This window comes from Temnothorax americanus, unplaced genomic scaffold, assembly GCF_048541705.1.
Source record: "Temnothorax americanus isolate GAGA-0224 unplaced genomic scaffold, ASM4854170v1 Scaffold26, whole genome shotgun sequence".
Classification (NCBI taxonomy): domain Eukaryota; kingdom Metazoa; phylum Arthropoda; class Insecta; order Hymenoptera; family Formicidae; genus Temnothorax; species Temnothorax americanus.
In genome coordinates this window covers 2723156-2791309 of record NW_027509401.1, presented here as the reverse complement: position 1 = coordinate 2791309, position 68154 = coordinate 2723156, and the positions used below count along the sequence as shown (strand labels likewise).

Below are 68154 nucleotides of genomic sequence, written 5' to 3'. Positions count from 1 at the left end.
TCGACCACCGAGAAGCTCTTCGCGGGCAATCGTCCTGCGATTTTTGCCACCCGGTTTTGCGTGTTTTTGTTCTTTTCGAGTTCCGCGCGCGGAAATCCGAGAGGCGCGAGCATTCAACCGAATGCAGTTTCTTGCGTTTCGTGGTTGACTCTCTGACTGGCTGAATTTGTATCGTAAAAGAAAATGCAATTGGAGAATAGCCAAAGATGCACGCACGATCTATCTAGCTTTATATTGTACGTACATGAATCCTTTCGATTATTTTAAAGCAATAATAGAATGCACATATTTATGCGAATTGACAAAATATTACTTTTACGGATTATTGCAAATGTCACGGAACAAACTTTTATATTAGACTGCGATACAGTACACTACACGATACAGACTACGAATACATATTTATAATGTTAACTATTATATTAATTTACCCTAATTATGCAATTCAAAAGTGCGAAATAGTAACAATTTTAAAGATTTAGAAGATGTTATATTAAAATATATGAACATATTTCATCAAACATGTACTAAAATATTAAAAAATAATTCTTTGAAAATACAAAAAGCGGAAAAAAATAAATAATTAGTATTTGGGGAGTAAACATCTCTATTAAATTTTACGTATTAATCCCTTTTAAACATATAAAGACCAGCAAACATTGTCGGAGTAATAGAGTTCTGCTCGAAATACACGTAACTAACCTATCCTGACACGGAAAGACACGGATTTCCAGCGTACTTAATCGTGGGAAACGACAATTTCCTCGATCTCATTGTTCCTACTCACAATAAGAGGGAACGCGGCGGATAATGCCGCAATACGATTCGTAACGCGATGCGCGTGTCGCAATTGCTCTGCCGTGAAAGTCTCCCGAACTGAAAAGGCCAAATTTGATTGGCTTCGATCCGTCTTACACCAAACAATCGATATAATGTCCGAGCAATTGCGTCTTTCACGTATTCGAGCGTGGAATCTTTGCACTCAAAGTATTGTGATATTTTAAGACTCTAATTCGATATAATTCATTAATCATATTTGATCATATTTGTAATTTGTTGTTTCTAGTATATTTGTAAAATATATAATTCTTTCGAAATTTTTTTTTAATTCACAGGATTTTGCATTCTTGGCTTTTTTAATCCAAAAAGCACGCTTTATATAAATTAGAGTACTGTAGATTTAGATTTGCTATATATACTAAAAAATATTTTTGTAGCGTAATTAAAAAAACATCACAAATACTTATTTTACGGCAATCCAAAACTTGTTACTGACGCTAATTATTAAATTATCTAATAGGAGCACAATTCGACACACGAATACGTGGCGATATGTAAAGTGATATTCGTCGATGAAATTCTGCACTGTACGAGCCGTAACAATTACGCTAATGCAGCCATTGTAATTGAAACGATCAATTCCCAGCAGTCCTTTCCAAATGCGAGCTAAGCGCGCCAGTCACGAACGAGATAATAGCAAACCGCAAATTTTCTTAATGATAGACTTCTTATTCGACATAAGGTAGCCAGCAATTAACTGTGCATGATAAATAGACGCGAATAAACACCGCGCACAAAATCATTCAATAAAGAAACATGCATGTGAGGTGAGGTAATTTAGAATTGCTCTCGGCAACTGCAAAGTCAATTAGAATCTTTGAAATAAATTTTTTAAAACACAAGTTGTTCATAATTTTCTTTTGTAATTATTGTATTCATTTACAATTATTACAATAATTGCGATTGATTTTACCTACATTATTTTTCATGATAAATTTCTTACACAGTATCGTTGAAAATAAATAAATTCAAAAATAATAAGAACCATGTACGAGTCAATGAGTGTATATTAATCAATTTACGTAGATCGATTTAATATTTAATTTAATAATTAAATTGCGCAATTAACATACATCTTGATAAATCTCTTGAAAGAAACTTATTTTTAAAATATACTTTTAAAACACAGAAAGTTCTAATTTAATTTTAATTCTTGACAATGCCTTGATTTGTTATAGAACAGTGTGCCAGAAAAATATAGACGATATATTTCAAAATTAAAAATCGGATGTCTTTCTTCTTGAATTATTAAGTATCTCAGATATGTTAAGTCGTCTATGTATTTCTATTGACTTCCGGTGGAATATCAGAAACGCGAGATGGTGGATGATGGACTAACCGACTAACTGGGAGTAATTAATAAGCTCCCGAATAGGCATCCATAATCCAAATGGCGGTTCTCTAACTTCGTATGAGTTAAAGACGAACCCGGTTAAATTAATTAGCGCGCACATCGTGAATCCCGAAGTGGAGATAATTAATTTTTAAGCCTAACCACGCTAATTGATCGGAATTGTGACCTGCACACACGCGAGCCTCTTTCGATCGTTCTCTAATATGCATGCGCCAGAATTGAATTGCGAAGTTGTCGATAAAGATAACATATATAGCGTTTGAGATATTACTTAGAGAATTAAATAAATTATATATATATATTCATCATTTATAAAATAGTAGAAGTTTATACAGCTGCAGATTGTTTTATAATTAAGTCAAAATAATATTCACTAAAATTGAAACGTTAATTAAACGTTAATTATTATATAAAAAGACAAACAAGAAGCGCGAATCACGTCCTCGACTCCACTATAAAATTCATAACTCCCATTTGATGATTTAGCAAAGTTCAATCATTTTCGAATTGGAAGACATGTGTCTTCCAATCAAATAATTTTATTTTTCATCTGCCCATATAACGACTCGTAACTCTTCCTGGAAAAGAAGTAAAACCAACATATGGGTTTGACAGGCCCGGGGCCGTTTGTTCCACGGTTAAACAGCTTGACGTAGAAAACGACGATTCACGCAGCTCGTCGACAGAGTCGAAACTGCCTATCGCTCCATCGAAAGATACGAACGCCCAGGATGATACTCCAACGTCCTGTCGCCGTTAAAACGCGCGTGGAAGGATAACGATAAGGGTGCTGCCATCTGCCAGGTCTCAGTCACCCCCAGAGGAAGTGAGAGCAGGCGTAAACTGTGCAGCTCGCACGAGGAGGATCCAGGATCGCAGAATCGACGACGAGAGTCGGCCGAGATGGCAAGAAGTCGTTACGGCGGCGATGGCGGAGAAAGCAGAGAAACCAGGAGGTGAGAGGCGGAAAAGGAGGCGGCGGTGGCAACGGTGAAGAGCGAGAGGAAGGGGAGGATGAGGCGTGTAATACGGTGCCTCTCCTTGCCGTCGACTTGTCCGCCAGATCGATTCGTTGGCGGAAACGTCGGTCTCGAGAATTTCACGGGGATTACCACACTCGAACGATTCTGCAATTCTCTCTCGCCCTCTCGCCGCGCAATAATAACGTCTTCGAGTCGAGAATTCCGCGTTGCGCTCGAGCGCGAAGAAAAGTGGGTTGAACGGATGACGCGATCTTACTAACGAGTATGGCAGACAAACGCACTTTTCGTCTATAATTTTATCATTTCTGACAAATTATCGGCGTCTACCGAAATTCTATTTAATCGCTCGACATTTCTTCGCGAGAAAATAACGTTCGTTAATAACGTTATAATTGTACTTCTATGTAAGTATGCGTAAAACATAAAGGAAGAAATAATGAAGATATATTTATAGTTGTAGTAATAGCTCTTTCATTCCCTTTCCTATTCCTTCAGACATGTTTTCCGTCGTCATTTCCTCCGTAAGTTGTATAAACGTGCACTTGCAAGTCAGAAATGTGATCATCTCCGGTGGATTTCTTCAAATGTCAATGTCGGGGGGGGGGGGCAATCATGCTGAGATAGTAACATCCATCGCCGTCGCATTCGCTCACTCATGCTAAGGGATTGAATCCTTAAGAACCGGAGGCAGATGGTTTCTACATTACACATTACCCGTGTTACGTATCGCATCTACAGTTTATTCTGCAACGTAATGCGCAGCGTCATGAAAACATTCAGGTAGCATAACGAGTGTAATAAGCCGCGCCAACTCGATATCGCCATCATCTTTTCCACGTCAGTACTTAGGCGCTAAAGACGCGATTGTCGATGATCGATTCTCGCTAGAGAGAGAGACGATCTGTGAGGAACCGGGAGACCGAGGGAGAGAGGGGGACGCAAAAAGCGCGCGATACGGACTTCTATTCTGACTCGCGTGTATCAGTAGACCCATCTAAATCGTCGGGGAACGCGGTCCGGTTAAGCCGCGCTGGATTGGCGACGGTGAGGGGGGGTTGCGAGCGCAGGAAAGGAAGGAAGAGGAAGAGGAGGATGAGCCGGCGGAAAGAGCCGAGTAGAAGGCGGTAGAGGGTGAGGTGAGGTCCTCGGGTCGCGCGACGGGGATCGGCGGGAAGGGTTGCCCCGGAGATTGGTGGAAGCACCTAGCACGAGGAGCTCGCGACAGGAGCAGCGTTGCCATCGGGTTGTCTGGCTGATTTCCCGCTTCGAATCGAGCGGAGTCGTCCTTTTAGTGATTCCCAGAGGAGCCTGGAGACACACCGGTGACGGGAAGGGGGGAAGAGAGACAAAGAGAGAGAAAGAGAGAGAGAGAGAGAGAGAGAGAGAGAGAGAGAGAGAGAGAGAGAGAGAGAGAGAGAGAGAGAGAGAGAGAGAGAGAGAGAGGGTATCGCGCGGGTTGAGCGGGTTTGCCGGAAAAGCGGTGGGGTGCGCACACGAGGGTGCGCGATGCGGGGGCGGGAGTGCCGATGGCGGTCGGTCGGGGAAACGTTCGGGGTTGACGGGGGTTGGTGGGAAGAAGCGCCGGAGCGTGTAATTGAGTCCCGTGCGCGATCGCTACTTTATCGACCCCCTTATGCCGTTCCCTTCCCGCGTATGCTGTCCCCGTACCCCGATCCGCCACCCCCGCGACCGATGGAAGTCGGTATTTCACCCCTGTGTGTGAACCCCGTCGCGTCCTCGCCCACTCCGCATCGTTCTCGCCACCCCGTTTGTCCCTCTCTCCGGGCTCTCCTCCTGTCGTTCTCGCTCGCTCGCGCGTTTGAGTTTGAGTTTGAGGGCGTATAGCGTCGCTCTGTATGTCTGTATATGTATCTTAGCGTCGACTGCTCGAAAGACGACGACGACGACGACAACAGCGACGGCGACGACGACGACGAGGTCGAGACGGGCGCCGTCGAGTGTCGGGGACGCGCCAGTCAAGTGTGTGTCAGCGTGCCCGAAATTGATGGAAACGAGCTGCCGGCCCTCCGCACATATTCCTGCGAGATATCAGTATCACGACGGATATATGCGACAGATCAACTTGAATATTCTTAACATCGCACCGCGATCAAATAAATATCCGCTCTCAAAATAATCGTTAATGTTTGCGAACAATATACAATCGTAGTAAATGTGTTTGAGAATATTTTCGAGATAACTTTCCTGTTACACCACGACTATATCGCGAGAATCAGATGCACTTGATGAGACACATTCAACCGTCTTAATCGAAAGAAATATAAGAAACTCTTATAGACACTATTCTGTTACTTTATTGCATATCGAGTCACAATCTTCTTCTGTATTAGAGATTGCGTTGCCGCTTGGATACAGTGGATCTTGTTGTTGCGGGAAATTACCCTTTCAATAGCGCGGTGGCTTTATACGATTCCGGCCACAATTCGCACCAAAGACGAAACTGCCACCGCAGGCGCCATCAAGCATAATACGCGTGGCAGCCAATTGCGTACTCGGCGTAAAATCCATATACATATATCGCTATTATGGACGGGCATATATCAATCCGCGTATGTACATACATACATCAGTGCATTCGGCAAGAGACTCGAAGTACGTAGTTACTATCGAATCGCTCGTTTGTCAAATTTTCAGATCTCTTTGGTACGCCACTTCTCTCCCCGCAATACCCTACTCGATTTGTCGAGCTTATCTCGATCCTTGATAAATTGCTGATGCGAGTAGTGGTATCAATCAAAAATCTTCGAGCCGCGTTTGCAAGTATATTGAACAGTAATCTGACGTATGTAAGTCACGCAATAAAAATATTTTCTAATTACCAATGAAATCATTAATTATAAATATTTTTTTCATAATCCCCACGTTTCCGTCGAGAACTAAGGTAAGAGGAGGATATATTTTTTACGTTATTAATTGCTTAAATTGTTCCATTCTTTATCTTCGTAAATTGAACATAAAAAATTTATGGCACAAATTATTTATACAATTTTCTACGTTTCTAACTCGCGATTATGGGTGCTGCAATGCGCGCGATGAACATTGAAATGATTTGCATAATACCGGCACCATTAAGAACCAATATGCCAAGACTTATTCGCGGAAATGTTCTCCAATTCCAATGCAAATACGCAACGCGAGCGATGATGCAAACCGATAATGGATCAATGATACATCGGGCGCGCTCTCGCGAATAATTAGCATACTTTTACGTAATGAACGCTTACTCCGCGTTCTGAGGCATTTCTCATTTCCTGTCCCGCAATTACAGTGAAACTATGATGGCGCATTTCGGCGCTTTCTCCTGGGAAACGATCGATCCTCCGAACGGTCATTAACTGATTGGAAAACGTACGTGTTCGTTACATGGCGACGCGAGCAACGAAAGGGTTGCGGCAATTTGCAACAAAATTAAATTGATTCAGTACATAAGGGAGATGATATGGAGGCTTGACACGGAACGTCACGGCTCTACTGCTCCTGTCCTTTTCCCGGCGGAGTCGTCGGTCGAGGAGCCATGATTTATTCCGTGTCGTGTGCTTAACATTACCATGCTTAACCCTTCCCAACTTATTCTCAAATATTTTGAATATTATGACTTGATAATTTGTCTAATCTCCCTCTGAGAGTATAATGTAAACTAACACTTTTATAATTGTTTAAAAGTTTTATAAAAATGTTTGTTAAACAAGAGTTTGAAACAAAATAACGGAATGCAACATCACAAGTGTCATAAAATGTATTATTTCACTAAACTTTAAACATGACTTTTTTGAACATTTCGGTCTACATTCAGAAAGAGTGTGAGACAGAGATGAGAGATGAAGGAAGGGAGAGAAAGCGAATAAGCAGCAGTCCAGCCACGAAACGTCACGGCTCATTTCTCTCCCGCGTGACAATGGAAGCTCGGAAAAGGGTATTAAAGGTTGGTCGCAGGACGTTAAAACAAAGAGCGCAAAAAACACGAATCGATTACACTGAGAGAGTAGGAGAGAGGGAGAGAAAGAGAGAAAGAGAGAGAGAGAGAGAGAAAGAGAGATTAAACCCTTCAGTCCCGCGAGATCCTTTAAGACGAGAAAGCGGCCGATGCGCATAATAGAGAAATGATTTGATTAAAATGTAAAGGAGGCACGGACCTTCTGTTTGCGCATTTCACGGTTCGCCTATAAAAAGCACGACGCCACCCGTTAGACAGATGGCAGTCGCCGCATTCAATGGCCTGAGAAATTGGATCGCGTTTTAACTCCCTTACGTTTTCAGGTTCGAGGCTCGAGGTGCAGATACCGACGTTGCCTTGCAGCGCGCGGCAACGTGCAGACGAGGGAAATCCCAATTCGGAAGAAACGACGTTTCCCTCCCTTCGTATTCGCCCTCTCGCCATCTTACACGTTTCTCCAAATCGCAACTCGTCGTCCTTATCGAACGCTGTATATCCTACCGAGAGACACGCCCCGTAAAGAACACAGCTTTGGAAGATGTCGAGAGAACAGAACTCGAATCAATTTGATATTAAAGCTTACATTATTATACACTGAATTTTAAGCGGATCCTAATAATTTATTGTATTAATTACGCGGTGATTATAATATACGATATTAATTACACAAGTCAAATGTTTCATCTGAATGTATGAGAATTTCGATTGTTCTGCTCTTGAAATCGTGATGTAATAATATGCGTAACTACATGTAAATCGATGTTCGAATAAAATTGCAGATTATCGTTGTCAATTCGAGAATGATACGCACGTAGAATGAGTCAAATTTAATTGTACCATTAAACGCCATTAAATGCAATCGTTCGGAAACCATATATACACGCGTAGCTATATAAATAAAATCGAGAACGCAATTTACAAATGAACGTCATCTGGATAATACGGCGGCGGATGGTAAAAAACTGGAAGAACACTCGTGTGGCAAATTGTGGCGGGCACGCATGCTTTAAGCTAATCAAAGACCACGCGACTAGGAGCAATTTTCGTTATGACGAGCAATTAAAGGGTGGAGTGGGTGGTAATTTCCTATAAATTGTGTCCTACGGCGGCGCTCACGTATAACAGACGTGAAACAGAGTAATGCGACCACATAACCGTGACCGACGATCGACTGCGTCAGATCGACGCGGAAGATCCTCGTGGGAACGGCGACTAAAGCATCAGCATGACAGTCACGGAGATAGTTATAGTGACGGCGATGGCTGTAGCGATAATATTAACGAGCCTGAATGTGGAATAGACAATGATATCGACGATGCTAAATGGATTGACACATAGACAAGATCGCTAGCAAGACTGACAGCGACAATGTTACCGGTGATAATGGAGTAGTCGTGCCGCGATCGGTGATAATAGTAAATGATAATGATACTAACGTTAATAGATGACGATAGGATAATGACAGAAATAGAGACACTTATGATATTACATTTCTTTGTTCTCGTTAGCTAAAATGGTCCTTGCAGCGATTTGAGTTTATCTTCTATGATGGAGAAATTAAAGATCATCATTGATTTCATCATTGCATTCTCTAATTGTACTCTACCTTTTCTTTCTCGGTGATAATGAGAACAACAATCTCGATGATAAAGGATCTCGTAATATCAAACAGATACGATCGAGTTTATTAATTTAGGATTTTTGAATGTGTGCGCGATAGTGGCAAATAGTAACGATATTGTCGGTGGTAGTAGTAACAGCGATATCGCTGGCAGTGATGCGGTCGTGCAAGCCACACCGTGTCGTTACGCCGCGTCGCATTTAGTGGCCGGGATCACGGGTAGCGCGCGGATGCTGGGAAGTAGCGGCTCCTCGTATTGTAATCTAATCGAATGGAATGGATCGCCCGTTGCTCTCTCACGCGCGGTCCTTCCTCGGCGTCAGGAAGGAAGGAAGGAAGAAAATTCGAGAGGACGAGAGAAGAGCGAAGGAGCAAGGACAGGAACGGAAGCGGGCGATGAGGGAAGAAGGGAGAACCCCGAGCCGTTCGTGTGGGTGGACGATCCGGGTTCTCGGGAGCAGAAGGTGATACGGTGGCATGGTCCAGCCGCAGCGGTTACCAGCAGCCTCTCGGTGGTAGGAGGCAGGACCGTGGCCCGGTGGGAGAAGAGGCGAAGCCGAAGAGGGGGCACGAAGAACGCGGTGGGGATACCGATGAACCATCGGTGAAATGGACGGACGAGGAGGGTGGATGGGGGGACAAGCCTGGTGGCAGCAATCACCGTGAGTGGGCGACACGCGCTTCTCGTGGGTTATCAGCCTGATGAGGCACTCCGACCTTCCCTCGCCACCCTCTTTCTCTCTCTTCTCTTCGCTCCCTCTCCATGTGCTCCCCGTACCCCTCTTTTTCTTTCTCTCGCCCTCTTTCGAAATCTTCTCGTCTCACGCCGTTGCAAGCCGAGGAACGGGAGTTTATCGACGGAACTTTATACCTGCACGCGCGCGTCTCTCTGCGCTCGCCCCGAGCTGATGGGCTCCTGGAAAAATCTAGGGCGAACGCTTCTGGCTTCGCGAACTACTCTCTTCTATCTCGCGATACTGACCCGCACTTCCTACTTGCTTTTGACACTGTCGACACGGGTTAGAACATCTATAAGTCTACCAAAGTATTTTTTTTAAAAAAAATAACTGTCGTTCAAATAGCCATCCTAGCTGTTCAAAAACTATATCAAGACAAATTAAATTCAAAGACTAAAGACAAGTTTCTATTAAAGACATTAAAAAATATATTCCAAATGTCGAACATGTCATTCTGGAACTGACAGCTTCAACTCTTCTTTCGACAAAATCAACGATCAATCGTTATCAGCTAAAATAAATAGTAAACTCTAAAATTAAATTGTATAATTGAAAATATCAGACGCCAATTCAAAACCGAGGGACTCTTGAACGTTAAAAAGGTTTACTAAGTATAATAACTAATCGTGAGTATCAATAGATAAAGAATCTAAAATATTTCAGGAAATTGCGAAGCTAGTATCGTATTTAATCGCGAAATGCTTTGCTCTCTCTCTTTTAGTTCGAAGTTGGTATCTTGTTTCGCATCGTATGATCGTCGTAGTGAACGGCAATCGATTGGAGGTTCGACTTTGCCGGGCTGGACCGCAACCCCTGTCGCGAGGTGAAACACGCTATCCACGCTAAACGCCCGCTTCGGAGTTTCGCCATATGACGCTAGCGATCGAGTGAGCTCGCTCGCGGAGGGGCTGGTAATGACGACAAGGGTCGCGACGACGTTGCCCCTGCGACATGTGGCACTGTCGTATAGCTCGAGCCAAAACAATTTGTATTAAAATGAGCGTTGCCTCGCGGCCACCGGCGATTTCGTTAGAAATTGCGCGGAGGAGTTGGAGGAAGCACTCGCGATATACACACAATCGCGTACACACGCGCGTTTCCCCCGAACACATACGGAACGTTTCAATAAAGACTTATGTAAATTTCAGTACAGCTACCAATCCGAACTGAAACTGTAGTATACGTTCGATATCAGTTAAATTAAGAATATTCACATAATCAGAATTTTAAATTGCAATGTAGAGTGCTTGAAATTATAAGAGTAAAGACGTAATGCAGTCTGTTACTATGAAACGCCATAAAATAAATAATCAACTTCTGTTTAAGCTATTTCGTCGTTCTTTTATATAATACTTGTTGATATTTTACATTAAATAACTCTCCTTTAATAACCTGTCGTCTATCATTACTTTGAGAAAGTAGATTGACAACAGAGAAATCAATTCATTTCAACCTTTCTCTTATCCTTTATTAAAAAGTACTTCAAATCTCTACGTTATAGACATCTATATATGTATAAATATATTTATAAATAATTAAATTAATACGGTTTTCTCCCGTGAATGAGATGCGTCGACTTAGCGCGTGCGTGTTCCAATCTGTACATGGCTTTACGCGGAAACCGCGCGAAGTCGTGAAGCTTTCTTCACGCATGCCTGAGCCGATCGATGCAGCCGCCGCGTTCGACTGCTGTCACCTTACCTAGGCTGCATTCCAATATTCACTCTCAGTACTGAAAAAAAACCATATTTTACGTCACGTATATTATAGATTTTCAGTACTGAAAGTTGCTGACAGTGAATATCGGAATCCAGCCCTAGTATGTTTCTGACAGCTAAGACAGCTTCAGTAAAAATTCTCGTGGACCAGGCGACATCTTAAAAAATCTGACGTCTTAAAAAATTTCTTCAATATTTCCATAATGAGACACGGAATATCTTTTGATTCAATAAAACAATTAGATTCAATCGTTAATTAAATCAATATTCGGAACAACGATTCAATAGAAAGCTAAAAAAGAAATCCCAAAATTATTTATGCAAAGTCAAAGCGTGGTCTTTTCCCAATTAGATTATAGAAATAATTATAATTCACACTTATTGTTAAGTTTTTTCCTTTCAATAAAAGTGCGTATTTTAAGAAGATAACGTTCAAAGGCAGTTTGACCAACATTGGTTGACACTACAGATTTAGGTAAAGTCTAGTTCCTCGAGTATATAAACTTACGAGTGACGCGGCAGACACGAACGATAACGTCTGCTTTCGCGCGACGGCAGGAAAAGTCGCCGTCTGATCTCTTTAAAGGCCTGTCGGCTGTTTAAAGAAGACTGTAAAGGGTCGATACGAGGAGCAGCCGAGCCGCGATTACGACGCACACACGAGCGTGCGATCGCCGCCGAAAACTGTCTCGACGCGGTCGAGTGGCTGGCTGGCTGGCTGGCTTGCTTGCTTCTGCTACCAGAAGCTTCGGCTACCACGTTCTAACTGATAACGCCGCAGACAAGTGGCACGTGTCGCCGGCGCTTCCTTCAAAATGATAGACAATGATGCGCACTTAACGGAATCGACGTTCAAGATACGGACCACGGACCAGACTACGGTTTCTGATAATTCATTTTTAGAATGCACGCGCCGCCACTTTTCCACCCCGCCATGTGATAGCGTATCTTTTATATGTAAAAATGCACGAAAAAAAACGATAAACAGCATTAAATCTAATCTAATAATCCTGTTAATTCAATAATAGTATTAGTGAAACAAATACTCATTTTATTAAAACAAGAGCATGACGTGTTGAATTAACAAGATTATTTCGAAATATCTAATGCTGCTAATACAACATCATTTTTTCTGTGCATAATAGTAATTCGATATTATGGATATCGATAAATGATATCTTACAAAAACCGTTTAAAAGTAGGAAAATCAATGGAAGTTATTCGAATATTGCTTCATCCATTACAAGAATCAAGAAAAGTTTTAATTAAAAAACATGACTTTAGAAAAAATAATGTCTAATGTTTTCGCTTCTAATGAAAACGTTCACAGTATTAAAAAACACATCCATGCCAAGCAATACAAGCAAATATTTTACGCAACAAGCCATTTTGCATCTATACCCTCATCTGTCTAAAACTATATTCTTTTAATACTAAATGTAGAGATTTCTATTCATCGAAGTTTCTACCGCGATTTAAGAATGGCTGCTTCATGCTACGATTGGAGGACTTCGCTCAGCAATCTCGGATATACCAGCCCTCGTGATACCTAATATCCGGGTCAAGTATACATCGCGGCGAGATCCTGACCGGCAGCAAAAGGCAATATCGCTGTTCTTCGCGAAAATCGTGGCTGATTCCGGAATATTTGAGAAGGGTACATTCGTTCCCGGTTTTTATGATGTCCATTCTTTTAGTACTCGAGTGGCCGTAGCCCTTAAAAATCCTCCCCGTCGACCGAGGGTCCTTCTGATACCCGGCGAGGGTCCCCCGTGGGAACGTTTTCCACATATTTATACCCTCTTATCTAAACTTTAGATTTTTGGATTGGCCGCGGCGATTTATGATTATCGTGTATCCCGTACGCGCCGCGATTTCCTAATCTCCGCTCTTTTCAAGGCTTCTTTCAAACCTTGCCCTTTCTTGCGCCATCATATTTCGCTCGCACTTTGTTAACCTTTCTAATTTTTTATAAACGTTTAAATACGACTATAACTCGGCGTGTTTCCGCATCACTTGCGAAATAATATTATTTCACAAAAATAATTCTATGGTTAAATCATAACTAAAAGGGGTTTATACATAAATATCATCGAAATCCTATATAAGACTGTTATAAATCTATAAGTCACTGAACCATTGAATTTTAAATTAAAAAATCTAAAAAATCTTACTAATTTTTTATAATTTGTTCGCTGCAAAACATAAACGAAATAGACAATATGAAATAAAGTCATTTTATCTTGAGTTTAAGTGCCACTTAATTCTTGATAATAATTCGAATAACAATTCATATAAATTAATCATATTAGGGAGACACGCATATACATAGACAAATATTATCATATAACTTTATTATAATTTTTTTATCCTGCTTTTAAAAGAATTAAATTCACGACAGCACACACGTGAATTGGGAATTCGTTCAAAACGCGCATCCTTTTATCGTTATATAGACGCTCCGCGCATACGTAGATATCTTTCGGCAGATCGCGGGGCTACGTCATCTATCGAAACTGCAATCCTGAATTACCGTGAAGGTTACGAACGACGTTGAGTTCAGAGCTCGACATAGGACTCGAGAGACAACGTGGGTGGCAACAATAGCTCTCTCTCAGACGACCAGATTCTGGTGGCGGCGCGACACGCATTGTACGACCGCGTTTTGAAGGTGATTGATCACCGTTGCCGATCGCACGCACACGCGTGTGCCCCGGTCGAACGCTGCCACGCACACGAGCGCGCGCGTAAGAGCGAGCGCGGCTGACAACGAATCGCTCGTTGTCGTCGTCCAGATCTGGATTTTCGATGGGAGAAAACCGCGGGGGGTCCGCACCACTTGAAGGCCCCGATCCTGACTGATCGAGAAATAATAAAAGCGCAGCGACCAAGTAGGCCCTTGAATGGCGGACGCGGGATTCACCGGGACTAATGGAGATGAAATTTCATCGAAATTTGTGTGTAAAGTCCAATCTAAAGCAATTCTCATATCCATTCTTATCTGAGCAACTTTGTCACTTTCTTGAAAAAAAGAGAAATTCTTGCTGCAGCAAAATTATTTAGAAAAGATTTAAAAATATATATAAAAATAATTGAGATATTGCTTATATATACCTACAAATAAGATAAATATTCCAAACATTTTTAATTTATTCATAAAATTATTATAAATATAAAATTGCCCAGATGAATAAGTTCTTCATTATGAAAATAATTGTAAATTTAAATATATTTTTCGCTTTTTATATTTTATTTCATTTGAAATCCGTATGTCCGAAAATTTGTTTGGATTTTGAACTTGGATGCTTTCTTTATAGATATAATTGAATTTCTACGTTGATTTCTTTATTTCAAATATTCTCACTGTTATATATATTTGTTAATTAGATTACATAACGGTCCAATATTTAATTCTGTTTGCAATAATTTGAAAAAAATTTTGAAACTTCAATTTTCTTCACGATTGCATCCGTACGAAATACATGAAACATAACTCTCAAGATGTCTCAATCTGAGGGAAAAATATATTTAGAACGCGTGTCAGAAGGAAAGTCGTTTGACGAAAAGCAGGATGCTTTAAGAGGCGGCTTTCGGAGTCCTGCATCGTTCGTGATGCATCGCGCGGCATGCGGTTCACCAATGTAATATCGCGTGTCCATTCTGAGGCCGGGTGTCTCTCATGCCGCTCGATTTGTCTCAAAACGAGCAAACGTTGTAAACGGGCAACGGGCGCAATGTGGTGCTTCCAGAAAATGCATACGTGCGAGAGAATTGTTGAATATTATTACAAAAATATTTTATACTGCAATGTGCACTATTCTGTTCACGATAATTATTCTCTCGTTTGTAAAAGTTTCATATTCATCGTTATTCTATAATTGATTTTAATCTTAATTTCCTATTTCATCATTACTCCTTATTGCTCGTTATTTCTTATTTGTAATTTATATAGAGACAGACAATTTCTTTCTCTCCTCATTATAATTAATGTACAAGTAATGTATAGAAAAACGTAGTAGATGTTTAGTACATTCAGTTCAAGTATCATATATTACTGAGAGCTATTTTACTATATGCTGTTCTGTTTTCAAGAAAATAAAAATGCAAAATTTATGTAAAACACAGATATTGTCATATCCTGCAAGTAATCAACTTAATTAATATACGTATATAATTCAATCGTAACTGCCGAAACAAAAGGTTGCTTTGCGTCCGACTTCTTGGCGCATTTCGAACGATAGTTTACCGGCTAAGGCCGCCCGCCGCTCGGATGTTAATTACATTTATTGCGCAGGGAGAATTATGAAAAGCGTTATGAATAATTCTCGCTCGTGTGCGGAGCGTGAAATTTACGAGCAGTTCCAGTCGTTCGTTAACGGCGCGACCGTAAGCGTAAAAGTAAGGCGATTCGGTTCGTTATCGGCCGTGCACCAGGCAGAGAGATCTAAGGAGATCTTTTCTGATGCGGTAACGTATGTTCTCGCGAGCGCCCAGGCCCTGTTCACACAACAAATTTGCACGCAATTCTTCGCTCGCGTGCGTTAGAATAATTACGGTCGGGATGTGTACCGTCGCACACACGCACGTACTTAACTTTTGCACGCGCTCATGCAGGAACGTCCTTTCCCAAGTTTGCTCTCGAGAAGCGTCTATATCGCGCGAGAATCTTGCCCTTTTGACAAAGTAAGTTCTGAACCTTACTTTGTATAAGTTTATATATCGTGGATTCCGTACAGATCAAATTGCAACGAAAGGAAAAGATAGTCTTCAAGATTTCTTAAAATTTGTCGCAAGTAAATATTCATCCAGATTCGTAGCTCAATTATTTGAAAATATTTGAACAAGACAGTCAGTGTATAGAAACTAAATTTTATCCAAAGACAACGCTTCACTAAATGTAACTTATGTATCAAATGTTTCGACTTATAATAAAAAATTGTATATTTAACTCCCTCCCTGTACAAATTAATTTTATAGAAGATTATACATTATAGTGCTAAAGAGTGCGTATCATCAATAGAAAAAATATCTAAATGATCAGTATCACTTCGTATATTTAAAAATAACGTGGAAAGCATCGAAAAGGATTTATTAGTTTATTATAAGTTCCACAGGGTGCAAAGATTTTTCTGCGACATTTGTAGTCATTAGATTATTAAAAATGTAACGTTTTTTAAACGGCTTCTGCTAATCGAACCTGTATCATAATTTTATCGATGTTTTATTTTCTTATATCTGGCGCAGTCATGAGTGCGCAGTAACTAGTGAAAATCTATAGCCGATCTTTTTTTGGAATATAATAACGTGTCTGAGAGTGGCGAAGCGCGTATTAAATTAATTATTATTTCTACCAGGGAACATCGATGCTATCGCGCTGTGTGAAACGTTTTATTTGCCGGCTTGCGAAAAGAGCGAGATTTTTCTCGCGTACGAATCGATAAAGTCATAAAATCACTCGCAATAAATTTATGGGCGACTTTATCACGATAATTGCATCTCGCTCTCGAATACACCCTTGTCGACTTACTTCGGATTCCGTATTAATTAGGTAGCGCGACAGAACGGAATTACAGAGGGACCAGTGAATTCATTAAACCTTTATTAGTCGTTGTAGAACCGGTACTCGCGCGCGCGAGCGGCCGTCGCCACTCCGGGAGGGAAAAGAGGGAAAACAGAAAATATAAGAGAGGCGAGAGAGAACTGTAAGATTATCGACAACCTCAGTTGCAAGGATTATCAAAACGTTTAACCATACGTCACGTCCCTCGAAAATCATTCACAAGATTTTTACGAGAAAGAGAGAGAGAGAGACTCCTGTTTACTCTAGAAGTGTTTTATAAAAAAACTCTTTCTTCCTAATATCTCAATGTTGCAAATAATTTTTTATGCCAATAAATTTTTTATTTTACTCCATCGAGATAGTGTTGAAAATTTGATGTTGGAAAAAATGGACGGGCGTTCTCGTGCTTGCCAATGATTGCAGTGATTTGAAAAGAAGCCTCGGAATAATGCCAGTAATTCGCAATTAATCTACGATCCAGCTGTTTCGTTTTCATCCACGCGAAATCGATCATTACCGCCAATGTTGCGGCATATATCGGCGGTTATGATCGATGTTGCGTGGAAAATTGCATTCGAGATAAACTCGGTTGCAAAATACGAATATTTAGCGGCAAGTTTCGCGCGGAAACTATACTTAAAGCTCGCGCCGAAAGTTTCCTCCCGCTCTATCTTCGCATGATTTACGAGCGGCGGGCCGAAACTTTCGAACGCGAGAACGGCGGACGCGAAGCGTCTTGGAAGAAAAACAAAAAAACGGAGTAAGCAGAGGAGATAAATCACGATCTGCTGGCGGCGGAAAATGCAATTGCGCGAATTGTACGAACATTTCTCCTTGCACTATACATATATACTTCGGTATCCGTTATAAAGATTTCGCGAGTTCCTTATTAGGTGAAAATTTGTCAGCTAGAGAATGAGACTATAGTATGTGCTATTAAAATTCATGCTATTTATAATTCATTCATTCGTTTGAAATTCTTTCAATTTTAAATTAACGATTACTGTACAAATATTATGATTCACCAAATCATCATAAAGATAGTAAAGAATATAGATTTTTATTATCGATCAAAGACAACAATTGTCTATTAATTTAATAAATATAGGAGAACTATCATCAAATACAAATTATTAACATTTCTTTAAATTTAACCTGTGCTGCATCAGCAAATTGCTATAATTTAATTACAGCACTGAGCACGCAATGAAATAAATCATTATTGTAAAAGATATTACATGCACAATAGATTCATGCAAATCACAAAATAAAAATTATTAACAGTTTAAATATCTAAACATATTTGTGTCGAGAATAAGGCAAATGATATTTTAATTATTAAATGGAGGAATTCTGTGTGTGTGTGTGTGTGTGTGTGTGTGTGTGTGTGTGTGTGTGTGTGTGTGTGTGCGTGTGCGTGTGCGTGTGCGTGTGCGTGTGCGTGTGCGTGTGCGTGTGCGTGTGCGTGTGCGTGTGCGTGTGCGTGTGCGTGTGCGTGTGCGTGTGCGTGTGCGTGTGTGTGTGTGTGTGTGTGTGTGTGTGTGTGTGTGTGTGTGTGTGTGTGTGTGTGTGTGTGTGTGTGTACGCGTAGAACGAAACCCACAGTTTCTCATAAAAAATTAACCTAGGGCGTGTGCTCTAAATGAATTTAAAATATCGCGAACACAGAGTGCCCGCCTCGGAGTGCGGGCTACGGAGCAGCCGCCGACCGCGCGTCTCGCATCTCGTCTCTCAACCGACCGGGGGTACCAGCAGGATGTGCGGCCCTGAGGAAGGGAGCACCACGATTTCGTCGGGATGGCACGTATATGCGGGACGTCGCGACGGGCGACTAGAATCTCTACGCGCGAGTTCTCCGATGGTATCTCTCTCGCCGCGCTCCGGGCCGAGAGAGCCGAGTATGGCACCCCCTCGGCGACTACGGCACAGATCTCGCGCCATTACTCAGCCCAGCGAGCGGTGGGCTACGACCAGCACCGGCATAAAGCAGCATAAACAGCGGGCCCTCGCGCGCGGGACGAGCGCGGCCGCCCATCGCGCCCGGGACACACCGCGTAAAAATGAGTTGTGTCAACGTGCCCGGGGAGGCCCCCGGCGCGGCCGCTCCACCAGGTGGCCCCGGCGGCTCGTTTTATTAGGTCGTTACGAGAGCTCGTCTGTTTTCGTGTAATAACTTTCGTGGATGCTAAGAAAGGAGAGAGAGAGAGAGAGAGAGAGAGGGACGCGCGGGAGATCGAGGAATTCGGAAATCACAAGACTCGAGCGATTCCGAGAAATTTCGGCAAAAAAAAAGAAGGATACTGCGGTATCTCAAAATTCAAATACGAAAATGTTGGCACGACAGGGACGAAAGATCGACGAAGATAATTTCGTCGATTTGCGCGATATTAGGAAAAAAAAGATCTCTCTTATTTGGTACGAGTTTTCACTCCGATGGTATTCGCTACAAGAGTTAAAATCCAAGAAGACGCGAACTTTTATAAAGTTCGATGTGTCGCAAAATCATATTCGAGGGAATGCCCGGTCGCTAATTATCGCGGAGATTTTTGTCAGGGCGCGGGGGGACGCTCTTGCTCGTCCCCGATAGATCAATTACTAGGATTACACCGCGCTCTCGCATCTGGCTGCATTACAGCTTACAGCGGACGGCGCACGTCCGGCGCAATCCTGTATACCTGCACCGCGCGTAGACGCGGCTATCGATTCGAGATGATTAGCGATAATGTCAAGGGAGTCCGCGCGGAGGCACGTCCGCGATGGCTCCGTGACCGAGGCGCGCCTTCCGTGTCGGCTGCGGTCGCCAACGTATACAGCCGCCGATCTACGTAACTATATGATTCCACCTAATTGAAGTAACCACAGGGCGCAACGCGCCACGTTACGCCGGCGAATCGCAATCGGCCGCGAGGGTAGAGACGGGAGGGAGAAGAAAGAAGCGCTTCATCGCCGAGAGAAACGCGAGAGGAGGCTGGCCGAGGCAAGTGGCAGAGATCCGTACAGATCCCTCGACGGGCGACGTTCGTAACACCATTGAGCTTCGCGCGTGAGAACATTCCTGATTGCGTTATACGAAATATATTTTATCGTAAAAAATTTCAGATTTTAGGACCAATCTTATCTTCGTCAATTACTTTATGATGTATTAATTCTGTTAATTCGATAATAATATCAATGAAGCAAATTAATACGTGTGTTTTATTAAAACGAGAGCACGACGTATTGAATTAACAAGATTATTTCCGATTAGACCAATGTTGTTAATACATTATTATTTTATAAAAGAATAAACTACAAGAACGTATAAGTATACATATCGATATAACAGAAATGTATATTCACCTTTCGCACGTAATAATTACAAATCAAAATCAAATTAACGACAAATCGGGGAATACCAAAATCGTCTGTCGCTGAATAATTAAAATTTCAAGCGGCTTTCATCGCGCATATATTTTCTCGCCCTGAGGCTCCGCGTCCGCTGGATCCGCCACTGAAAGAAAGAGACAAGGGGACAAGGGGGGTGGGAGAGGGGAGAGGAGAGGAAGACGCGGCGGGCACGGAGAAGAACGGCCGTGTGGATGACGGTGGGCGATCCACGTCGGCGATATCCCATCGGACCGTCAAATGACCGCCTCCCGTGTTTCTGCGCCTCTGCGGCCCCTGTATTTCCGCTCGCACGTGCCGGATCGACGAGGGGATTCTCGGCTCCGGTTCTTGGCCCGGGAGTACCTCCCCCCTTCCCGCCCCTTCCCGCCCCTCCTCAATACCTCCCTGCATCGCGCGGTTGTCATTACTGCATGGGTACCGATCGAGATCAAGGGGGAACGCGCGGCAAGAAAGAAGATCGATCGATCTAACGTTCAAGCGACGATTACAGAAGCAGATTCGAGTTTCGACGGTTCGAGAGATAAAAAAATTAAAAAAAGAGAGAGAGAGAGAGAGAGAAACGCGCGAGAGCCTTCCTCGAGATTCCGCGAGACTGCCGACGCGGATATTCGGAGTATCGAAGATGCGGAAATCAAAAACGTAGAACACGTCACGTTTGATCTCGCTTTTTCGAGCGACACGAGGGAAAATTTCCTTAACGCCGATATTTATTATATCGAAGCTCCGCGCGATGTCGATTACGTGCTTCAGCCGCGCGCGTAAATCGGCCACAGCTGCCCAAGAGTGAAAATAAATTCGAATCGAGTACATATATATAAATTTACTCACCGCAGTCGATGACGCCTCCTCTCCCCCTCGATCCCGGGTCGTCGCGTTCCCGTCCGCTGCTCCGCCGCTCCGGAAGCTCGTTCCCACGGATCGCGGGTTCCTTCCCCAGGAAGCGCTACCGTTCACGCGAATGCACAACGCGACGCGACGCGAACAATCGCCCGACACTTTCTACGGCACTCCCGACGTTTCATCGCGCGCGCGCGCGATCGACGGATCGACGACGAATTGTCCAAAGTGTCCGAAATCCGCACGTATAATACACGTGTAATGCATTTCCGAATAAGCAACGACGAAACATGGCGCGACTCGCTCGTTTACTCCCGGGCATTCGCGGAGAGTTTCGATCCCGCCAAATTCCAATCACGCGCCGCCAACTTCACGCGGCTCGCGGGGCTCGCGCGACGCGTGACGTCATCACGTTGAAGGTTAAAGGCGCACCGAAAAGCGGAGCCGACGGAGCGTCGCCATCGGATACCTCGTTCGATCTGAGGATCCCTTTCATGCTTTCAGGCACTTTTTCACGAGTCGGGCGATCGAGTGGCGCGGGATTACGACGCGCCCTAATTAAGCAGAATGTTCAATGATCGCGAGCAGAGTCACCGCGGGGAGGGGGGGGGGGCGAGCGGCACCCTCCGGCTTGCTTGGCCGAAAGCCGATTGAGGCTCAATCGCGATTGTTCACAGTACCTGATATTCCACAATGCTCGCCGTCGCTCGGCTCGGCACGTCGCGAGCTTTGTTCACCCGCGGGACTCACTCTCGGCGGGAAAAACGTGCGGAAAACTCGAACGCGACCGCGCGCGATTCCCGAAACTTGTGACTTGCCGTCGAGGCAATGGCCGCGATGTGACTACGTGACTCAGACGAAAAGACGGCGCGCACCGCGCGACGGCAAGGGGGGAGGGAGGAGTGCGCGCGGCGCGCGGCGAGCCGAGAACGTAAACAAGGCAAAAAACTGTCTATTCGAGGCCGTAATATCGCATATACAATGTGACCAAATCTTCATCGAGAATTTTAACGCGATTTATATTTCGATTGTAATAATTATGCGTTGGTTTTGGTCGTGATAATAATTGATACGTGAGCACGGGTCCAACTTCATAGCGCCGCACGACTGACGATCTCTCTCAATTGAAATGTATTTTCAGCCGCGATCGCCGGAAAAGTCTCCGCGTACACATTCGCAGTTACGAAAAACACACGATTTTCGACTCGATGTGAAGGCGACACTTGTCACGCACATCAACGCACATCGAGGTTCGTCCGACAATGAGTTCGATAAAAGACAACGCGCGAGCTCACATACCGCGTCTGGCAGTCCTCGACGATCGTCCGCTTGTACGGGGCTTGATCTCGAGCGGGGAAAACGGGCGAAAAACGAGCGGAAAGCGCGAGCTGACTGCGATCACGCGCGGCGCCGAAACTGCGTCAACTGCGTTGGGGACAACGACAACGGCCCGGCGCGGGCGGCGGGCGGCCGCGAACCGTGACGTCACGACTACGCGAATCGAACGAGGCGCAAGCGTTTCGCGCCGCGCGCGACTAACCGAGAGCATAAGTAATTAAAGAGTCTTAAAATAATTGACGCGTGATGCTTATTTCAAATACAATAATTCAAGTGTACATCGACGTGAAATATTGACGATCTATTCTAAAAATAATTTTTAAACACGATTATTCAAAGGATTTTTCGTTTAAATTTCAGATGAAAAATCGAGTGTTCAATAGTACGACAAATACAATCGTTGAATGTTACGCGTATTCGCACTCAATATCGTAATAAAATATTAGAACTTGATTGTTACGAATTTTAATATTTCGATCATAATAATTGTATGTTGTTTTAATTGATTAATTGATTAAATGTGTACTTTGGTCGCTATACATTTGTAATTAAGATTATTATATCATAATCGTGGCGATATGGATGCGGATTCCGTGACGATCGTCGATCCCTCGATTCAACCCTTTCGACGCTCGTTCGTACGAAAAATGTGGAAAACAATGCGTGCGCGAAGAATGCGGGCCGATCGCGCGCGATTTCTGAAAACAGGCACATTATGGAACTATGCGAGTCAAACGGAACATGTACACGCGTGCCGAGCTGAAAATAAAGACAATATACAGCCTACATTGTCACGTATGTTTCGCGGATTATCGATAAATATGAAATAATAACAAGACGCGCCGAATTTACCACCGCGAATTTTAACGCGCGATTGATTTTTCCAACGTAATAATTGTGTTGGTATATTAATGCGCGATTTTAAATATTTCATCCGGCGCTATTCTAATTCGAGTCTTTTCTCAAGTGCGATTAATAGAATCTCGCATGAATTTAAGACAGAAGATCGGATGTTCGGACTCGTAGCGAATAAAATATATTACATCTTTCGTCGAATGTCTAATATAAAATTTTCTGGAATATACAATATTTTCGGAATAAAATGACATTTCTATAAATTGCTATTAAAAAAATATTTAAGAGCGTATAAAATTCTAAATGTATACAGGATGTATATCTATATTTATTAAATGATGAGCAAAAGCGTTATTTTCTCATCGTATTCACAATTACCTTAATTTTATTTGACTGACGCAATCTGTTATTAAATTCTATTTTATCGTGAAATATATATATATAACGGAATCTCAATAAATAATTAACGAGTCTTATTTATATAAATCATATTTTTAAACACTTGATCTTCGCGATCTCACGTAGAATAATAATTCTCACCTCTCGGGATAGCGCTAGTATTTTTGTTCGATGAGATAAGGATGATACGAGATACGCTAATACAATGAGAGAATCAGATTACTTGACGCGAATAAAACAAACGAGCGTCGTATATACATGGTACAAGTATAAATATATTTATGCGAATATTTTGTTACACGATCGTGTCTACATATTACGACACAACGTTACAGTGCTAATAAATGCTGTTACTTTTAACTGAATTCGTAGTGTAAAAGTTGATTAAACCTTCTTTTGATAAAATGCTTTCTCTCGCAACACTCCCCATTCGACGTCCACATATCGAATGCATCGCGACGAGCATTCGTATGTGTTAATAGTACTAACGATATGCGAAGGGTCGAACAATTATAAAAAAATCGCATGCCGCGGGGACTGAATTACTTGTAAATTCATTGCATGCAGCATCGTGATAATTGAAAGAATCGTAAATATCGTTCACAGCGTTATCCAAAATTGGAATAGTGCGCCGTTATTTTTTATTCCCCTCCTCCCCCAATTATCGTTACTCTTCCCATTGCGGGCAATCGTCCTTCTCTCCCTTTTTCCTCGGTTCGATTTTTATAAAGCAGTCTTAAAGCTTCCCATCGCGTAATAAATGCATCCAGTGCAGTCGCGGGATGGGAGGAAGGCTTAACATTGGTTTAGAAGCTCTTTAATTCTGATTTATTAGGTGGTAAAGTTGCTGAAAAATACTTTGCTATGTAGAAAAACAGCGTTCAAAAACATACAAAAAAATTGGTCGATTTTCTTGAAAACTTTCCTTCGTCAAGACAGCTGCCGTGTGTAATTTAAAAAATGTGATTCCGAAGATTTATTATTAATATTAGAGAGCTTTTGCGATAACACGCTTGTAACGGGACAAGTAACAAAACTACTCGCTGAGACAAATTTCGTCTTGGAATTATGCTAAATTATGCAGATAAGTTTGCGGTATCGGAAACGCGGTATTGCAAGAGCTCCCCAATATCAATAACGATACTTTATAATAGACAGGTTGTTAGAATTAGTAATAGTCTTTTTGTGTCACATTCAATCGATAGTATATCTAAGTGATACTGTCAAGATACTTATGGTTTTATACGTTCGTCGTAGAGCTCCTAATACTGACGTCGCCAAGAACGGAAATTTCATTCTAAAATGAAAAAAAAATCATCGTTTTAGCGAAAAATACTTGAGCACTCTGTTACTCAAATGAGCACTCCGTCAGATACCGACGACTCGGATACTTATGTATCGGTAAACGTTTCGACTTAAAAAAATATTGTTGACAATAGCACCAATCTCTATTTGTTTCGCCATCTCTGTCCCTATTAAGCGTAAACGTCAAAAGTCAACGAGTTTAGAACAAATTTCGAGATTTATCTGAAAATCCCCGCTCCAAACGCCTCTTCCTCGAAAATTGTATTGGAAAATGAAAGCTTTGTGCAATAACTTTCCTCGAAAAAAAAAAAACAGTCGTTATTATTTGATAGATAAGTTTTATCTGGCTTTACAAACTCAGAGTCATTATCGCACGCCTCAATACCTCGTGGAATGTGTCTGCAGTTGCCTGACGTTCGCGCAATTTGCTTATCCTTTCCGAATACGATTACGAACTCGTGTAGAGGCAAATTTAGTTCTATTTAAAATACAGAGTATACTACACACAAAACCGTCGCCTGGTACTACAGTGTCGTTTTGAAATCAGGCATGCGTCCCACCGATGGCGATACCTCGTCAGCTTGTTCACCTTACAGAAGCGTACACTTCCTCTTCTTCACCGGCTCAGGTGGTTCCAGTGCGGCTAAAATAGCTTCGTCGAATACGTTCTTCAAGCCTTTCTAATATGTCAAAGAAACCACAATTTCATGTTAAACGATACATTATTTAAAAATAATATAATTCTCCTTTATATTTCATTCTCAAGTAGTACACAGTTCCTTTATTCACGATGATCATTATATTTGATAATTTTAACATATTCTGCTCTAAATTTCAAAGAAAAATTATTTTCTACCACAAATGTGCCACAATTATGTCAAAAAATGTTTAACGGATAAAGCTTTCAACTAAAACAAAAATTACTAATTTTTTACTCACCTGCGTCAAAGCACTGCACTCTACATATTTTACAGCCTTGAGTTCCTTGGCTAGTTTTTCTCCTTGCTCCCCAGATATCGGCTTCTGTTTGTTCTTTGCGAGTTTCTCTATTGTTGCACCGTCATCTCTCAAATCAATTTGCGTTCCGACGAGTAAAAATGGAGTTCTCTGACAGTGATGCGTTATTTCTGGCACCCACTGCAAAACGATATGTCAGTACAACAGGACTTCAGTTAACGCAGAACGTAATATACAGAAATAGACAAACACATCACCTTTTCTTTTACATTTTCAAAGGACGACGGCGACACGACTGAGAAACATACGAGAAACACGTCGGTCTGAGGATAACTTAAAGGACGCAATCTGTCATAATCTTCCTGACCTAAGAAATAAAAGATAAAGTCAAAGATTACAAAATATTACGTAGGACAACCTTTGGGAAATAATGCAAAAAAGAAAGAAATATTACCTGCTGTATCGAATAATCCTAATGTATACGGATCACCTCCTATCATCACAGTTACCGCGTAGTTGTCAAAAACAGTAGGCACATATTCAGAAGGAAACTTGTTCGTGGTATACGAAATCAAGAGACACGTTTTACCAACCGCTCCATCACCTACCACAACGCACTTTATCGTCTGCATCTCGGTGATTTTTACGTGACCTGAAACACAAATCCACACATGTGACTGAAACCGATAATCATCTGTAACAAAGGGAGATCAATAGTAATGAAAAAGAGAGTTCCACAGCGTTTACACAAAAGTAAAGAAGATCGATCGATTAAAATCAAACTCAATTCTATATCGAGTATCCGTATTGTTCAACCAAACAGTCTTCATTATCGCGCAACAAATTTTCATATCAGTTAAACCCTTAATCAAGCGATAAAAAGATATCCTATTGACGGAACATCAGCAAAATTAATGTGCAGTAATATCGTAATATTGATAATAGCATCGAATAATTATCTCGGAGTATAGAGGAGCCTTTCGTGACTGACGTATTCCGCCTTCAACCTAACCTGACCGTAGGTGTGTACCTGCGGCGCGGGGAGCGAGATTCACGTCGGTCGAGATTCTCTCGCCGCGGGACACCGGGAGGCTTTCGCGGCGCGATGCAATGCGAATGCGAGCTTCTCCCCGAGCCTTGCACGCGAGCGGACTCCCCAGATACCGCGGAGCACGTTACCTGGATATGCGGGGCTGTCATTAAAGGATTAAAGGTTAAGACCGCCGCAGCTCATAATCCCGAACGGCGCGACGCGGCGGATGCGGCTTCGGGCGTGCCGGTGCGCGAGTTCGGTCCACGGAGTCGCGCTTGACGGCGAGCTTGCGAGATCGTTGCACAAGTTAACGCTCCAACTCCACGGGCCCTTATCGTGCCATGTACATATGTTATTTTTCTCCTCGTCGACGACCGCGGACCGCGACTTTTCGGAGAGAGATCCTCTGGCCACGGTTAAAGCCGGGTCCCTATGCCGACGCGCGGAGTCGCGGTCGTCGCGGAGAGCGCGGCGGCAGAGAGAAGGATGAGAGGCGCAATGACGGCGATTTTCTTGGGACGCTTTTGCAGGCCGTACAGTAGCGCCACACATTCACTTTCAGAAATTGGAACTACGAGTCACATCCACTTTTCGATGCTGTCGATGAGAATTTGGTTCATGTCCGTGCTATGTATACATCCATTTTTCGATATTGTCGGTCTTTGGTGGTTCGTGTTGTCATAAACCACCAAAGACTGACAATGGCGACAATATCGTGTCGACACAAACCACCAAAGACCGACAATATCGAAAAATGGATGTATACATAGCACGGACATGAACCAAATTCTCATCGACAGCATCGAAAAGTGGATGTGACTCGTAGTTCCAATGTTCCAATTCCTGAAAGTGGATGTGTGGCGCTACTGTACGGCCTGCAAAAGCGTCCCAAGAAAATCGCCGTCATTGCGCCTCTCATCCTTCTCTCTGGCGGCGGAGAGATTTAATTTAGGACGCGTCCTCAAGCGAGACGGTCCCAGTTTCCGCGGCGGCTGCCACAAAATGGCGCTCGGTTTGAAAGGTCTCTAGGGTAGACTGCAATATTTCAATTACTTGAAATGTTAAATATCATATTCTTCTTTCATTCTTTCTGCTTCAATTTCAATATTAATTACGTTTGAAAATGCATGCATTATCTGAGCAATAATGGGTTTGTCATGAACAATATCACAAGCGTAGAAATAATTTAGACACTATTGATACGTGTATTAAAATAAAAATTGTATAATAAAATTTTCCATATTTCTAAACAATTATGTTAAATAATCTTTGTCTTAATTTAATTACAGGAGTATTATATATATATATATATATATATATGTATATATGTATATGTATATATTAATTTATTCTAGACATTTTCTCTCTCTCTCTCTCTCTCCCCCTCTCTTCAACACACATAGACCCATATAAAATGTTAAGACATGTATACACTTTCTGAATAAAAAAATAGCTTTTCTGATAAATTTTGTGACTTTATCAGTTGCCCGCACGATTGTCGCGAGAGCAACGACTTCTTCGTATAGCTTGTAAGGACGTATGTTGTTTTGTTATTGCCAGTGTTTAGAACTTTTTTTACTATCTCGCTTCTGGTTTCGAAAATGGCTGAAGCGAACCAGGTTGTACCCACGACAAACCTAACGGCTTATTCTCTTCTTCGCCCTGCAAAACGATAAAGTGATTAGATCTGTCAACTTAATCCGTTTTATCGTAGTGAGTGATAGCGATACTTGTTTAATCAAGTACTTATTTACTTTTGACTCGTAAATTTCTCGTCTAATGGGATCGTGTAGTTCATTCACATATGGATTAAATGTAATGTAATGCGGATCGTCCATGGTAGGTGGATTAAACACTTGATTCACACTTTCCTTTACGCACGCTTTCACACGTTCTCGGAAAGCCTCAGAATTATTTTTCTGCCTGTAATGTCGCCAATTAATTCTCGCATCTAAATATTCTGGAAGATACTTTACTCTTCATATTTCCTTTAAGTACAAATGTACTTACAAGCTGGATGCCTCCTCATTTACCGAAGTCATTTTCGTATCTAGTTTAGTAAATATCTTAGTGATATATTGTAATAATTGCCCAATTCTATTATTTCTCCTCCACTCGGGAAATCCCCACGATGTGCACAATTCTCCATTTTCTGGATTTATCAATGGATGGAAAATTTGAGTTTCAAACACGACTTTCTGAAACACGTTCAAATTACGTATAAAATAATTACGTATAAGACTGATTATCTGCGGGTGAATATTCTTACAGGGCAATCTCCAAGTGGGAAGTTCGAAGGCAGTGTAATGGTGAATCTGAAAACTCCGCCTCTGTAGATTCCTTGCCGAATGAACTGTACGCCAAACCATACTGTGACAAAGTGCGAAAAATATGAGTATTAGAACTTTTTACAATCGCCAATTCAATTGCGTTAAAGTGAAACAGGCAAGAGAGATGGATATATTTACATCAGAACCGTTATACAAGTCGTAATCGGGGCGAGCAAGACCTATAAAATAGGTTTACACCTATGAAAAACACGCTAACATTTCAATAAAAAGAAACGTAGTATGCGAACGAGGAAACAAAGAACAGTGAGCATTTGTTCCTCCGCGTGCAAGTCACAGAATGGCATTCAATCGCTTCGGTTTTCGAAGCGTTAACATCACAGATTAAAGTTATCGTAGAAAATTGGCATGCCGAATCACGAATGTGACTAAATATAACTCGTACAATCTTTGGTGATACTCACAAAAAGCGTTCAGAGCGGACGGTACCACATAAATCCCCTTCAAATCTTGGGAGCGCAACATCTTACTGAAAAAACATATACATAAATCCAGCTATCCTCTCACACAGCATCCGTCATTAGCATTATCAAACTTACTACTCGGAAAGAATATTGTATTCCTGCAAGAAAATAGCGTAGTGCTTGTTGGTTTGCGACACAATCGGTCTGTCTATCATTTTCACGGACATGCTCAAAGGAGAATCTCCAATGCTACTTCCCGGCACAAGCTTCCTGAACGAGCCCTGTCTGTTCAGATTATCGTTATTGCTATCTTCGCGCTGAAATAAACAACGGACCATCATTACCGAAAATTATTATTGAAAGAATATCAGCAGAATATCGTCGCTATTGCAATGCTAAAAGATATCTAATAAGTATTAAAACAAGATGCATGTTTCTCCACTTTCACTGCTTGTAATCTGAAACTTTTATTCTTCGATATTATTATTAAATCAACCACTAGCAGAATATCATTATTATTAAACATACAAGCAGCAGAAATAGCATCACTATCATAATCCTAAAAGTTGTACATATGACTCTCCACTTTCACCGCATGTAATCATGTACGATTCTCTTATTATTCTTATTATTATTAATTATTTATATATTATTTATTCATTTTAGATAATATATATATATATATATATGTATATTATATTAAAATCACCTTGGCCGCCGACATGACGAGTGAGCATAGAGAAACAAGCGGAATATTAACGTGAATATTAATAACTCGCTACATTACACCTGATATGATATCAAGATAAGCTACGCTTGTCGGTAGTCTTCGGCAGAGATCGAGTCGGAGCATTTTGGCAGATCAGCAAAGATTCGACGATCACAGCCAGTCACAGCGAAGAGCGAAGTAGCGTCAATGAATCACACGATATAGTCACGATGTGGAAGCGAAATAGCTCCGATTGGCTCCGAGCTCCGAGCTCCGAGCTCCGATCTCCGAGTGCTCCGACCACAGATTGTGGTATGTATCATACATCATACAGTAGGGACACAATCCTTTGTTTTCGATTCAGCCAGGCCATGATGTAAGAAGACAGGTGTAGCATGTCCAAGGATGCGCAGTAGTCATTTTTTTTTACCAATCAGAAACTGGTCCGAGATGCGAGAAGGAACATGGCCTCTCCCATGGTAGAAGACAGATTATTAAGTCGTTGCACGCATTTCGTAATAAAAGTTCGTAAACAAATATCTCTCTACCGTAAAAAACATTATAAATATATATTGATTAATAAATTATAAAACACATAAACTTAAGGCAAACGTACCAAAATATCAAATTTATTAGATTTATTTTTTTAAATATTATACGTATAATCATTTATCTGTATACTTCCTCATCAATAAATAATGTTTTTCAATTCCTTATTCGCCGTATTTAATCTTCCTTTACTACTTATTAATCAATGTAGAAATTGTTCTTTTATCATCAATTTATTATGTATTACATATTTTTATTAATTTATATGAGTTTTCGTATTATTTTACAAATCTTTTAATTTTGTTTGCATTCTTATAACTTATAACTGACCTTGACTAATGCTACATTTGAATGTGGCGCGATGTTCCGGCCCAAAATGGGACGCTAGCCTGAGGGTCCCTCCCCATGCAAGACGGAATCTCGGAATCATTCTGATTGGTTAGTCCCATGAGGTTAACCAATAGCCTCATGGGACTAACCAATCAGAATGGAGATTCCGTCCTGCATGGGGAGGCACCCTACTTTACGCATGCGGCCACCTTTCCATTGCCATCAGCTGTTGAGTCGTCGTCTTATCAATACTCTACGTTGATTTGTTGGTTCTAAAAAGCCCGATTCGGCAGTCGGGTCGGCCCGCGGTCGGCCTTCGCAGTCGATAGTTTGATACGGGCATTTTTTTTAGACGCTGTAAAGACTGTGACGATCAATTAGCGCGTTCTCGGCCATGGCCGCCATGCACATAGGCACATACCCGGTTCTTGCTAGGGATCGGATAGCGAAATTTCGGCTGTACGCCGGTATCTACCGTCCAATATCGGAGTAACTGAAAATCATCAGCAGTCCACGGTTTTGAAAATAGTGGTATAATGATCAAAACTCTAAAATTATTTCCGTTTTACCAGTAATTACGTACCGGTACCGCGTACACTTTCTTATCGTCGGACTGCGACGTAAGAAAACCTTTAATTACACTGCAGTGAACGTCAAGCACCGATGTAATTTCCGATGAGAACCGATCGCTACAAATTTTGTCTTCTTTTCACGGTTTTACTTCGTCATATTCCTTATTTGCTTTTGTCCCGATTCACTCGCCTGCAAGTTTTGTTGCCTCAATCTCACGTTGAAGAAGATAATTTACAAATAACTTGATCTAACGTGATAATTCTTTTCAGGGTGAAAGATGCAGTCTTCATTGGCAGGTCAGACGACTGACTGTTTGGGAAGATGTGATAATTTGACAATGGAAGAGTTAGATCGGATCACTGAAAATATACATAAAACTTTAACTCACCCAAAGGGCAACGAACTCTTTGCGAGCTATCTGGAGCAGTTTCCAGATAGTTTGGCATGTTTGAATGTGTATAACACTTGTTCAAAGTACCTGACAGAAGAACAGAATCGATCGTGAGTCTATTACAATTTACATTAATACGGATCTAATACTAAAAAAGTATCTTGCTACGAAACGATAGTCCTCAAATATTTTTGTAACATTTGTGACTTGAGATTTTTGAAAAAAATATGTGTAGTAAGCTATGGCAATATTGATTGGGAAAACAAATATATACATATGTATACATATATAATTAATAATAATATATTATATATATAGTACATTTTATAAAACACATTAAAATTTCATAAATGTTAACATGCATGAAGGAAATTTGTAACAAGAAAATTTACAGGATTCATGGAAGTTCATCGGAGGAATCTAAATCACTGGAATCTCTCGTTACCAAAGTGGAAATGATGCAGAAGACTGTCTTTGATCTGAACGAAATAGATTTCCGGATTATGAAGCAATTCAAAGTGGCCTTGGAGATAAAAACCAAGGAAGCCTTACTTAATGTTTTAGAAAACACCAAAGATCAATGTCAAAATTGCTTAAGAAAAATGCACGAACGTTTTAGAGATTACATTTTGCGATGTAAAAATACGTCGACGTAAAATTAAGCTGTTTTCTACCTTCGTACATTATGAAGATCTGTGATGCCTATATTTTACACGCATAATTTATTTCTATATACGTAGCTTACACTGTACTTAATATCCCAGGGTAATAGTAATACTCAAATGTTATAAAATTAGAAACTGAAGGATGTACTTTTTAAATTATTGGGTATACATAAGGGTGACGCATGTCAGTGGTTCCTTATGTGAAAGCGATCGATTCGCAGTCTGCACATCTCCTCTATTTGATCTTGACTATCATCCTATGTATACTTCTATTTATAAGAGATTGGAGAATTGATTGTGTAAAGGAGTACGAGGTGAATTGCAACCCATTCAGGGAACAACGATGAAAGCATTTTCTAAGTCAATGAATCAATAAGCCTGTTTGTTTTACCTGATATTGGCTGCGTTCCGATATTGACTGCAAGTACTGAAAATCTATAGTTTACGTAACGTACACTATAGATTTTCAGTACTGACAGTGAATATCGGAACGCAGCCTTTCTCTCCAACGTGAAAAGAAAAAGAGATAGTTTCATTGCTTCGTGATATTCATTCATTGTATTTCAGTTTCTCATGGCGACGAGAAATATACAGAGACTCAATAAAATGATCTTGTCAACAAGAACGAGCATTTCCCGCGTTCTATCCTTTCTACTGTCAATCAAGTCACGTCACAATTGACAAATGCTGAACGTAACCCACATAGAAAAGCCCAGGGAAAAATATAGCACGACGATTAACCAAATCCGCGATACCGTTCGAAAATTAGAAGAAAGCTTGAAATGCTCACGGGATTTGGAAGCTACCCAATTTTTGCGATATTCCGCTTTGAAGTTTCGCGATAAAATTCTGATGGACGACTTGAGAAAGATTAAAACGCGAAACAAACAGATGCTAAGTGAGTAAAACTTCTATTCGATGCCGTTCATTTAGCTCGTAATCCGTTCGAAAGATTGCTCTTCAGATTTATTTCGACAAAGCGTCACGGACGTTCAGCTTGGCTCTCTCGACATATTGCCGGAAACTTTGAGGAGACAAGTGCAGAAAACATGGCACCAGAAGTAACTTCTACTTATTATGCCATTAACGATTTACCTGTTTAGTTGTTGAATTTCAGATATGACGCTTTGTTATCACAGAACGAACAATTAAAGAAACAAATTATCGCTATAGATTGCACGATGAAACAGAAACAGAAAGAAGTATGCTTGAGACCTTATTTGTCCCTATAATTATATATTATGATGTGAAATCGAGATATGTATAAAACAAATTATTTTTCGAGATACACGCTACGAGATATTTTTAATATACCGGATATTAATTTATGCGTCAAATTAAGTTTTCATGTATCACAGCTACGGGTTTTATAATTTGTAATTCTTAAATTATAATATACGTTGTTATTCTCTTTGATTTTTTATTCGAAAATAATTTTTTTGTTATCCGATTTTCAAATACATAAAAGTGCTTTATGTATTGTAGATTGATATTTTACAACAAAGATTACTCGTCGCAGGGAATGCCATAAATCCTAAGGACAACACTGAAAAGATTTGCAGAAGATGCTGGAATCTAACGAATGAAACTTAAAACATATATAAGAGACAGATGCTTAAAGTCGAAAAAAATTAACATAAATTGCTCTTCTTAAAAATAAAAAAGAAATTCTTGAATAAAATAAAATATATCATTATTTGAAAGAATTGCTTGAGTATTAAATGCATATTGAAGCGAAATTCACAGTAATGCTTAGCAGAAACAAATATTACGTCGGTAAAAAATAAGACAATTATGGGATTTAGTTACAATCTGATCGCGAAAGTAGGTGAAAGATCTGTGGCTTCCCTATATGAGTAACAGCGATGCAGTTTTTATAAATTAATACAATAGTGGGAATTGTAAGATGATTGATGTGTTATGTGAGTTGAAGATCGAAGGAATAGGATATAAAACACCAATATTTTGTAGGTAAGATAACCAATGCCGTTTTCTCTCTTTCTCTCTCTCTCTCTCTCTCTCTCTCTCTCTCTCTCTCTCTCTCTCTCTCTCTCTCTCTCTCTCTCTCTCTCTTTGTGACGCTAACTTGAAAAGCGACAGATCGATTCGCGATCAAAAAGGTAATAATTCGAAAAATTTGAAATTAACTTTGCACTGGTTACATTATGAAAGCGATCATTATGAGATAATTTTCAGATTAAATTGCTATTGTTAAAATATGCTAAATACAATAAAATTGACTATTCTTATATCAAAGAAACGAAATGTCAGTCTTAGCTATTTTAAGGTAGTCCTTTCATGAGAATAAATAATGTAAAATCATTTTATATTATTATAATTATTGGAATGTTGCAATATGTTTGTTTTCAATTACCTCATGACGGACTGTTACTTGAGTAGGTGCGTAAGGGAAAGGACTACCGCTGAGGACATTTCAAGAACCTGAAGAACATTTATATCCTTCGATCTTCAACTCACATAACACATCAATCATCTTACAATTCCCACTATTGTATATTATTTATAAAAACTGCATAAAAAAATGGATTTACGTAATTTTCTTTCGGCAAGCGTTAGTTTATTCAAGCCAATTGTGCTCGCAAGTGTTTTATTATCGCACGCAAAAATATCACAAAAAAGGATAGTCAACAATAATAATAAAATATAATATCACGGCCTCCCTCTCTCTGTAGTCGCTTATATAATGCTACTACACGTAGTCGTAGCTATTAAGGGGGGAGGGTCAAGAACGACGACCGGTCGTTCGACACATGACGTTATTATATGTATAAAGTAAAAAAGCTCACTGTGTATAAATCGACAATATGTGTGAGAGAGGCAATAGGAGCCCAGCGCGATGCTCAGTGCGTAATAAATTTACCACGTGTACATATATAAAACAATATATTTAGTCGTTAAAGACAAAAGAAACGAACGTTTCGGCCCTTTTTTTGGCCATCCTCAGCGTAAAACTATATCAATTCCGCGCAACGCAATTTCCTACATCCTATCTTGATTGTAACATTTAACGCAATCAGATGACGCACAATAACAAATTAACGTAGTCACGATGATCACATCGGTCGATTATGTAGATTGTAGCGCATTCGCAGTCGCAAGACTAAATACTAACTAGGTGGAAAAAGTCTAACTTTATCTCGAATTCAACGGCGATTATTGCAGCGACGGAGTGTTGCCGAGAGCTTACGGGCTCCCAAAAATCCACAAGGCAAATTGTCCTGCGAATGCGCTACATAATCGACCGATGTGATCATCGTGACTACGTTAATTTGTTACTGTGCGTCTGATTGCGTTAAATGTTACAATCAAGGTAGGATGTAGGAAACTGCGTTGCGCGGAATTGATATGAGAAGCTTTCCAGCAAGCGACACAACTCGACACAAGTATCGTTTTATCTTTGTTGCTCATTACCAAAAAAGAAAGATAGAACGATGCTTGTGTCGACCTGTGTCGCTTGCTGGAAAGCTCACGTAGTTTTACGCTGAGGATGGCCAAAAAAAGGCCCGAAACGTTCGTTTCTTTTGGTCTTTAACGACTAAATATATTGTTTTATATATGTACACGTGGTAAATTTATTGCGCACTGAGCATCGCGCTGGGCTCCTATTGCCTCTCTCACTCAACATATTGTCGATTTATACAATGAGCCTTTTTACTTTATACATATAATAACGTCATGTCGAACGACCGGTCGTCGTTCTTGACCCTCACCCTTAATAGCTACTACGTGTAGTAGCATTATATAAGCGATTACAGAAAGAGGGAGGCCGTGTTATTATATTTTATTATTGTTGACTATTCTTTTTTGTGATATTTTTGCGTGCGATAAAACACGTGCGAACACAATTGGCTTGAATAAACTAACGCTTGCCGAGAGAAAATTACGTAAATCCATTTTTTTATGCAGTTTTTTTAATAATATACAATAGTGGGAATTGTAAAATGATTTGTGTTATGTGAGTTGAAGATCGAAGGATATAAATGCATGTTCTTCAGATTCTTGGAAATGTCCTCAGCGGTAGTCCTTTCATTTACGCACCTACTCAAGTAACAGTCCGTCATGAGGTAATTGAAAACAAACATATTGCAACATTCCAACAATTATAATAATATAAAATATGATTTTACATTATTTATTCTCATGAAAGGACCACCTTAAAATAGCTGAGACTGACATTTCGTTTCTTTGATATAAGAATAGTCAATTTTATTGTATTTAGCATATTTTAACAATAGCAATTTAATCTGAAAATTATCTCATAATGATCGCTTTCATAATTAAAATTATGTAACCAGTGCAAAGTTTAATTTCAAATTTTTCGAATTATTACCTTTTTGATGGCGAATTGATCTGTCTTTTCGAGTTAGCGTCACAAAGAGTAAGAGAGAAAGAGAGAGAGAGAGAGAGAGAGAGAGAGAGAGAGAGAGAGAGAGAGAGAGACAAAGAGAGACAGAAAGAGAGAGACAGAGAGACAGAGAGACAGAGAGACAGACAGAGAAAGAAAACGGCATTAATCATCTTACCTACAAGATATTGATACAAAACGTCATATCAAACGACCGGTTGTCGCTAAGGAGGGAGGGTCAATATATTTTTGTAGTATTTTTGCATGCGATAAGACACGTGCATGCGAACATAATTACAGCTTGATGTGTTACGTAAGTTGAAGATCGAAGAAATAGGACTCACTCAGTAACACCAGTAACACATTCATCGGTCTCAGCGGCACATTGTGTTTTTGGACTCACTCCCGCAGAAACAAGTACCAGAAATAAAATAAAAAGAAGTTTCTTTTAAGTCAATCTAAAGATCTCATTTCATCAAATTGACAAGTCAGCTTGGAATTACGTACGTTACTTAAAACTATTTCTTTAAAAAGATAATTTTTCAGATACGTGTAACGGTGAAACTTGATCCAGCTTAATTAAATCGGAGTTAATCAGAGAAATTAATTCAGATTTCCATATCGATGGAACCAATAAAAAATTGACTAAAACTCTCTGGTGCATTTAGAACTAATCGACGATTTTGAAGTCTTAGACGAGAGATGCAACTAGAAAGATCAAACTCAGTAATTTCTAATGAAATTACGCGTCGGAGCTTATGGGAATTATTAGGAACTGCTTGCATCTTCCTGTTCGCTCCACTCATCGTGATTACTCTGCTCCTTCTATACGTCTATCGTTGTTTGGTCAAGATCGTGTTAAGAATCCAGTTGAGGAACAAATTCGCTGGTCTCTTAAAGGGCACAGATTGTGTGTGGGCCGTTGAAGATGCCGTTTCTCTGTCCGTTATCAATATCTTGATGATACTGGAGAAGACCGCGGGGAACTCAAACACGGTCTTCCTGGAGGATTTGAGGAATCTTATAAATAACCGCATTGTTTCGAAGGCTGCTGGTACAACGCTCGAGAAACTGTTCTATCTTCGCAATCAGAAGTTCGGCTATTATTTTTGGGAAAGGACCGAAGAGGTAGACCTGAAAGACAGGATCAGATGGCTGGAATGTGTGGACGCTAACTGCGACGGGTCCTGCGAGGATATCTCTGGCGAATCCTTCAAGAAGACTTTGGAAAATGTGTTTAATAAACCGTTGCCCGATGATAACAGAGCCACGTGGGAGATTCTCGTCGGAAAGCGCTGTCCGAAATCCAAATCTCATGTCGAAGAGGACCATTTGTTTCTCGAGGATTGCTTCAATACCAACACTCGAAAGATTCCCGTGGTATTTCGCGTTCATCATTCCCTGGGCGATGGGGTGGCCCTTCTGGACCTATTGCTCAAAACGATCGCCGAAGAGAGAGATCATTTTCGTGGGTCGTTGAAGTTTTCTAACAATGTAACGATCAAGTCGTTGAAACAGCAAGCGAAAATATCGATCAATCGTATATGGTTGAATTTCAAAAATATCACACTGAAACAAATGTACGGTAGATTTAAAGAGGTCACGCGATTCACGATGATTTTACTTTCTTCTCCAAGATTCCTCATTCAACATGCTATTCGTAGCATGGACGAAAAGTACGTTCATATTCAATTCACTGTGCAATTAATATTTAGCTCATCCTGTTAAACATAGACAAATTAACATGTAAGAGATTAATTTCTTTGTTAAATTAAATGTCTAATCTTCGAGAAATAGTAATTAAGCAATAAACGGTTAAAATCTCCAAATTATAAGAATCTCTAAATTCAAAGACTAGAATTTTATGATTTTACGAGAAACAAATTCTTATCAGATCTATGTATTTATCTTTAATATATCTGAGTTTTATGTAGAATAGTATTTTAAATAAGCTTTGTAATGATAAATATGAACGTTTTTAAAGCGCTTTACATGGTCCGCCTCAAACGGGTGAAAAGATCATATCCTACTGGTTAGAGAATGATGAGACCAACAATAAATCGCAGAATCTTTTGACGAAAATCCGCGTGATAAAAAAGAATACAAGTGCCAAATTTAATGATATAGTATTGGCAGCTTTTTCTGCTAGTGTACACAAATATTATTTATGCGTGAGTATGTTATAAAGCTTTCAAGCAGCATCAATTAGTCTCTGAAATATGTTTGAATAATATCTAAAAAAATTGAAAGGTTTTTTTATACACTTACCTATATCTCGTATCTGTTTCAAAGTTCTTTAAACATGTGTTTTTCTTGTAGATCAACAAACCAGTTCCCGATGCATTAACAATTATTTGTCCCATAAGACTGTCAATGCCCAAAAATTTAACGTTAGATAACGAGTTTTCAGTCGCTATCTTGCGAATTTGTATCGGCAATGCGAACGGACAAACAATCGTCGAGCCAAATCGGGATTCTCAATTTTTCAAGCGTCTTCAAGATATTACAAGAACAAATAACGAAGTCAGAAAGAGTTCAGACATCATGCTTAATTTTTGGATAATGAAATATCTGTCAGCGTTATTACCGGTGAAAATTTTAAGGGCTTTTCTTTTAACTCGAAGCACGATGGGGTTTAGCAATATATGTGGGCCAGAAAAAGTGCGTATCCTGAATAATTCTTTGAGCAACATTGCCTTCTGGATACCAAACAAGTATCGTATCGCTAACAATACCGCTATTATTATAAACTTTGTTTATAATAATTAACAAATAAAATTATTGTACATAGTAGCGATATGTAGGATGTATTACAATTCGTTTTCAGAAGTACTACCGCCCTCGGCTTTTCTCTGTTAAGTTACGGAGGCAACTTACATCTATCTTTAATGGCTGATAAGTCAATCATAAAGGACGAGAGATCTTTTATGGAGCTTTTAGAAAATACTGTACATGAAATAGATACTGCTTTTAAAGCCGTCAGATCTTCCAATAGAAACACCTACGAAAAAAGGTGCGCAACTTGAATTTTTAATTATTCCTACATTTTGTTTATATACACGCATTCGATATTCAATGAATAATTATGTATAATTATTATCTTATTCTAAGTATTCCCAGCTATATATATTTATAAAAGAAGTTCCATTTATATTTTCAGGCATTGGCGTGTTTCAACAAAGGAGTATGAGTGATTGAAATATTTTACCTCTTTTATACAATGCTCTTAATGTGAATGCATTTGTGCTAAGTATAAATTGTTATCATACATTTATTAATATAAGTTTTTTACAGAATCATTTACAGAGATTAATGATTTAATCTTTTCCGTGAATTTGTTTGAAACTGTATTTTATACATAAAGTTTTTCAATCTTTAATTTGTCTTTAAGTGTATCATAATACTTGGCATACTATCATACTACCTGTCAGTTAAAGAATCCAAAATTATATTTCCATTAATCAACTTAGTTTTGTACAATTTATTTAATTTTATTAATTTCATGTTTATATATATATATATATATATATATATTTTTTTTTTTTTTATAATTAGCAGTATTATGACCCAATATGTAAACTTAAGACGGATACAGACTTATTGTATCCGTGTCATCTTTACATATCAATGAAGAAAGTTGCCCCATTACTGATACGTTGCAACATTTTGATATAATGATCAGCAAAGACACGTCATATCGTACTATTGAATTGATACGCCACGCACATACGCAATAAATCTGTACATCTTCTGTATTCGTCTGTAACCGTCTCTTGTTCAAATTAAATAAGTTTACAACACTCAACGCTGTTTCTCCAAATGCATTCAGCGTGTAAATAATACGTTTATCTAAATATAGATTCGAATTCAGAGTATGAAGATAAGTAGTGGTTGCAATCGCTTATTACTGGTCATGAAACATTCTCACCTCTAACAACTGACGTTCTCCATCAATGGCTGTGACGCTAAGCGGATGAAATATGAGAGATAACTGCGAAAGTAAAATTAATACATATCCTATGGAATGATGTAATAGCATTTATCTTACATGCTACCCGTAAAAGAACCTATTTTAAATATTGAGAAATAATATGACAGTTAGTTAATAATAGTCCTTCTAGTGACTTGAAATTTTTTAATACGCAATTTTTTAATTTAACCGAAAATTAGTGACTTTTAATGACTTTTTATTACTATACAGATACAATAAGTAATATTTATTCTTTGCACGTTTATAGCATTACTCCATTTGTGCATAACTATACAATGTATTTACATTAAAGTCTTTAAATTACACTTAACTCTTTGGCATTACAATCAAGTGTTCTTGTAGACTGATTACGTACGTGATGCACGAATCAAATTACACAGAACTTTCATTTTCTTGCAGTTCATCAATTAGCGTCATTCTATCAACTCGACGTGAATAACTTCAAGATTATCAACAGTTTTGCTTCCGTTGCACCAACATCTCGGAAGATGCAACTGCCATCCACTCGTTGGTCGTCGACTGGAACCATGTCAAACCCAAGGTATATCTACCGTTGAGATTGGCGTGTTGGCAATGACTGAACCACCAACCGCCCCGATAGTTGGCTGCGCAATCGGTGGTGCTGATGTCCATGTCGCGGTCCTTGGCGCTAAATGCCATGCCGTCCTGATAGGACAGTGCGTCAGTCGCGTTGCCCGAATAACCGGATACGTGGAGTCGATAACCAGTTTCCTCGGAGTCAATCGTGAAGTGCTCGTACTCGGCGCGCCAGTGCACGCCGTAGGTATCGGTCAAGTCGACCCGCAGCCTGCTGCAGTTATCGCGAGTGAGTCGATGCAACGCCTCGTTGCCGATCCACAACTCGCTGACCGGCGAACCGAAGCCGATCGAATACTCGTTCCAGGTGCGATCGAAGTCGACAGCGCCGTCAATTCTGCGAGCCACGACGATCCAGCCGGCGCGGCAGGAGGCCAGCAACGGTGCTCCGGGACCAGGTGCCAGCAAAGTTAAACCGTCACGCTCCTCGCAATTTCCCGGAAGGGAATCTACCATGAGACGGTACTGATCTTCCACCTGCTCTAGTTCGTGTGTGACGTTCACCGCCTTGACCAGATTCCGGGAAAGGTCCAGTCGACTGAGGGTCTCGTTCAAGGTGTCCAGACTCTTTCGCTGTACGTCGCTCCTCTCCTGCAGCTGCGACGCGCTCACGCTCAACGCCTGAACCGCCCGTCGAAGATTGCCAAGCTCTTCCCTGGTCAGCGACAGCTCGGCCGCCTTTCGCGCCGCGTTTATCTCCAGCTTCGCAAGCTCTCGCTTTACCTCGGAACGATTTATGTAAACGGCTTCCTCGAGCAGACGAACCGAGTCGTACAGTCGCACCACGGACTCATCCAGCTCGTTCATCGACACCAGATCCCGGGTGGCATTGGATACCCTTCTCGAGAGCTCTGCTTGCGCCAGTTCGAGACTCCTCATCCGTCCCTCAAGTTGCTCACGATCCTCGTATACCACTCGTTTCTCCACCATCGCTCGCTTCCGCGCTACCACGGAGATTTTCCGTTCGACGTTACGTAGACGTTCCTCGAGGCGAGCGCGATGAGCCAAGGCGCGGGAATAGCTGTGTCTTCGGATTGACGCAATCTCGTGCGACCCGCTCACCTCGTTGCGAAAGATGTCAGCCTTATTGCGATGTTCCAGCTTCTGCGGATCCTGCCGCTGATCGGGAACCGTGGACTCGCATTTCAGGGACTTCAGCTCGATCTGCACCGTGCTTAACTGCAACAAATGACAAGGGTAAGTTTTGCATTTTGTTTAGCGGACGAATGTTGGCTCGTCATTGCTATCTTTAAAAACAAGACACGGTGGTCGGAATGTTTTAAAGTAAACAAGTAACTTCAAAAGCAATTATTGAAAGTATTAAGTCTCCGATCACGTGAATCTTTTCATTCCAGAAAATTTTCTACCGATTCTCTTTAATCCGTCGACTCTTTACAGGCGGTCCTTGATTACGTGGTATGCGTGACTGCACGTGTGTAATACACTCTCGCGTTTGTGGAATGCGTGAGAGTAGGGCCACAGCTGTCGACTCGTGTGGCTGCGGTCGCCAGCGTGTGTCAAATACCACAAACGGTAAGGATCACCGAGCGAAACTTGTATCGAAAACGAATTTATAAACACGCGCAGATGCATGATCATAGAATTTCTCTCGTGCATTAGGGAAGAATTCAAAATTATCAATTTAATATTATCTTATACCATTTTAATATGTGACATGATTTCATATGTTATATCATTATTTATATTTTTTAAATAACTGATTTAGCGAACACGATGTTCCATTATCGTTCTTTTTCTCTGCAAAATATTTTTAAAAATCCAAAAAACATTGTATACCATTAAAAAGTAACTTGGCGTAAAAATATTGCACGAGATAAATTTTAATTTATATTATATTTAGTGCTTAACTCTCTCATTCTTTGCAAATCTTATTCTTATATTTTATTAATATTTGAATTCTTATGACGATTGAGAGTTGAAGGTAGAAGCGCAAAGGGCGGCAAGTATTTAAGAGGAGGGAGGGTAGGCTGGTGGGCCTGAGGGGCATATGCGTGCGACCCAAAGGAGAGGCCCGTTGCGCGGGCGAGGCGGGAGGAAGGGAAGAGGAGGAGGAGGAGGAGGTTGAGAAGCAGCTGCCAAGCGGCAAAACGAGAAACAGGAACCAAGCAGCTGGCCGCCCCGTGCAAGGCGCAGGTGCACCGACCATACATCCCCCTTTCTTCTTCCTGCCATAAATACTAAATGGTAGCGGCAGCCGTTATCTACACGGACGCCCGTTGTCCGCGCGCGAGCGACCGCATGCCGGGCCCTTCGGCGTGTATACGCATACCACGAAATCGATCTCGAGCCATTGTGAGCGAAAAAATCGGCCGTGGTCATTGAGCGGCACGCGCGCATCTAGGAATCCCGTTGTCGGAGAAAGTCATCGACGACGGTATTGAAGAACATACGTAATATACATATCTGTATACGTAGGACATATTATTCTCTTCTAGATTTTATATACATTCATGTAAAAGAGGAGATAATCTGACTTGAGCAACGCTTAATTATCTTAAACATCTGGCGATTGAGCATCAAATTATAATACGTATCAGTTGAAGTAAAATACTTCAGAAACTAACAAATTTAAACTCGGATATAAATTCTATTCTTACGAAAAATAATCACAAAATGAAAGATTAATCCGTTGCTTCGGAATGAAATATATTCTTTGAGCAATAAGTAAATTTCCCTTCTCTCATTCTTACGCCTGGTTTGGTTCAACTGCGTTGCAAATTAGTACCATCTGCCTATCATCTTCTGCTGTTTTTTTTTCTGATGTCAGCCAGACTTACTCTTTAACATCTGCGAGAAAAAGACAACTCACCTGACTACTAACATCCGCGCAGGAGCGGGACAGGAGGCTGGCGCGTTCCTTGGTCGCGGCGATGTCGAGCCTGATGGTACCGAAGGTGGCCTCGATCTTGGTGATCCTCCCACCGAGATCGCGTATGCTCCTGCCGACCTCGGCTACGTCGCCCTTCAGCAGGGCCAGTTCGCTCCTCATCCTCGAGCGCTCGGCAAGCTCCTCGCTGGCGTTCCGCGTCCTGAGCACCTCGGCGACCTCGCTTTGTAGCTCCGTCACGGCACTGCCTAGCCATCGCACCCTCAATCTCTCGTTCTTCGCCTCGTTGCCGCTTCCGCCGCGAAGTTCGTTCACTTCCTTCCTGCACGTGCGAGGGGATACGATTATAATATGTTTTTATGGTACCTCATCATTAAAGCGACCAAAAACTTCTCTTCGCGTACGATAAAAGCAATAGAGGAACAGCTAAGACCATCGTATACTTTAAAAATAAGGAAAAAATTAGGGTAAATCTATATTTTCATCTCTTATTTTCAAAATAACTTTACACGTATATTAAATCATATTGCAATAAAAAATTACTGCTCACCTAAAAATTCAGATCTTACTATTAAATTCTGATAATTTTTAAAAAATACGTAAGAAACTATGATCCTGATCTTTATACAAAATTGGCCTGACAGAAACCTTAGACTTAAATTAACTTCTAAGGCTTCTTGCACCAGCCAATAATGTAATTATGCACTTGGTGAGTTCTAGTATATGTGTATTGTATTACAATACACTACATGCAAAAAAAAGACGATACAGTAAATCGCGTCTTACCTCAGTTGCTTCACTTCATTCCTAAGGACGATGAGTTCCGTATTCTTTTCCATTGCTTGTTTCAGACTCTCCTCCAAGGCATTGTAATCCTCCTGTCGATGGTCCAACAGCGCGCTCACTTGCTCCTGTAATAGCTTGATCGTGCTATTGAGATCTTCATCCGCGCGCGTGCCGGCAATCAACGTACTCGTGGCGATAATCGCTGTTAACAGCAACCGTAGATTCGTCATCTCTCCGCTGATCTCTTGGGTATCTTCAGTTAAGATCTTCAGACTTTTATACTTCACAATTCATATATTCTCCTTCAGAGAGATATATATTTTTTATTTTATAAATCCTCGAGTGTATTATTGTATCCTGTGTATTATTTTACCATTCGCACAGATCCTCAGGCTCGGTAATTAACAAATCTTCTTTATTTCCAGATTTTAATGTTTTCTGAAGCCTTGCATCTTCGAATTTTCAGAAATTCTCGTCGAGGTCTTAACTTTGAACTTTCTTAATAAGAATTCTTCACCTTATTCAGCGATCGATGAGATTTACCGTGATTTGTACGCGATTGATATCCGATTGATCTCGATGGGCGAGATCGTTCAGTCGAGTCGCGAAGTCACGTGCGGAGCGGGGATTGTCGCAGTGTGCTTGATCACCTCTCGAAAGTCTACTGCGGCGCGGCCGAAACGGTGTACGAGTTTTATATCCCTTGGACAAAGGTCCGCTCGGACCCGGTGTGGAGCAGGTGTTCGGCAACACCAGGCCCTCGTCAGGTATATATTGTCTCGCGCGCGGCCGTCCCTATCCCCACACGCCACTGCTATGCGAGCCGTCTCTGCCCACTCATATTCCGAGATGAGTATGAGATCGTAATGGATACGTCGTATGAGATCGCGATATGATAAATGCGCGAGTACAGGGTGCTGGGTAATAATCTGGCGAACGGGGCAAGAGATTTTTTGTTCTCCGGCAAAATTTGATTTGAGTCAAACTATACATCTTTCTGTAAAATTTTTCAACTTTATCTATAGTTAGCATTTTAGTAAGTATCTCTCCAGTCAAGATTCTATTAAATTAAGATCTATTTGAAAGATTGAATGTCTCTCTCTTTCTTGGTCGCGATTTGCAGAATAAATTTAAGCGCGAATCGCAGGAATGTATCATATATAAATATTTTAAATGAAGGATATGGATTTTTGTTGTTTCGCCTAATTGGAGAAAACGAGAAAAGCAAAAGCCACTTCGGCGTTCGGGTAAAATTAATAATTTATTGAAAACAATGTCCAACCTGTTGGAGTCTACCGTTTATATTTACGGATATGGTAACGCGTTAGTCTCTCGATTATTGAATTGGGGTGATGGAAGTACGGCTACGTGTCTGTGTCTGGATTCTTTTGTATGACAAAATGTTGGATGTAACACGTTGAATTCCCGCACGCACAGACGCGTGTGAAAATAACATTCTCCCGTTAAATACAATGTCATTCATTCCTGAATAACGTTTATACAATCTTCACGATATTCCCTCGAAATCGATGCTAACGATGCTAAACATTATCGGATATTTCATGAGTAATAATATGGCAGAAAATGGCACCGAGCTAATTATTCCTGTAAAGGCGAATAATCGATTCAACGAACATGATAGATTCGATTAGGTATAACAGAGAGCTTTTGCAATACCGCGTTTTGAATACGATAAACGCTAAAATCACGAGCAATACTGCAACGGAAATAATTGATAACTCATAATTTATTTGCAGCCTTTACAAAATATATCAAACTTGCGAGTTTAGCGTTTACGGTATCCGAAGCATGATATTGCAAAAACTCGCCAACAATCGCGGGTTAGAATGAAGGGTGAATTAGATCAAAGTTAAAAACCTGCACCGTAGAAACAGCATATAGATAGGAACAGAAAACAACAGATACTGAAAGAATTTCCAAAAGATACGGAAGTGAGTCGAAACGAATCGGCGAGGGAGTTTTCATCATAATCCGATTCACCCTGCAATTCCGGCCAGCCCCATTACATATATGTTACATAAATAATTTACCGCTTACTATTGCGCGTTAACCGAGCTCGCGTTAATTCGCGTCTGTTCTACGTCGCAAATCTAGGCAATAATGCACTTAAGTAATTAAATGCTGCTCTCCGGAGGGAGGAGGGGAGCGTAGCTACAACTTTTATATGCGAAAACCAAACATGGAATTCCTCCACACAACTAACAATTAGTTGAAATCTCAGAGCGCAAAACAAAAAAAATCTCAACAAGAAAAAAATTAAAAAGCAAACGTAGAAGCTCTTTCTTATTGTTATATTGCTACGTCCCTCTGTTCAGGCATTTCGTATGCCCAACACGTGCTAGTCGCGTGTCCCCGATAAATTCTCTAAAGAATTACGTCACTTCAACGCATCTCGGCGTTCAGTATCTGCTACTCTGTAACAAGTACTACATACTTAGCACATACTACGGAAATTAATCCGCGATTACACAGCCAGAAAGTCAAACTTAATTTCGTGCAATGTGCGTACGTAACGCTAATTGGATTCCTCCTTAAGTCTGGGCAGATCCGTACGTGCCGGTCGGCGGTCGGTAGAGTCTGGGCAGCGTCAAAATCTGCAAGCTGTTGAACGCGTACTTGCGCACGCCGATGTTCTTCCACGTGTTTTCCCGGCGACAGCCCTCGCTAGAACAGAAGGGAGCAATGCGTTCACATCAGATTATATAATATCAGATATCATATCAGATATAATTAATAATTTACGAGATGGTCTCAATAACATAAAAAAAGAAATTTAAAATATCTAATTTTTTTAAAGAAAAATGTCATTTTCAGAAATATTCGCGGTACAAAAAATTATTTGGCACCCTGTGAGAGTGGAAACTGTTCTTAAAAATATGATTATTGCTATCGATCAATCAGCCCGGCTCAAATATTTTTCTATTTATCTTTTGCACTCACCTTCGCATACAGTCGAGAGCCCTCATGTACTCGTGTTCAGCCAGGTGATATTCCGACGATAATATATTGACTTGTTCAAGAGTGATCGACATACTGGTCCGATCTTTCGCGCTTTTGCAGCTGGTGAATCTCAAACCGCGCATTCTTCGGCATATTTGCGAGGACAATTGCAAGATTTCTACATTCTTGTTGACCTTTTCTTGCACACAGGTCTTCAAATTGGTCATCATATCCGACAATGTGTGGCCCAGAATCGACCTAGCGGCAACTGTAATAAAAAGATGTATCAATTTTAAAATCTATCGAGAAGAAAAGTATCTAAACGACACAAAAGTCTAAAAGGCATTGAAAGAAAATATCGGATAGGTTAAATGTTTTACAAATTAGATTCTAAATTTTTTAACCAATATTTCTTAGCTTTTTGTTCTTTTAGTTTTATACTTACAACGTGTAGATGCAGGTTCCGTCGGTAGATTAAGCTTCTTAAATCTCAAATAATATTCATTCAATCTGTCGAAGTTGTCCATGTTACTTTTCTCCTGTGGCTTCGTGGTGCCGAGACTCTCGGCTAAGGAAGCCATCTCGTTAATACCGACGTTGAAGAACACCGGGGTCACGTTGAACGATAATGTTTGTCTCGAGGAGGGCACTAATGGCAAGAGAGAGTAAATCGTGTCCGGAACCGGGAGTATCACCGTCAACGCACTCCGCGATCCTACTACGCGCGGCGTAGGAAGCTGGAACGCGCTGGACTTTCTATCAACTCTGCAAGAATAGCATTCGCATTTAGATGAAAACTTCTTTTTAACGTAATTCAATCAAGAAACGTGACAAATAAAGCTTCCGCCTACCTGTGTTGAATGCCACATCTGGACAGAGTGAATGTAACTGTATGCGTGTCTTCGACCGCTACAGCCATGTCGCCCCACATGTCTATCTCGTCTCCGTAATAGCTAAGAAGGCCTTCGAAGGAAACCAATGGTCCCAGAGTTGTGAGAATTAGAAGAAACATTGGATCGGGCCGTTGGCACCACAGTTTCGCCATTATGCCAGTTACTAAGGCAGTTAGCTGAAATTTTACGGAGTTATTTAGTAGATGCTCTCACATATCTTTTTTACCAAGTTGAGTAATATGAGACGCTCACCGCTTGACTGAAGCAAACGTCTCGTCTATACCGAACGTTGCACACGCGCTGCGCCATTTTCGAGTCTTCCTGTACACGAAATACAGAGTGGGTCAGTCTGGCAGTTTTCAGCAGACCGTCCATGGCCTGCCGCAGCTTCTTCATGCTCGGCCTGAGCTCGCTCGTCCAATCGACGATCGACGCGAAGTCTAGGCCTTCGGTAAACTTGTTTCTCTGTCCCGAATTATTTTTGATCACGCGCGTCATCGAATCGACTGCTTGGCACACTTCATTGGAAGACGAGTTACGATAAGTATCGGTTATCCCTAACAATGCATTATGTTGCGGGTTTTTACTACGTTTTTGCATTAAAAAATCACATTCTAATAAAGCGGCTTCCTTACCTTCCTTTGCCTTGGAGAACGCCGGTTTTTCTAATCCCGGGCTAGACTGCTGCCGCTCGTTCGACTCCTCCAGCAATTTGTTTGACTCCTCGCATTTGATACCGTTTTTCGGCTGAATTGTAACGACTTCAACGTTATGCCGATTACTCGGCAAGCAACCCTTCAAACTCTGCGATCTGCTCAGGCTATTTTTGTTACGCAATCGTACGGCCGGACTGCTGCATCTACCGCAGAGAAATTTCACCTTTGATACGAGGCACATGACGCTCGCCTCAATATTCAACTGAGTGAGATCCCACGGCTCCGGCTCGTCCGTAGGTTTGTAATAGTTTGCGGATGGCGAATTGCACATCTTCTGAGTATCCAAGAAACGCTTGCACGGATCAGTATCATTCTTCAAATCTTCCTTCTCGTCATCATAGCCTTGTTTTTTCTCGTTGTCGTGAATTCGCTGAACATTCTCATCGATTTCCGCTTCTGTCTGCTTAGGATCGTCCTCCACGTCTGGAAATATTACGAAATTCTCTTCCGCAACGTCGCTCTCGCCGGTGTTAATGTTGGGCGCCTCGTTTTTCGAATACGCTATGGAAGCGTACTCGCCATTTCTGATGCCGTTTCTCGTCCAGATGTCCTGCACGCACTCGGGAGTGTCGGGCGTGACAAAGTCGTCGAAATCAGGGCTCCTCAAGTCAAAGTTCAGCTGTTGCGTGATCCGTTTGAACGGCGACAAGGACTGATTAATCTTAAAATCCAGTGTCAAAGTGTCGTCCGAAGACGAGGTCATGGTCGAGTTGTCCTGGACCTTCGCGACTTTGTACTCTTCTAAAAACGTTAAAGCCTCCTCTACCAAGCCGGGATCCCACAGACTAAGTAAGATTCTGGTCTTCGTGATCATATCCTCGCATATCGGCAGCATGCCGCTTGTTTGCTTCTCCTTGGCAAGTTTCATCAAGGATCTCATTGCCTCTACAACGTCCCGGCGTAATTGTTTGATCGCTTGGATCGCGTCATGCGCCATCGTAATTTTGGATGTTCCCTGATACAGTTGATTGCTTCGCATAGGCGACTCCTTCAGTGCCTGTACTAATCTGCAAACGAATGAACAATATTATTAAAAACTATAATTGTATTTTATATATTTTGACGATCACTTGGATAAGAAACTGTACCTTATGAGTCCGCCGTTTTTGCTTTTATGAGAATGGGCGGTAAATGCTCCTACGCTAATAAAATCATAAAATCCGCATTTGTTCAACGTGTCGTTGTGAACCCACATTCGTTGAAGATGTAAATTTAAAGGCGCAAATTCGAGAGTACGGTCGTTCTTTCGCGACGACTGCTTGAAATAACTCCCTGAAATGCAAATCATCAAACGTTCAAATATTAGAATTTTATAAAGACGGGTTTACTTTCTTTCATAAATACATTAAGTTATTTATTACGAAATAAACATGAATATCGACATCTTCACCTTTGTAGGCGGCTAAGTTTTCTTTGGCTTGGGAATACAAATGTAACAAGTGAAGATGACGATCAAGCAATTCGATTTGCTTCGTATGCCAAGGCTCCCTCAATTCTCCCATTCCAGCTACCTCTTGCAACAATTCCTTTTCTTCCTGTATCCAAATACCCCTGCAATTTGCCGCTGCATTATTTCCCTTCGCGCTTTAACCGCCATTAACATAATATAAAATAAAATATGCTCACAGTAAATGTTGCGGAAATTGGAAACAGAGTTTGCTCTCCGCCATAATCTCGTGTACGCAAATATCACCCCCTAGTCCGGAATGGAACCTACGATAAACAAATTAGATGATGACTATAAAATGCACCAATAAAGTCGATTCGTTGGTGTAGAAACTTGTAGAAACTTACCTGTAAGTCTGCACAAATGGATTTGCAAAGAGAAGTTTCAACTGGCCTTGATGCGGGAACTTAATTTTTGTCCCTAATCTCGGAGGTAATGACTGCGAGCGTCTGTGAGAAGGTAACTAGAAAAAATATATCAATAAGAATTAAATGTCTTTCTCTTTCTGTATAATAGTGGTGACGACAAATCTGTCATCAATGAAAAACGCTAATTGAATTAACATATTACTTGTTGTTGATTGTTGTTGCTGTATACTGCATTTCGCGATGGTGTACTCTCTGTGCTATTCCCTTTATCCTCGGCTTCGAGATTCCACACGTTAATCGTTAAAAATCCGACCGTCGTTGTTTTCGCTGATTTTAATGGTATCCTTAATCTAAAAAAAAATCAAAGAAAAATGAAAACAATTAGAATATAATTAAATAATTTTAATAAATAGCTCCATATTTAACTAAAAAGTTAAATTTTCTTGAATATAGAAAATTTTAATATAAAAACCATGTATAATTAAATTTTAAATCTGAGTTTTGTATTTCTTTGCAGAGTTTTCGACTTCATTTAATAGCGACACATTTAAATTAAAATTACCTAGGAGTGTCTTGCACTGTACTGAAAGTCACGATCGCGCTTCCTATCGGAGTTGCGGTCTGGCTGACTCTTTCCCTGACATCGTATGCGGTTATCCTGATTTTTGTTTCAGTGGTTAACCCGTCGCTAGCTCGAAAGCTTACCGTAGTTAAGAAATTTGGATTACTACTTCGCTGAAACAAGTCACGAAAAAACTCTTACAGACTGACTTTAGCTAACTTAGTAAGACTTTTTTTCGAGAATTTTTCTCGTAGTTACCTCTACGACTTCCGTTCGTGCGTACTTAATCCAAGTTTTGGAAGATTTCGACTGTACATCTATCTCTAAAACGGGAGTGGGTGGCCGGCCATGTCCATCGCACAACAGATTGTCGCAGGCTAACGATATCTCGCACATTGGTACTTCCGCCGGATCTGAGAAAACGAATTCAGCATGAAATCAGCCAAATTTTACCAACTATGCTTCATGCACCATGAAGTGTGAATAGCAATTCACACACAAAATACAATTTTACTATGAATTACCAATAAAGCTTCGAACAAATAGCAAAGTTGAAAATCGGATTGACATTTTATTAATAAAAATTCAGCAACAAATATTTCTATAATCCTGCATTAATTAGCTTCAAAAATTCAATATTAAATTCGTCAGTACATCTTGAATTTAATTTTTGTCAAATTAGTCTAAAATTTAAAAGAAGGTTACAATAATTAACATGCTAAAGAACGTGTGAAAAAAATCGTGCGTCTCAGACAAAGAAACACTTCTAACTTTGAGACTGTTAAAGTGTTCGCACCTGTAAAGGTCCCGCGCTGCAGCCGCAACATCTGTATGTCGGTGTCGTGCTTGTGCCCGCTGAAGGCTTCGATGCGCTGTCGCAACGACAGCAACTGGCTCCGCATGCACTCGTAGCTGGCCAGCTGCAGCGCCTGCAACCAACTGTCCCGTTCCTCGGCCGTGTTCGCGCCTAACTGTTGAAACAAGCCTCCGTCGAAAACTGCAACATTTTTCCCTCTATGCTTTTTGACGTCGCCTCGCACGCTACGTGAGCAGCGATGCACCAAGGAAGAGGATGGACGAGAAAGAGGGAAATGCAGAAGCTGCACGGATGATAAAATACTTGCCTATGCTGAATCCGTAAGGAACCTGGGTGTTGGACGGTTCCACGCGGACCGTGCACTGCTCCAGTATGATCACTCCCAGCGGCTCCGACCACTGCTCCCGCGATTTGAAATAGAACAGAAGGTTGCCTCGCAGTCTGCACCATCGTTCGAGACTTACTGCACAAGAGAAGCAGAGCAGCAGCGGCTTAAGCGCAATCATTCGTACGCTGGAAGATTTTCGTCAAGGAGGGGAATTTCTGCATGATAACAAGCGACAAAGAAGAAGAGACGAGGAAGAGGAAGAGGAGAACGACACCTCGTATGTTATTCGGTTCTTTGCGGACTACCGATTAGCAATGATAATCAGATTTTTCGAAAGAGCACATCAGTCGCAATGAAACGGTCATTAATAATAATAGTACGAGGAACGGAGATCCAATTAAAAATCTGTTACAGCAATCAGACTTAAATCTACTGCGCCTGTGACTATTAATTAACGCCAAGATAATATATTCTTCCCTACCAGATAATTTTTCTTTCTTGAAGTTTGTATATTATATTTTTATGCATATGTGGCGCATCCGATTTTATAGAGATGTGCCCTTTCGAGGGTAACGAGTTTTCTCGTGAGACCGATTACCCTTATATCATTCCGTCATTATATCGCTGCGTCCTTGATCTCTCCCCTTCTCATCCCCTTCGTCAATGCGATCGATGCGATCTCGAACGGGAATTTACAAGACAAGCACTCAAAGCAAGATAATATGCTGTAAACATATAAATGCAAAATGCATGTAAATACGTGTATTTTGAAAGATGTTTTCTACTCGTTCTCCCGTCGAATTTAAGTGATGCCTTTTTCATGACATGAACATATGCATATTAAATCATTGTCGCTACAATTTTTTATTTTTATAGAGTTTCTATCGAAAAACACACACATACACAACATGCGAAGCATTCTGTTCCGCATGCAAGTAACTCTCGGTTCACCAAAAGCGTTCTTTGTAATTTACTAAGCAAACTTCGTTAATTTTTTATCAAAAAAGCAATCATACAATATATACATTAATCCCTGATAACAATTTAAATAATCAAGTAAGACAGATTACAAAATATCAAGCTGTGAGAATTTGTTAATACTGAATAGTTCCCGCTTTTATTCTGATGAACCGAGAATCAAGAGTTCAGTAATAAAAATATCGCATGCAAACATTACACGTTAAGTAGCAAGAAAATCAAAATTAGTAATTTCAATGGAAAAATTAGATTCAGCATATTAAATACAGAACACAGATGTTAAATTTTCGAGTTCGATATTCCGTTCATTCGTCAGATTATTCGATTCTTTCAATATTTATTTCAATACTCAACCGATTAAACGGGAAATTAGTTTCATTAAAGCGTGCGTTGAATCACTCTTGCAGGTGTCTTTATGTAAGTGTCGGAAATGTTCACACACGTTAATCAAGATTAGCCGGGCGCCGTCAAAGAGCGTGTTAATCGCGTGTTAAAAATAGTGACGTGAGAGCGTGAGATGGTTTCATAAGTATGTATCATATTATAGCAAAATGCACTCGGGCAAGTGTATACCTTTGCTCGCGCCGGCGGTAACGCAATTGAGATCTCGTAGACTCTTATGCGACCTTCCTTTCTGATTTTTGTTCTCGGGTTTTTTACCTGTACCTGAAAATTTCACGAGATGCTGATAGCCGCCACAACGACATCCTGGCAAAGGTAAAGGGAAAGGGAGAAAGAGCCAGCGAGTGACCAGAGTGACCTAATTTTATCTGTTTGCGATTATGTCAGAGCGTATCGATTTTTGACAGATCGCGTGGAAATGGAATTCTGCGAATCTCTTTGTTATCAGTTTATTAATATCCCGTCGTAGAGAGATAAGCAATAGAGCATCCTATTTTTACGGAAGTAAATCATCCGATTCTATTTTTTGCGTTGTGATAACGTCAATAATTATCTTCCAATTAGGAGCGAGACGGAGTTTTACTCTGTCATTAAAATGTTTGTGCCTCGTAATAACGAGACATTATTGTTTTACTAACTTTTTACTCCGATAAGTATTTAAGTAGCTGAATTAAACTCAAGTTAATAAACTCTGGATAATGGTTAAAGAATATCCGAATAGACTCCGCCTCTATATACTCTTGATACCTTCGCGAAGTTTCTAATGACGTCATTCAAATGACGCACGACAAAACAAATATTCTGCTTCGTGCAAAGCCATGCCGTAATACGAAAGGAAACAGAGAAACGGATATAAATTATTAAGTCTCTCCGCTGCTATCGCGGGCCTATAGGACAACTTGAGGGAGCCGATAAAGTCTATTTCGTGCAACATATTCCGTCATCTATTAACGTAACAGTTAATAAGTCAACAGCTAAGGGTATACGAGCCAAAATATCAAACAGCTCCAATCAGACTATAAAAAGACTTGGGACGACGATAATAAACAATAATATCTCTTTTCTGACTAAAACAAAGCTTGGACCAAATGCAGCCATTTATTCTTTACTTGTAAACACATTCAACAATCCCTGTGTTCCTTTATTCACTGCCGGTGCTGAAAATCTATAGTTTGCGCCACATACACTATAGATTTTCAGCACTGGCAGTGAATAAAGGAACACAGCCAATGTAAATGGCACAATTTTCTAGGGCTCTACGTCAAACGCCAAACGAGGAATTCTCACGTCGTATAAAGTATATCGTCAAACTTTGAAAACGAGGGGTCGATCATGCATCGGTTCATTCGCCAGGATAAATTCTGGTTGCTACGTAATTTAAAGAGATATCTATCGGGTTTGTAAAACATTCCGAGAACTCACTTTCCGTCCTGCGAAAGAAGCCTTCTTGCCGTTCTCTTACGTACAGGATGCCCTCCTTCTCAAATTTCTGCGAAGGCTGCGTAGCCAGAGTCAATAGCTCTTGCTTATTGAATCTCATCTTGCACAGGCATTCAAGCCGACATATTTACAGTTTCTGCTCTGCTTACTTGTCTCTTATATATACTGGAAGTTGGAACATGCGAAAGCCTTTAAAAACCACGACGCTGCATTCCATTCAAATTTCTTGTCGCGCAACTGTGGTACACAGTTTGAGAGCTAACGTTCTTCGTCACTTTTATTTTGAATTTAATTTACAAATATAAGAGAGTTAATTCTTCATGAATTTAAAATGCAATTCCTTAAATTGCACAGTAAGAACACAATTACTGTCAAAAATATATATCATGAGACGCAAACGTGCCATAACATATTTTTAACCCAATTGTGAGGATTTTAACAAGCACTTCTGGCTTCGACTTAAGTAAATTGATAAAGCATATTTTGATCGAAGAACAATCGTCAGAAATTCTCTCGTGAAAAACGAGGAATCCCAGAGAGGAGGGGGAGACGTACCATTTTTACAGATGGATCACTTGCTCGCGGTCCCTCTCGCTGCCATCGGCATTGCGGCACGCATCTGAAAGATATCAAAACACGCTATAGACAGCGGACCGGTGGCGGCGCGTCAAAAAATTTCCATTCCCAACCACTCACGCGACGATCGACGATAAACTCAGTAGCGAACGGGAATCCAGGGTGTACACGGTGCTCGGCCGGTTCGCGCGGGGCGCATCGGGGAAAACCCCTGTCAAAAACCAGACGTGTCACGCGCCGCCGTACCCCGCATCAGGCAGCCCATTCCCGTCGCGTTATCGGTGCGGATCAATCTCGAGCCGACGGACGGGACGCACGTGCGACATGGATCACATGGAGAACGAATCGGTCGGTCGGATCGAGCGGACGGCGCGCGCGTTCGATTCGCGCGGCGACGTTCAATGCGTCGCGGGCGAGACGCCGAGGCGCGGCGCGTCCCAGGCAAGCATCGTCACGATCGCCGGAACAACAAGCATTCAGCATTTCCATTCGCGGCGAGCACCGCAAACCGTTCGCGCTAAGCTGCGCTAAGCGTAATTGGGCGGTCTCATCTTCGGCCGCCTGTCGGGCACGCTGGCGCCGTCTACCGACCGATCGCGGAAGCTTAAAAGTTTCGACCGCCGAATTGAATCTGTGGCGACATCTATTAGCGCGCCAGCGAAACTCATCTTTGTCGTTACACCAACTACTTATTCGCTGTCGCGCTAATAGATGTCGCCACAACTTCAATTCGGTAGTCTAAAGTCTAAAGTCGAATTTGAATTTCCAATTCGAATTCGAAACCGAGCGAGAATTCGCTCAACGTGCGCGGACCAGTTCGGACGTGTTTTGTCCGGATTGCGACTACTGTCTGCATCGATTTCCACTTTCCACTCACATATTCGGAGTCGCCGAGACCGCGCAGACCACTTAGGTTAGGTTAGGTTTTTGGTCGGCGCTAATAAATAATATGGTGTATTATTGAACATTTCGCTCGCGAGACATGTCTGTCAAACTCTTGCGCTACCTCGCCACCGATCTTCTAATTCCGAGGGGCCAGAATGTTCGTTACGGCCATCGGATGCGAGGGAAACCGCCAGTCTACGCCCGTACCCTGCAGCAGCGTCTCGAGGAACTCAATCGCAAAGACCCGACGATAGATTTCAAGGTGAACATCGGCTACGCGGTGCCGAAAATCACCAGACGTTCAATAACGAGCGCTTGGACGGACGAGATCACAGCGCGGAGGAACGACACCGAGCTGGAGAGAGCGTCGCGCGCCAGGAAGCTGTTGGTGGATCTGCAGACGGTGAGGGGAGATTGGCGGCAAACCGACGGGATCTCTCACGTGCACAGACTGGCGAAGCACTACGGCGTCTACGACGACCTGTACGGTGATGCCTACTTCATGCCGACAGTCCCGCTGGACGTGAGCTACGATCTAGCGGACGATAAGCTGGTGAGGGTTTACACTGGTAACGTGATCAAGCCGAGCGAAGCTTCTAGGGTACCCGACGTGACGTACAACGCGGAGGACGGGTCGCTGTGGACCCTGATAATGAGCACGCCGGATGGTAATCTGACTAAGGTGGACAACGAGTACTGTCACTGGTTCGTCGGCAACATCCCTGGGAATCGTCTGAAGGAGGGCGAGGAACTGGTGGACTATCTACAACCAATAGCGCCGTACGGCATCGGGTATTGCAGATATATCTTCGTGCTTTATAAGCAGGAGCGTCGCATAGATTTCTCGGAGTACGAAAGAGCCAAGCCCTGCCTGAATCTGGAGGAGCGTAATTGGAGAACGTTGGACTTTTACAGGAAGTATCAGGATCACTTGACGCCTGCCGGTTTGGCGTTCTTCCAATCGGACTGGGAGCCCTCGCTCAAGGAATTTTACTACAATACGTTAAAAACGAGAGTACCGATATTCCGATATAATTTCCCTGAACCGTTTATAAAGAAACAGAAGTGGTTCCCTTTGAGGGAACCCTTCAATATATATCTGGACAAATACCGCGATCCTAAGCAGATAAGAAAGGAGTTTCTATTGAGGAAGCTGAAGAAGGTTCATCCCTTCGACGGGCCGGAGCCGCCGAAGAAATTTCCGTTGGCCCATTATGAAGAGCAGTACAGACCTTCCTGGCTGAAATTCGAGGTGATAAAGAAGAGGCGTGGATACGGTCGCGTCAACGATCTCGAAGAATACTAGATTGATACTTGGTAATGCATATTGTACAATAAATGAAAGTTGTTTTCAAACGTTACATTTTATTGTGACGAAACCTGACGCGATAAGTTATTCCGGTTTCAGATGTGTCTCGAAAGCTTGTCTGCTGCGGTGTTTGATGTCTGCCCGCGTTGGAACGGTGACGTCGATCTTCTCGTGTTCAACCAATAGCCCTGTATGTAAATCGTATGACTTGTACAAAGAGAGAGTCGATAAAATTGTCAATTTATAGATGAAAGAAGATATAATTTACCAATTTGTTCCTCTTCACCGGTCCCGAATATCAAACCGGAATTATAATTTGATACGTAGGTGTGATAAAGATCTCTGGCTTCGTCTTCCTTCTGCTCGAGTTCGAAGTTACTAATATTGAAGAGAATGTTTGCTTTTTTGCTGACCTTCGACAGCAGCACCAAAACTATGAAGTCGGTAAATCACGTTAATAAACCGTTTTATCGGTGACTTGATGTTTTAAGGAGAGAAAAAAAGATTTAAATCTGTATTTAAATTAATAATTATAACTTTCTTCACCATCGGTGTCCATTCCTTCAATTTCTGCTAGCACGTCGCGTTCTTCCACATCTTCTCTGTCATTGACTATCGGTTCTTTCTTATTCCCGTTTTTGCCTGGCTTCTTCGCCGCTCCTTTGCCGCTGTGTCTGACGCAAAGCAACATTGTGTTCATACTCTGTAAAGCCGCTCTGATATTCGTGAGCGACTCGCCATGAGCTTTTATCTGATCCTTATGATCCTTCTCGCGTTTCTTCTCGAGTTCGATTTGCTCCAACACGTCTTGTATACCGTTTATCTTATACCTGAGAGATTTTTAAATTATTATTCGTAATTTATGAGATGAAAGATGTATATCTATATTAGTAAAATATCAATAATTAACAGTAGTTTCCTTTTTAATATATTAATTATGCTCAATACTTTAACACATATGTTGTAATAATTATTTACTGTTCTGCAGTTTTTGTGGAATGCTTAAGACTCTCGAGAACTTGTACAGCCTGATTTTTTTTGCTCAATAAAACGTCACGGTTTTTCAGATTGGTGTCTAATCGCGCTAGCAAAGCTGTTCTTTGCTCGGATTGATTTTCAAGCCTGATTTCGCAGGAAGGAAACATTTTATAGAAAAACGTAAAAATTGTACATAAATACAATGAAGAGGATATATATATGGAGACTAAAAGAAAATACCTTGATAGCAGGTCATGATATGAACGCACGAGTAAGACTTCTTTTACTTCGGTACAGACATTTTCCAAATGTGCTAACTGACCTTCTAATATTTTATTATTGGCGAACACATCGATGTCTTTTATCGCAAAAACGTGAACGCTCTGTAAGTTGTAAGTAAGAGAATACCTGTGTAAATCTCTTCGTCGTCCAAGTTATCGTTGAGAAATAGATATTTTAAAACTTTATTTAATAACTTTATAAATAGCATGTATCTATCTACTTTATACATATATAAACTTTAATTAATTTAAGTATCTTTTACCAAAATTTTTTATTATAGATATATCATTTTTTTTTACAATTTTTGCAAAAAGAGGGACCAATGGACCTATGCAGTTTGATCTGATTTGTAATTACTCACCTCAATGCGCACTAATGACTGCGCGTAAGCCCACAAATCTTTCACCTGATATTGTACAGTACTCAACATTTGTTCTCTGATTTTCATATTACGCAAAACGACTCGAGACATTCGTTTGTATTTCTCTCTGATGTCGTCCAGATTTTCCGTCGCCAGCTGACCCATCACTGTCACCTTCAACATCGCTTTGCATTGGGAAGATTGGTCCTCTTTTAAGATGTTCAACAGGGTATCGAAAAATATCGCGTCCTACAAAGATTTCGTAGGAACGAGAATGATGCGGCCGCATGAATTATTGGTATGCTTCTGAGATACAAATACTCTTCGGAATATGCCACTTGTATTTAATAATCAAAGATTTACTTTTCTCAGGATATTTATCATCGACCAATACGTAGAATATATGTCTTTTGCCGCGTTATGTTTCGCGATGGATCGCTGTAATTGTGCTATCAATCGTTGCTGCTCGCAGTTCGGTAGATATTCGCTTTGCCTCTCGAGTTCAGTTGACAGAACGTTGTATTCCAGCTTGTCATTCGGCGAACGAGCAAATCTTTATGGCTCAAAGTTAGCGCGAAACATGTATACGAATCTTACATAAGATTACATACTGAGTACATAAGGAACGTCATAATGTTACAATATATTGCTACATTAATACTCTAATGGGTATCTAACTTAATGTCATATTTATATATGTAAGCACTTTGCTAATTGTTATTTTAATCGTGTCATAGAGTGAATATTTAACATATATTAGCTCGCGTAAAAATCAGGCTCTACCTGTAACTCGATACCTCGCTTCAATTTTCTCTTTTTCTCGTAGTAGAGCTTGTCCAGGAATCGACGTTTCAAGTCGCAATCTTGATATATCGCTGCATAAATTTCCTACGAGACAAGATTCTCGTATTACGGTGCATCCCAGAATTATATCCTTACAGAATTTGAGTCACTTTTTAAAAATGTGAAGGCAATGTTGGTCTATTCTTACGGATGGTTTCAGGTGATTAAACGCCAAATAAAATCTTCTGTGGTCGCCCAGCAATCTGAGGATATGTTGTTTAGCGTCATCGCGGAAATCAGTGACAATTTCGCGATGTTTCTTAACATCTACTTCTAGGGACGCGACTTTTCTTGATACTGTCGATTTCAATTTCGTTGCTTGCGACAGCTGTAGCTTCTTGTCGCGTGCTGGATGTATCGGGACAATCAGGTATAACTATTTAGAGTTTATATTTTTTACTGAACTACTTTAAAAAGAGATTTTATCTCAGAAATATCGAAAAGGAATTCTTACACAATGTTCTGTCTTATCTGCGTCTAAAAAAAGTTCTATTCTAGCTATTGATATAGAAATAGTATCATCATAAATATAGTTTCATCTGTAAAAACGTTTCTCTAACATTGTCTATAATCTAATATTCTATAATCTATTTTAAATGTAAAATACTTATGGCTATTAATATTAATCCTAAGATAAATCCTGATCTATTTCTCTCTAATTAAGTTAGAAGCAGAGCGGATATGTCTGTCCCAATTCGTATGGAGGACAGATAATTATGTTAATTAATTTTAAACAATGCTTAACCATGCAACTTCAGAATTCCACGATATCGACTTATTTTGTCCCTGATGAGCCATGTCTTCACTTGTATCTCTTTGGGAGCTATCGCGCGACCCATTTCCCCGACGTTTCGTTACCGTTGGATTGCAACATCGAATATTAACCATCACATCACACGCAAGCGAGGAAATTGTCATTATCCGATTAGTTGCACGCTGCATTCCAGTTATTATGGCAACGAGAACGGTAACTATGTCAGGCTAACATTTTAATACTCGTTTAGCACCTACCCGGTAGCAAAAGGAAATGGCATCGCGCTTTATTATCAAAAATAAATGGAAATAATTGTGAAAAAATATTTATTACGAAAAAGGGATTTGCTTTTATTAAAATCGTTGTACGTCTGGAAGAGAATTATAAACAAAATACTAGTTATTCCATGATCTACGTTTAACGCAAAATGCTCCTTCCATTGTGATCTACTCGTGATTATTTGTCGATTCGGTAAATCGTAAACTGCAACTATTCATTGCCTGATAATATCATTAACTTTTACGTAACGTGTCTACGACCGTGGTCTACCCTTTGAAACAATTAAGATAGTGCTTCACGCGAGTTTCCACGTTCCTCTTAGTACTGATGCACATTTGCTACCCGTAATAATGAATATTGAATCCTTTGTCATGTAAGATAAAATAGCAGTGGTAGTTCATGAGATTCTTGAATATCCGAACTCTCACACCTCTTTATAAGATCGGCAGGGTGGCGGTGGTGCGCTCCAAATGCCATTTTCCCGACACGACGGTTTTTTTACTGGTTCCAGAGGAGTCACGTAGCCAGGTGAACACGTTACCTGTTTTATAAATTTTAGAATTACCTTTCAATAATTTTGGAAAATTTATTTAATCATCATTTATGTTCTAATCTCTTCCCATTACTATCTGATTAATGAAATCTGTTCACCTGTATGTTATCTCCTGGTTTGTACCAAAACTTGAGAGGCGCTATTCGGCCATGAGGAGGATCACCTGGATAAGGACATCTTACTTTACCTGGAATAAATAATCAATTTGTTATTTAAAGATCTTAACGATTTCAAAAAGGATTACGTAGAAAAAAACAGTATTACATTAATTTCTTTAGTTATTGTTTTTCATGAAATTTTACAGCAAAGGGGCGCGATTTTTTCACGTTAATTAATGTATTGTCAATCGCACTTGAGATGTTAGAATGTTATAAAACTTAGGAAGGATACTCACATACGGGCGAATCGTGAGACCAAGTACCGTTCTCGGTGCATATGGTGGCCGCTTCTCCTATCAATTGATGACCTGGTTGACAGGCGAATCTCACTAAGGCGCCGACTTTGTATGTTCGGTTGTGATACTGCTTTTTAGAATACCGCGGTTGCTCGACGATGCGTCCGCTTCGTGGCGTTTCCGGTACAGGACAAGTGATCTCTGCAAACGTTATCTTTTGTTAACTACAGAATTATTTCCTCTAAGATTATGATTTCACATAATCTTTCTAATCAAAATTATGATTTCAAGATTGATTTTACAAGAATTTTTTTCTAAGGATATTGTACTTTCATAATTAAAAAAAAGTCAAGTCTAAAAAGAATTATAGTTAAACATTTTGCATTTTTTTAAAGACACTTTTAGAATTATTATCCAAGGAATTCTTTAAAAATAGTGTTGTTCCAAAATGATTGTTTTACTCTGACAAGTCGGCATAGATCCATTCCACTTGCCGTCCCTCTCGCATGTCATACTCTGCGAGCCCGAAAGCTTGTATCCCCACATGCAGGTGAAGACAGCTTTTTCGCCATAAGTGTTATTGTGCTCGTTCAATTCCAATAACGCGTTTTCCTGGATATTTATCTCTGGACACTTGATCTTCTCACAATGCGGCACCTCCGTCGACCATTTGCCTGCAAGGACATAATTTTCTTAATTGTATCTAACTACGCTGGCTGGAAGCAAGGATTGCTTCATACCGTTGTACTGGCACGTGATGCTGGGAGCACCTTCCAATCTGTATCCCTCTGGGCACTCGAATACGGCACTATGTCCCATTCGGCTACCCTCGACACGACTTATTAACGGCGGTTCCGGGACTTCCAGTACCGGGCATTGAACATCTGCGAAATTGAAGTACCGAAGTATAAAATAAAGAACTATCGTGGCTACTGAACGTGATCAATATTGGTGCAATAAATTCTAAGAATAGCAACAGATTCTTCAATATTCTACAAAGTGCAACTCAGTAGCCGTACCTATGACACGAACTCTTATAGAGTTGTTGAATCCTTTCGGCGTGGTGCACGTGTACATTCCGGAATCCTGAGGTTTGGCATAGTATATCGACAGGCGATACTTCCAGTCTCTTTCCCGTGCAGCGATCGCCCATCCTAGGACAGGTAAATAAAATATAAATCATTTAAGAACGAATGAAATTTCAAAACATTAAGCCGGGAAAGATCTGATCTATGAGTCTGTTTCAATGATATAAAAGTTCCAAGGTCTCGCTTTTCAGACTTGCGGTAATACCCGGGTGACTCACCCGTCAGATATCGACGGAAAGTTGAGGTCCACGTCCATTCGGGATTGCCCAACTTCCTAGCGAAGAGACACTCCAAGTGCAGGATACTTCCTGGGTAAACGGCGAGTGCGCCAGTCGGATCTACTGCGGCCGAACCAGCAGGTAGACCGAAGACGATGGTCGGAGGTACATCTTCTGTTTTCGGACAAACATTAAAATTGGAAAGAGATTTGTTAGCGACATTTTATACAATATAAAGAATTGGGACACATCAAAAGTCCAAGTATTCTTTTCAATCACTTTCTGAATAATTGGAGCAGACTGCTAAATAGACATATGTTGTCCTCGTAGTGTCTTCTAGATGTTTGCATTGTATGGGCCTTAAATGCTATTATATGAAATATTACGACGTACCGGTGTAATTGGAGATCGCCGTGGTAGGCTCGCAATAAGGTGTCTTTCCGTCCCACGCACCGTCGCGGCAGTGTAGCAATGAGTCACCGATGAACTTGTATTTACCTATTTCTCGACATCTCACCATGAGCCGTTCGTTATGAGGCACACCGATCGTATCTACCTGTAACATTTGTTTTTCTAAAATATTCAAAACCGAGAATTAGAAGTAATAAGGAAGCTCCCGAATTTTCAGTTACGTTTTCTAACTCTGTCAGGTTTTCTTTGTATTTTTCACTTTAAAATTTATCAACTTTACAGCCTGTAATGATAAAATTTCAAATATTTAATTTTATGTTATGAAAAAAGAATATAGATATATTTTTTTAATAATTATTTTTTTCAGCGACTGAATTGTTTGAAATTGCAGTTAATTAATAATTGACGGTATTAATTATAGCCATTATTAAATATACGAATTCAGACGATGTGAGAATCCTTGCAATATTAAGACTTTATTAACTTTAAATTGATTTATTTTACTTATTTTCTTGCGTTACATTTCCAAAATCGCTTCCTTACTACCGAAGTTTGTTTTGATATTAACAATTCCGTTGCCAGAAGAAAGAAAAGCGACATACTCACAGATACAGTAAGATGTTTATAGGTGACGATAAGAAAAGGATGAAGGCCTTTCAATATGCAAATGCCATCCAGTCCCAAATTCTCGGTATCTGCAAGTATAAACGCGACAGATGCACAACATATTTAGAGCATTTTGAAACTATATCTTTCAGTTCGCGCACGCTCGCTCACACCCTCGCAACAGCGTCCGAAGATCGATCAAGTTTTATAGCGGCTTGCGCGATGAACGCCGAAATAGAGATCGATCCGACTCGATCTCGTGGCACATCAACAAAACCATCGTTTATTATCATCGCGCCCACGAGCGGTTGGATCATGCAAGGGGTTGCACGTGCTTTTCCTTGAATGCTACTCAAGAGTAACTTAAGCTTGAACGAATAGAAAATTGCAAATCTTCCGTATAAAATGATAAAAGTAAAATTAATCAGGATAAAAATTGTGTTCTGGAAATGCAAATTTATAAAAATTAATCTATATATCTTGAAATTAAAAGCCGATTCTTAAACCTTTGTATTCTCTTCCACACGTATTGAGAAGATTTATATTTTAACACATAACATCACATTTCAAATAAGTTATGACAAAGTAGATACGATTATATCTTTCCTCAAAAGAAAATGTCATATTTATAATGGATTTTTATATAGAAATGTGATTTCTCGTTTAAAATCAGTTGTTTTGATGCAATCGTTGTCTTGATGTCACAATAATGCCCTATAAACGTTTGAAGAATGTTACAAATTCTACCTTCCATATATCTTCTCTTCAATCCTTTCATCATTATAACGAAATATAGAAATATTCTCTGTCAATTCCGCCGTTTTTTAAAAGCGTATTTTGATCGCAGGACCCGCACTGGAGACTGGGGTATCCTACGAACAGTGTGCACACGCACCTATGCACTTGATATTCAGCGTGAGCAGGAGCAACGTCGTGGTCGCTATCGCGGCGACACGTGTACGCGTCCTTCCCGAACGGTCGTCGCACGGCATGCTGCTGGTGATCCTGACAGATCCTGGTCACGCAGGACCATGATTAACGACGACGAGGGACGCTAACGCGGCGTGGTAGCGAGGCGGATACATGATCGCGCATCGCCGATCGGCCCCGGTTGCCGTCTCGCGATCCCGCTCATTATCTGGTCGCAGAACGGAGGGACACTTTCGTCGCAACCGAGCTCCAATTATCTCACACCCCGCGATCGGATGTGGGAGCGAGCGACGATACCCTAGCAACAACGTCGATACTAAACATCCATAATCGGCGGGGGTGGCCCGAAACTCGCTATTCCGGGAGGGATGCGCATGCGGCCACCCCTGTTCTTCATCCCCGTCTCTGTCTCTTTTTCTCTCTCTCTCTTTCCTCATCGTCGCTGCTTTCAACCTAGAACTCCATTTGGTCCATGTGCCAGATCTGTAATTCTGCCTGCGGATATACTGGGTGATAATGTTCACCGGTTCTGAAAAGTTTATAACGAGAAGTTAAGTGGCTTGTTAAATGGCTAATATTGAGGAAATTCGAGTAATATCATTTACCATTATCGCCAGTCAAAATAACATAAACATTAAATAATACTCAATTGCATTAAAAATTACAGAGACTAGCTCGTACGTTGAACTAGATGTGAAAACGATGTACAAAGAGGTCCATTGTCAAAGTATTAAATTTTAATAAGACATTCTGTCAGATTCTTTACTGTTTATTTTATAAATGTAAAAAGCGCAAGAAATGAAACAAGGCACCCTGTAAAGGAATCCTATATAGAGGTGTTATTACGAAAGGAGTCTCTGAATCACTTTGTTCCCGTTTCAAGCATCTGTGACCTATCTTTCTGTTTCTTTTTGGGGGATTAATGTAAAAGCAGTACATGAGAATGAAAAATGGAGAGACGCTCAGGCACTATTCAAGTGTTTTAAGGGCGTGAAATGAAAACGAAGTACAAATGCGAGCTCGAGTACGGCGAAAATTTATGAGAGCTGAAAAGAACGCAAATAACATATTAATAAATGGATAATAGAACGAGTTGAATGTATATTATATTTATTATTATATAATGTAGATATTTATTTGTTAATACATTTAGTCTTATTTCTCATTATTCTTAAATGTAATCTAATTTATATATATATATTATATTTAAAAATTTTTTTTTAAATATTTGACTTATCTATATATCTCGTCATATATGTAACGAATAAACAATAAAACAAGTTAAATACAGAAAAATAGGCATGTATGTATCAGAATTAAACATGCGATATCATATTTG

The 68154-nt window shown here is 40.7% G+C and overlaps 10 protein-coding genes and 1 long non-coding RNA gene across 26 annotated transcripts; 5 read left to right on the top strand and 6 right to left on the bottom strand.

Annotated features, from left to right (window-relative positions):
- Window positions 1-23839: 23839 nt before the first annotated feature.
- LOC143899259 (cdc42 homolog) lies at window positions 23840-27275 on the bottom strand. 2 transcript variants are annotated; one of them, XM_077409410.1, is made up of 5 exons: window positions 27026-27275; window positions 26301-26498; window positions 26104-26213; window positions 25829-26026; window positions 23840-25569 (listed from the first exon to the last, which is right to left on the bottom strand). In XM_077409410.1, exons 2-5 carry the CDS (start codon window positions 26476-26478, stop codon window positions 25480-25482), a joined length of 576 nt encoding a protein of 191 aa, XP_077265536.1. In that variant the 5' UTR covers window positions 26479-26498; window positions 27026-27275; the 3' UTR covers window positions 23840-25479. The 2 variants fall into 2 exon arrangements, with proteins under 2 accessions (XP_077265536.1, XP_077265537.1); XM_077409411.1 differs by lacking the exon at window positions 27026-27275 and adding an exon at window positions 26877-27009.
- Window positions 27276-28079: 804 nt separating this feature from the next.
- Window positions 28080-30559, bottom strand: LOC143899257 (protein crossbronx homolog). Its single transcript, XM_077409408.1, has 7 exons — window positions 30341-30559; window positions 29767-29948; window positions 29632-29696; window positions 29149-29249; window positions 28890-29077; window positions 28634-28802; window positions 28080-28541 (listed from the first exon to the last, which is right to left on the bottom strand). The coding sequence occupies exons 1-7, from the start codon at window positions 30353-30355 to the stop codon at window positions 28458-28460; spliced, it is 804 nt and encodes a 267-aa protein (XP_077265534.1). The 5' UTR covers window positions 30356-30559; the 3' UTR covers window positions 28080-28457.
- Window positions 30560-31420: 861 nt separating this feature from the next.
- Window positions 31421-33249, top strand: LOC143899260 (uncharacterized). The gene is made up of 3 exons (XM_077409414.1): window positions 31421-31750; window positions 32062-32293; window positions 32578-33249. The coding sequence occupies exons 2-3, from the start codon at window positions 32070-32072 to the stop codon at window positions 32837-32839; spliced, it is 486 nt and encodes a 161-aa protein (XP_077265540.1). The 5' UTR covers window positions 31421-31750; window positions 32062-32069; the 3' UTR covers window positions 32840-33249.
- Window positions 33250-33529: 280 nt separating this feature from the next.
- On the top strand, window positions 33530-34714 carry LOC143899262 (uncharacterized). Its single transcript, XM_077409416.1, has 4 exons — window positions 33530-33746; window positions 33813-33909; window positions 33966-34050; window positions 34334-34714. The coding sequence occupies exons 1-4, from the start codon at window positions 33533-33535 to the stop codon at window positions 34439-34441; spliced, it is 504 nt and encodes a 167-aa protein (XP_077265542.1). The 5' UTR covers window positions 33530-33532; the 3' UTR covers window positions 34442-34714.
- A 1239-nt stretch (window positions 34715-35953) lies between these two features.
- Window positions 35954-40593, top strand: LOC143899254 (uncharacterized). 7 transcript variants are annotated; one of them, XM_077409396.1, is made up of 6 exons: window positions 35954-36179; window positions 37904-38890; window positions 39199-39385; window positions 39534-39928; window positions 40042-40227; window positions 40375-40593. In XM_077409396.1, the coding sequence occupies exons 1-6, from the start codon at window positions 36166-36168 to the stop codon at window positions 40406-40408; spliced, it is 1803 nt and encodes a 600-aa protein (XP_077265522.1). In that variant the 5' UTR covers window positions 35954-36165; the 3' UTR covers window positions 40409-40593. The 7 variants fall into 7 exon arrangements, with proteins under 7 accessions (XP_077265522.1, XP_077265527.1, XP_077265525.1 ...); XM_077409401.1 differs by having other exon boundaries at window positions 37883-38890; XM_077409399.1 differs by having other exon boundaries at window positions 35955-36179; window positions 37761-38890.
- Window positions 40594-41416: 823 nt separating this feature from the next.
- Window positions 41417-45666, bottom strand: LOC143899252 (protein scabrous). The gene is made up of 3 exons (XM_077409392.1): window positions 45437-45666; window positions 44633-44972; window positions 41417-42981 (listed from the first exon to the last, which is right to left on the bottom strand). Exons 1-3 carry the CDS (start codon window positions 45664-45666, stop codon window positions 41656-41658), a joined length of 1896 nt encoding a protein of 631 aa, XP_077265518.1. The 3' UTR covers window positions 41417-41655.
- On the top strand, window positions 42859-45998 carry LOC143899263 (uncharacterized). Its single transcript, XR_013257443.1, has 4 exons — window positions 42859-42999; window positions 43201-43335; window positions 43737-45685; window positions 45862-45998. It is a non-coding gene; the product is annotated as an uncharacterized LOC143899263 (long non-coding RNA).
- A 680-nt stretch (window positions 45999-46678) lies between these two features.
- Window positions 46679-57387, bottom strand: LOC143899250 (inositol polyphosphate-4-phosphatase type I A). 5 transcript variants are annotated; one of them, XM_077409387.1, is made up of 19 exons: window positions 57045-57387; window positions 56904-56967; window positions 56331-56513; window positions 55080-55172; window positions 53508-53663; window positions 53180-53380; window positions 52642-52796; window positions 52384-52556; window positions 52024-52171; window positions 51801-51916; window positions 51633-51719; window positions 51397-51557; window positions 51095-51278; window positions 49926-51013; window positions 49543-49847; window positions 49249-49466; window positions 48843-49162; window positions 48398-48665; window positions 46679-48121 (listed from the first exon to the last, which is right to left on the bottom strand). In XM_077409387.1, exons 3-19 carry the CDS (start codon window positions 56446-56448, stop codon window positions 47989-47991), a joined length of 3924 nt encoding a protein of 1307 aa, XP_077265513.1. In that variant the 5' UTR covers window positions 56449-56513; window positions 56904-56967; window positions 57045-57387; the 3' UTR covers window positions 46679-47988. The 5 variants fall into 5 exon arrangements, with proteins under 5 accessions (XP_077265513.1, XP_077265514.1, XP_077265515.1 ...); XM_077409388.1 differs by having other exon boundaries at window positions 49543-49808; window positions 57045-57386; XM_077409389.1 differs by lacking the exon at window positions 55080-55172.
- Window positions 57388-57422: 35 nt separating this feature from the next.
- On the top strand, window positions 57423-60360 carry Mrpl38 (mitochondrial ribosomal protein L38). Of its 3 annotated transcripts, none has more exons than XR_013257441.1 (3): window positions 57423-59126; window positions 59218-59308; window positions 60186-60360. XR_013257441.1 is itself a non-coding variant. In XM_077409407.1 (2 exons), the coding sequence occupies exon 1, from the start codon at window positions 57907-57909 to the stop codon at window positions 59113-59115; it is 1209 nt and encodes a 402-aa protein (XP_077265533.1). In that variant the 5' UTR covers window positions 57423-57906; the 3' UTR covers window positions 59116-59126; window positions 59218-59364. The 3 variants fall into 3 exon arrangements, 1 of the variants encoding a protein (XP_077265533.1); XR_013257442.1 differs by lacking the exon at window positions 60186-60360 and adding an exon at window positions 59366-59666; XM_077409407.1 differs by lacking the exon at window positions 60186-60360 and having other exon boundaries at window positions 59218-59364.
- On the bottom strand, window positions 59642-62421 carry LOC143899261 (uncharacterized). The gene is made up of 8 exons (XM_077409415.1): window positions 62328-62421; window positions 61731-61930; window positions 61523-61627; window positions 61103-61267; window positions 60740-60988; window positions 60337-60479; window positions 60097-60240; window positions 59642-59948 (listed from the first exon to the last, which is right to left on the bottom strand). Exons 1-8 carry the CDS (start codon window positions 62419-62421, stop codon window positions 59642-59644), a joined length of 1407 nt encoding a protein of 468 aa, XP_077265541.1.
- Window positions 62422-62645: 224 nt separating this feature from the next.
- On the bottom strand, window positions 62646-67109 carry Hig (locomotion-related protein hikaru genki). Of its 3 annotated transcripts, none has more exons than XM_077409403.1 (10): window positions 66781-67109; window positions 65886-65974; window positions 65262-65424; window positions 64869-65042; window positions 64582-64716; window positions 64303-64446; window positions 64024-64236; window positions 63563-63763; window positions 63267-63355; window positions 62646-63156 (listed from the first exon to the last, which is right to left on the bottom strand). In XM_077409403.1, the coding sequence occupies exons 1-10, from the start codon at window positions 66875-66877 to the stop codon at window positions 63040-63042; spliced, it is 1422 nt and encodes a 473-aa protein (XP_077265529.1). In that variant the 5' UTR covers window positions 66878-67109; the 3' UTR covers window positions 62646-63039. The 3 variants fall into 3 exon arrangements, with proteins under 3 accessions (XP_077265529.1, XP_077265530.1, XP_077265532.1); XM_077409404.1 differs by having other exon boundaries at window positions 64057-64236; XM_077409406.1 differs by lacking the exon at window positions 66781-67109 and adding an exon at window positions 66633-66703.
- Window positions 67110-68154: the final 1045 nt, after the last annotated feature.

Excerpts from the sequence above, each read along its gene's own strand:
- LOC143899252 (XM_077409392.1), bottom strand. The coding sequence starts at position 45,666 with ATGACGAATCTACGGTTGCTGTTAACAGCGATTATCGCCACGAGTACG. Across the intron at positions 44,973-45,436 it reads AATGAAGTGAAGCAACTGAG|GAAGGAAGTGAACGAACTTC; the intron begins GTAAGACGCGAT and ends TCGCACGTGCAG. Across the intron at positions 42,982-44,632 it reads GCGCGGATGTTAGTAGTCAG|TTAAGCACGGTGCAGATCGA; the intron begins GTGAGTTGTCTT and ends CATTTGTTGCAG.
- Mrpl38 (XM_077409407.1), top strand. The coding sequence starts at position 57,907 with ATGTCTGTCAAACTCTTGCGCTACCTCGCCACCGATCTTCTAATTCCG.
- LOC143899254 (XM_077409396.1), top strand. Across the intron at positions 38,891-39,198 it reads ATTCGTAGCATGGACGAAAA|CGCTTTACATGGTCCGCCTC; the intron begins GTACGTTCATAT and ends ACGTTTTTAAAG. Across the intron at positions 39,386-39,533 it reads TACACAAATATTATTTATGC|ATCAACAAACCAGTTCCCGA; the intron begins GTGAGTATGTTA and ends TTTTTCTTGTAG.
- LOC143899259 (XM_077409410.1), bottom strand. The coding sequence starts at position 26,478 with ATGCAGACGATAAAGTGCGTTGTGGTAGGTGATGGAGCGGTTGGTAAA. Across the intron at positions 26,214-26,300 it reads AGGATTATTCGATACAGCAG|GTCAGGAAGATTATGACAGA; the intron begins GTAATATTTCTT and ends TTTATTTCTTAG. Across the intron at positions 26,027-26,103 it reads TTGAAAATGTAAAAGAAAAG|TGGGTGCCAGAAATAACGCA; the intron begins GTGATGTGTTTG and ends ATCGTTTTGCAG.
- LOC143899262 (XM_077409416.1), top strand. The coding sequence starts at position 33,533 with ATGCTGAACGTAACCCACATAGAAAAGCCCAGGGAAAAATATAGCACG. Across the intron at positions 33,747-33,812 it reads GCGAAACAAACAGATGCTAA|ATTTATTTCGACAAAGCGTC; the intron begins GTGAGTAAAACT and ends ATTGCTCTTCAG. Across the intron at positions 34,051-34,333 it reads TGAAACAGAAACAGAAAGAA|ATTGATATTTTACAACAAAG; the intron begins GTATGCTTGAGA and ends TATGTATTGTAG.
- LOC143899261 (XM_077409415.1), bottom strand. The coding sequence starts at position 62,421 with ATGGGTCGCGCGATAGCTCCCAAAGAGATACAAGTGAAGACATGGCTC. Across the intron at positions 61,931-62,327 it reads TGGAATTCTGAAGTTGCATG|CACGCGACAAGAAGCTACAG; the intron begins GTTAAGCATTGT and ends CGATACATCCAG. Across the intron at positions 60,989-61,102 it reads TGATAAATATCCTGAGAAAA|GACGCGATATTTTTCGATAC; the intron begins GTAAATCTTTGA and ends AAATCTTTGTAG.
- LOC143899250 (XM_077409387.1), bottom strand. The coding sequence starts at position 56,448 with ATGAGATTCAATAAGCAAGAGCTATTGACTCTGGCTACGCAGCCTTCG. Across the intron at positions 52,172-52,383 it reads ACAGTGCAAGACACTCCTAG|ATTAAGGATACCATTAAAAT; the intron begins GTAATTTTAATT and ends ATTTTTTTTTAG. Across the intron at positions 48,666-48,842 it reads GGAACCTGCATCTACACGTT|TTGCCGCTAGGTCGATTCTG; the intron begins GTAAGTATAAAA and ends TTTTTATTACAG.
- LOC143899260 (XM_077409414.1), top strand. The coding sequence starts at position 32,070 with ATGCAGTCTTCATTGGCAGGTCAGACGACTGACTGTTTGGGAAGATGT. Across the intron at positions 32,294-32,577 it reads ACAGAAGAACAGAATCGATC|GATTCATGGAAGTTCATCGG; the intron begins GTGAGTCTATTA and ends GAAAATTTACAG.
- Hig (XM_077409403.1), bottom strand. The coding sequence starts at position 66,877 with ATGCCGTGCGACGACCGTTCGGGAAGGACGCGTACACGTGTCGCCGCG. Across the intron at positions 64,717-64,868 it reads TTTCCGTCGATATCTGACGG|GATGGGCGATCGCTGCACGG; the intron begins GTGAGTCACCCG and ends TACCTGTCCTAG. Across the intron at positions 64,237-64,302 it reads CATCACGTGCCAGTACAACG|GCAAATGGTCGACGGAGGTG; the intron begins GTATGAAGCAAT and ends ATGTCCTTGCAG.
- LOC143899257 (XM_077409408.1), bottom strand. Across the intron at positions 29,078-29,148 it reads TCCCACTTGGAGATTGCCCT|AAAGTCGTGTTTGAAACTCA; the intron begins GTAAGAATATTC and ends AACGTGTTTCAG. Across the intron at positions 28,803-28,889 it reads AATGAGGAGGCATCCAGCTT|GCAGAAAAATAATTCTGAGG; the intron begins GTAAGTACATTT and ends GCGACATTACAG.